This window comes from Panulirus ornatus, chromosome 4 (genome assembly GCF_036320965.1).
Source record: "Panulirus ornatus isolate Po-2019 chromosome 4, ASM3632096v1, whole genome shotgun sequence".
NCBI lineage: Eukaryota > Metazoa > Arthropoda > Malacostraca > Decapoda > Palinuridae > Panulirus > Panulirus ornatus.
In genome coordinates, this window is record NC_092227.1 from 62282393 (window position 1) to 62354481 (window position 72089).

At 39.2% G+C, this 72089-nt stretch overlaps 2 protein-coding genes and 1 long non-coding RNA gene across 6 annotated transcripts in view; 2 read left to right on the plus strand and 1 right to left on the minus strand.

Annotated features, from left to right (window-relative positions):
- The first annotated feature begins 20116 nt into the window (after positions 1-20116).
- LOC139766630 (uncharacterized) lies at positions 20117-23694 on the plus strand. The gene is made up of 2 exons (XR_011716931.1): positions 20117-20441; positions 23476-23694. It is a non-coding gene; the product is annotated as an uncharacterized lncRNA (long non-coding RNA).
- A 238-nt stretch (positions 23695-23932) lies between these two features.
- Positions 23933-45048, minus strand: LOC139764809 (cilia- and flagella-associated protein 300-like). Its single transcript, XM_071691752.1, has 6 exons — positions 44905-45048; positions 41724-41831; positions 35281-35350; positions 34347-34513; positions 30907-31079; positions 23933-26943 (listed from the first exon to the last, which is right to left on the minus strand). Exons 1-6 carry the CDS (start codon positions 45046-45048, stop codon positions 26754-26756), a joined length of 852 nt encoding a protein of 283 aa, XP_071547853.1. The 3' UTR covers positions 23933-26753.
- Positions 45049-45913: 865 nt separating this feature from the next.
- The window catches only part of LOC139766635 (uncharacterized), a 144008-nt gene continuing 117832 nt past the window's right edge, over positions 45914-72089 (plus strand). The window contains exons 1-2 of one of the 4 annotated variants that reach the window (XM_071695523.1): positions 45914-46186; positions 48201-48303. In XM_071695523.1, coding sequence (XP_071551624.1) covers positions 46036-46186; positions 48201-48303 — 254 coding nt within the window. In that variant the 5' untranslated portion in view covers positions 45914-46035. The remainder of the gene's footprint in view (positions 46187-48200; positions 48304-72089) is intronic. The other 3 variants (XM_071695531.1, XM_071695542.1, XM_071695516.1) reach the window with 3 other exon arrangements.

Sequence of the window (72089 nt, forward strand, 5' to 3'; positions counted from 1 at the left end):
GTCCATTCTTTAGCTCCAGGGAATATAGTTCAGAGTCGAACGAAAGCGTTTTACGTAGAGGAGGAATATGTCACCCAGTTCAAGTGTTCTTTTTTTTTTTTTCTAAAGCCGTCGTCGGTTCAAGGATATGACTCAAATTTTCCATGCAAATCTTTCAGTTTTATCAATGAAACATGAAAGCTTCACATGAAAAAGGTCTGTCCTAATCTGGGTAAATTAGCCTAGCTCAGCAAGTATGTAGGCACAGGAAGAAAGCCTAAACATGTCAACCTTAAATAAGAATAACTAGCGTTTCGTGTGTTTACTTAATTACTTGTACTAAGCGGGGAGGGACTTTTACCCCATCTCTTGAATATTATGACGTCATACATATTGAGCATATTCATGCGCAATGCATTTACTATTTCCTCATTCACATTGACTGTTTTTATCTTTACACCTTTCCAAGACCCCCATCAATGTCTGCTTTATGAATGGGCCTTGATAACTTAGAAGTTTGTGATCAAGTCACCCCTCACTCTTCTACCGTACGTGAGGAGCAAATTCAAGACCTCTAGCCCGTTTCTGAAACTCGTCTTTTTTAATTCTGACATCATCTGTTGTTGCCCCGTCCTGGACTTCTCCATGAACTCTACGTGCTTCCTTTAGCTGCGGTGACTAAACTTGAGTTGTATAATCTAGTTCTGGCCTTATTTAACACTTTTTTTTTTCTTTTCATGTTGAAGGCTCCAGTCCACATTAAGGCTGGGCCTTAGCTTATTAAATATATCCTTATTCATGAACTTGAATATAGTTACGAAAGATGTCGATTCCCAAGTCTGTGTCACGTTCATGTAACTCATATTTTGTCAGATGATAGACGTAGGGAGACCATTTTTCACTGTGTCCCATCCTTATTACTTCACAATTTACTTGGGTTAAGGTTCATCAAACATCTTCGGACTCAGTTTAGGTCCCCTTGTAATGCTGAATATATATATATATATATATATATATATATATATATATATATATATATATAATGGTATTTTTTCCGACTTACGGTGTTAAATGTTAAGCCATTTCCCATTCAGAGTCAGCCGTTTATTCTTAGATTATCATTTTCTAATAAAGTTTCTGCCTAATTTTAGTTCAAACGAAATGTGTAAAGTCAGTAATTTATAGTGAGAAGTACCCGCGAGATGAGATTAGCTGAGCTTAGAATGTGTGACAGGATGGTGTAGGATGTTATTTGGTTATGTGAAATTATTTGCCGCGTCAGGAGCTGAATAATGTCGTCAGAGGCGGGAGGGTGTGGGAGCAGCCTAGCTACATCTGTTACAGAGGCAAGTGTATTAAGATGTTGTTGTTACTGGTCAAGTTGTATGGCATATTTTGAAACGAAAAAGAATCTCAATTCAAACTGATTTTCAAACTGTCACACACATTCAAACCCGAAATGTACACATGTGTGTGTGTGTGCATACATACGTAGGAGTGAAAGATAAGATAAATGTCAACAGACGAGGTAACACAAGTATAAATAAAACTCAACACAAAAAGTGATCGAAAGTAGTAATCTCAAATGGGTATTCACAAACACACACACACACACACATGTAAAAGATCTTTAATTCTGTATAAGGGAAAGAGATAGTAGGAAGTGACGTCGATGTTCGTTGATGACGTATTGGTACGTCTAATCATTTTCAGGTATAGCATTACGACATCCTCTTATAATTGTGGCGACGAACAAAGCTAAGTGACACTGGTGTGTAAAATATCAGAGAATGCATGGGTTTGCCAGACTTGTGTAATTACGTCGGTGTAAACTACTGATATTAACCCGCGGTAATGCATTACTCTTACGTAACGGAAGATTGGACTAGTTGGCATCTATGACCATAAAATGGGCTCCTTGGCAACATCATGGCATAACGGACTTATTCTTCCTGCGTGGCTGGGATAAAGAAATTGAAGGTGTGAGAGATATTATGATGAGGGAAAAGTAGCGAGACAAGTAAATGTTAAGAGGCGGAATTCCAGAGGGTCATTGCATAATATAGGCACCATATAAAGTCAAGGGGTTAAACGCGAATGTTCATACTACAGAGGTTATAAGTTTGTTGAGTGCACCTTGTAAGTTGTATGGGAGATTATTGACAGAGAGCGAAAACAGGTACAGAGCATCAGATTGGAGAGGAGCAGCGTGGTTTCATAAGTGGTAGAGGATATGTGAATCAAGGGTTTACTTAATTTAAAGAATGTTTGTGAGATATACCTAGAGAAACATGGATCTCTATGTGGTATTTATGGATCTGGAGAAGGCTTATGACCAGGTTAATAGACATTTCTTGAGAATAAGCGATGTGGAAGGTAAACTGCTAGAAGCAGTGAAAAGTTTTCACCAAGGGTGTAAGGCGTATGTGCGAGCAGTGAGAGAGAAGAGTGAATGGTTCTCAGTGAAGTTTGGTCTGTGGCAGGGGTGTGTGATGTCACCGTGGTTGTGTATTTTGTTTATGAGTGGGGTGGTGAGGGAGGTAAATGTGAGAGTCTCGGAGAAAGGGGCGAGTGTGCAGTCTGCAGGGATGAGAGGGCCTGGGAAGTGTGTCAGTTGCTGTTTGCTGATGATACATCTATGTTGGCTGATTCAAGTGTGAAACTGTAGAAGTTGATGACTGAGCGTGGGAGGCGCATAGGGTTGGATGAAGTATCAAATACAGACGTTCCTTTGCCCATACATCTCGAGATACTCGAAGACCTCTACATTAAGTAGAGATCCCCGAATATGAACCTACAGATTGACGATCTTTATGTATTCCCGAGTGCTCAACGCCTGTTCTGTTCCAGCGAGAGCTAGACGAGAACTGATAGCGTCACGAATCAGCACGTCCGGCAGACTCATCGTGGCCAGTTTTCATTGGTCAGACAAGGGATTAGCGGCCTACGTATTCATCACTCATAAGTCACGTATTTTTAAAATGATATATGAATTTTGTACATATACCCAGACCATACCGTAGTGCCCTTGTATTTGAGAATACAACACGAGTCACGAACCATTTTGTTGTATTGTCTTACTGTGTGTTTAAGATTACACCAATAGTTTCTGCTTGAGTTAGGCTCTAACCCTGCAATGAACTTTGGCCAGCTTGTTGGTTATATTATTGAGCAGTATAAGAGAATTGTTAGACATGTTAAGAACATCATCGAGAAACTGGTAAATGCTGAATTAGCCGTCATATTCAATGAGACTTGTTTGAAAGATCTCCTGCTTAGGTTCTAGGAGCAATGAAGACTGTGTGGGAAGAGAACATCATCTCGGAGAACAAAAATGGTTGTGTTTGAAAGAATAGCAGTTCCAACAATGTTATATAGTTGCGAGGCATGGGCTGTAGATAGGGTTGTGCGGAGGAGGGTGGATGTGTTGCAAATGAAATGTTTGAGGACAATATGTTGTTTGATCGAGTAAGTAATGAAATGGTAAGAGAGGTGTGTGGAAATTAAAAGAGTGTGGTTAAGAGAGCAGAAGAGGGTGTGTTGAAATGGTTTGGCCAGATGTAGAGAATCAGTGAGGAGAGGTTGACACAGAATTGAAGGGAACAAGGAGAAGCAGGAAACCAAATTGGAGGAGGAAGAATGGAGTGAAAAGATTTTGAGCGATCGGGGCTTGAACATGCAGGAGTGTAAAAGGCTTCCACGGAATAGGATGAATTGGAACAAAGTGGTATGGTGGAGTCGACTTGCCGTCAGTGGACTGAACCAGGGCTTGTGAAATGTCTGCGGTAAACCATGGAAAGGTCTGTAGGGTCTGGATATGGATAGAGAGCTGTGGTTTCGATGCATTATGCATGGCAGCTAAAGAATGGATGTGACCGGATGTGGCCTTTTCATCTTCTCTTTCCAGGCGCTACCTCGCTGTCGTAGGATCCACAACAGTCCTGGCAGATGGCTGCCCTCAGAATCCAGAATAGTCCTAGCTGATGGCTCCCTCCAGGATCCACAACAGTCCTGGTTGATGGCTCCCTCCAGGATCCACAACAGTCCTGGTGGATGGCTCCCTCCAGGATCCACAACAGTCCTGGTTGATGGCTCCCTCCAGGATCCACAACAGTCCTGGCTGATGGCTCTCCCTCCAGGATCCACAACAGTCCTGGCTGATGGCTCTCCCTCCAGGATCCACAACAGTCCTGGCTGATGGCTCCCTCCAGGATCCACAACAGTCCTGGCTGATGGCTCCCTCCAGGATCCACAACAGTCCTGGTTGATGGCTCCCTCCAGGATCCACAACAGTCCTGGCTGATGGCTCCCTCCAGGATCCACAACAGTCCTGGTTGATGGCTCCCTCCAGGATCCACAACAGTCCTGGCTGATGGCTCTCCCTCCAGGATCCACAACAGTCCTGGCTGATGGCTCTCCCTCCAGGATCCACAACAGTCCTGGCTGATGGCTCCCTCCATGATCCACAACAGTCCTGGCTGATGGCTCCCTCCAGGATCCACAACAGTCCTGGCTGATGGCTCCCTCCAGGATCCACAACAGTCCTGGCTGATGGCTCCCTCCAGGATCCACAACAGTCCTGGCTGATGGCTCCCTCCAGGATCCACAACAGTCCTGGCTGATGGCTCTCCCTCCAGGATCCAAAACGTTTGAAGGTGACAAAGTCATTACTGGGCAGGTGACGTCCTTCACCTGCGTGTGAGCGACAACAGTCCCATATCACTACGGCCCAGGATGGGTCGTATGTTGATCATTTTCTCGGGTCTGTCATGGGCAGGAAGTATACACGTAAGTGACCTCACAAGTGACCTCAGAATGACTTTGTCCCTCTATCACACGCCGCTGTTGTGTTTTGTTATTCCATAGTTACTTCCATTGACGTCAGCCATAAATACCCATTATGACCACTGGAAATCTCTGACTTCACCTCTCGGTAATGTATAGCATCTCTGACTTCACCTCTCGGTAATGTATAACACCTTTGACTTCACCTCTCGGTAATGTATAGCACCTCTGACTTCACCTCTCGGTAATGTATAGCACCTCTGACTTCACCTCTCGGTAATGTATAACACCTTTGACTTCACCTCTCGGTAATGTATAGCACCTCTGACTTCACCTCTCGGTAATGTATAGCACCTCTGACTTCACCTCTCGGTAATGTATAGCACCTCTGACTTCACCTCTCGGTAATGTATAACACCTTTGACTTCACCTCTCGGTAATGTATAGCACCTCTGACTTCACCTCTCGGTAATGTATAGCACCTCTGACTTCACCTCTCGGTAATGTATAGCACCTCTGACTTCACCTCTCGGTAATGTGTAGCACCTCTGACTTCACCTCTCGGTAATGTATAGCACTTCTGATTTCACCTCTCGGTAATGTATAGCACCTCTGACTTCACCTCTTAGAAATGTATAGCGCCTCTGACTTCACCTCTCAGTAATGTATAGCACTTCTGATTTCACCTCTCGGTAATGTATAGCACCTCTGACTTCACCTCTTAGAAATGTATAGCGCCTCTAACTTCACCTCTCAGTAATGTTTAGCTTCTCTTGCTCCTCCCAATGATATACTGCATCTGGCAACAGAAGAAAAATTCGTCAATAACAGATTTGGTTTTGTTGGTGTCTCTCAACAGGATACAGACGGGCAGATAACAGGAGAGGGAAAGATGAGAATAGAAGGTCAGATAAGGAGAGAGGGGAAGATAGTGACATAAAAAGAGAGAGAGAGAGAGAGAGAGAGAGAGAGAGAGAGAGAGAGAGAGAGAGAGAGAGAGAGAGAGAGAGAGAGAAGAAAAGGGGAAAATAGTGACAAGGAAAGGGGAAGATAGAGTGACATAAGAAAAGAGGGGAAGATAAAGAGACAGATGAGTATAGAGCGGAAGATAAGAGTGGAAAATAGAGATAGAGTGACATATAGAGAGCGAGGCCAACTACACAAGTGTGAGCTGCTGGCAGTGTTGTAAGAATTGTCCGTAGCGCTGTCTGCCACGGAACCTTGTACTTATTATAGTCCTGCTCTAAATACTCACAAGCTAGTAAACAACATCAGTGAATGAGATTCACATATGTGTAGTTTACACATGTGGCTTGTCCTGTGCCACACCTGACACCAGCGAGGCCCATTAATGAACAGTGTACACATGTGACTAGTTTTGCGCCACACCTGCCACCAGCGAGGCCCATTAATGAACAGTGTATATATGTGGCTAGTTGTGCGACACACGTGCCACTAGCGAGACCCATTGATGAATAGTGTACATATGTGGCTAGTTGTGCGCCACACCTGCCACCAGCGAGACTCATTAATGACCAGTGTACACACGTGGCTGGTCTTGCGCCACACCTGTCACGATCGAGGTCATGCATTCATGAAAGGGTGCCATGTGACCCTGGTTGCCAAAACACACGTGGCTCATGTTGGCAACAAACTAACGCGAGTGTTGGCGGCCCAGCTGGGATGTTGACGTGCAGCTGGGATGTTGACGTGCAGCTGAAAGTAGCGCAGGTGGATATGAGACGAACAGAGAGACGTCTACTAGAGGAGAAAAAAATGTTATGAATAAGGAAATAGAAGGAATGAAACGGCATGTGGTTAAAAGTGCCTAAGGAGGTGTGCGGCCCACAGTCCAGCAGACAATGGAGTGTGAATGAAGCTGACGCCAAATGAGGAAGTCTATAGGAAGGGAAGAACCATGTTTACGGATTCCACAACAGCATCTTGTGACATGTCTCACCTGACGACCAGGTGATATTATCGGCAAACTCCGAGAACATACCTGACATGAGACTTCCCCAGACTATGGTAGTACCATGATGCACGCGAGGGTCAGGACTTGAGAGCGGATGTAGCGTGGAACATGAAGGCAGGGGGTTATATACGAGGCCTGCTTAACTAGATAACAGATGGAAATGTATTGTTGTTGGTGCGAGATGACGTGTGCGGCAAGGTTGTGTTTGGAGTGACTTGTATAGTGAAATTGTGTTTGAGTGACGTGTGTGGTGGTGAGTTAAGTTTCGTTGCTGTAGATTTAGTATGGTGATTTATAGTTTGTATTTGAAATAAATCGCGTGAACAGTTTTGACGATGGCCCACGGCCATTTTCATCTGGAAATGCAGAACGGATCCTGGGGACAGCACATGCAGGCAGTGGTACTCACCATTGTGCAAGCTGCCTGTATGCAATGTACTGCATTCGTCTGTTTAAAATATGAATATAGAATTTCACTGAATTGCAGATTACCTTGTCAATTTGCATCATTTTAATTGTTTTATTTTGTCTTCGTTCAGAATTTCTTCTTGTTTTTGATGTGAATTGTTTTGAGAATTCTTTGTTATATAACAAAGCATGTTCTGTATTTACTGTTTCGTGTCGTTATTTTGACAAGTATTTTTTATTATTGATTTTATTACTATGTTGTGTTCTTGAAACATTTGAACTTGAACTATTTATAGACATTATGTGTTATGCAGCAATATTTTTCTTCTTGTTTTTTATACAAATGTAAAAAAAAAAATTTTTAAGATTTTTGGACGCATTAATTTTTTTTTGATTGATGTTGCTGTATTACTTTTGTTAATTAACTGATTCATGCTGTGTCCCACTATCTCGGGGCGAATGTTGATTTGTTTGGTGTATGATCTGTTAATTATTGATGAATTGTTTATAGTTTAACTTCACAGTAACAGTCTTTCACTCATAGCAAGTTAACATCTTTTGTTGAAGTGCCAAATCTATGCTAATGTAACAGGAAAGAGAGTGTGATACCACACGTCTCCACCCGGGATCGAACCGAGGACACTCGCTTGAAATGTCAAAAGAACGTTACCACAAAACTAAAAGATGTAGACCAGCTAGGCTGGTTAGTAATGGTCCGTCACACCCACCCTACCATGCACTGTTATTATCATCATCAGTATTGTTACATTTTCATCTATTAGTTTTGTGACTTTTCTTGTAGTTCAAATAATGTTATGATACTTTTTTATGGTGTGTTACAAGTTTATACGACATGTTAACTCATTAATAACTTTACAGTCCTTTATTTCATATGCAAATTAGATGCTTGCTTTCTTTGTTTGTGCCTACAAATATAACAACATATGATTTGATACCCATTAGTTTCTGGGAGGTCATCGTATTGCTGTCTTTAAAGATGGATGTAGGCATACTGGCTGGAAACCATGATATTCAATGATATTGTATTTCTGGGTCCTCCTCAAGCACAGCCATAATCATGTGGGATTTCATGGCAGCAAAGTGACTAGGTAAATGCCCTCATTGGGAGAAAGTGACTTTGTCAAATTATGAAATCCTATTCCACAGTAGGAATGCAACTTGTTACGTAGTGGATATTGTCATGCTTAAGAATTATGTCTGTACACATGCATATAGTTTGGAGGGAATTCTCTGATTGGCAGTGAATTGGAGGTCATTTTGCATATAATTGCCTTTGTACATGTAAAAATATAGGCCATTTGGCTGTTGTGCCCAACCTGTATCAAATTCAACGTACGGAGCGATGTATAAAAATGTATTCTCCTATAAATATTGACGATATTCCTATATATATTTAAATATCAATAATTCGAGAATACAACTTAATATATTTCTTGTTACAAATATATTTCTGACCAATCGTTATTCCCAAGCGTCCTGCGTTTCCTTCGGGCACGGGGCTACCTTGCGTGTTTGAGTCTTCATTCATATCAGCTTCTGGCTCAAAAAGGTATGTTTGGGGTCCCTAGCTGGACATCTCCGTTGTCAGGGTCCTGAGAAATCGATAAGCCATCGGACATGTATATGTCTAAATCTTGGCTACAGCTCGAGTCGCTATGTCTTCTCGCTAGATCGACCGCCATTATTTGTGCATGTAGTGACGTCAGCCTCTTTTTCGGTCATTTTTGTTTTCGGTGGATTGGAATTTTCAGACAGGTAAAAAATCCTCTTTTCAAGCGGCATAATTCCGTTACGTACCGATTGCAAAGCTTTTTTTTTTCTGTTTAACGTTTAACAAAAACAAAAAAATGAATTGAAAATTAATCGCCATTGCTAGTAGCAGTAACCTCGTCTTAGCACGTCATCATCCCTCCAAACGCTGATCACTTACGAATGATTACCTTACTAGTAAGCATATAAAGACTTTAAACATCTGGCTATGACAATCATGACCACTTCATAGCTCCGTAAACAAAATACTAAAGCTTTATAGTCCTGATAATTACATAGTGGCACTTTAAGTTCACCTCCAATCGAACTTGGAAGTGATTCATAATATTTTTGTAAAATATTGAAGTACACAAAATATCCTTAAATAAGTGAGTTTGTCGTTTTAAACCCCGCACGTCATCATCTGTCATGTGCTAAGAATCTCGTTAAAAGGAAATGATTTCTAAATTCTGCTGCATCAGTTTTCCCATATTATACTATTACTATCATTACAAGGAATTGAAATTATATTTTAATTACTTTAAGTTATATACAATCTTCGCGCTCCAAGGAATGACAGAAGTATTTAAGATTGAATTTTAACTCATTTAAGCCCTGACAAATCTATATAACATCATTAACTACCGATAATCCATATGTAAATGTCAACGCAATTATGTATGACATGTATCGAGTATTATGACGCCAAATAACGATTAACAAGCGATTATATGGTTGGTTGAGCTTTAGGCCTTTAGACTACTAGGGTTATAAAGGCCATCATCGAAAACTACAGCCAACAACTGAGTGTTGTCAATTATTCTAGAGACATTCTGTAACGATGCATGTTGCCTCGGAGATTACGACGAACGCTCACATTCTCCGCCAGTGTTTATAATGGGTTGCTTCCCATTGGAAGATGCCACACACTGCCAAAGGCAGTAATATTTACTTGTCGCCAAGCAAAACACGCGTGGTAGACATTCATCTGATCGATCTTCAGATACATTTTCTCTCAACGATTCAAAATACTCACTGGTAAATATGTTCTATCGTATGGGTATTTATATATAAAATTGAGTGCACTGACAACGTTCGTTGGTACAATACGCGTCGAGGATCCGTCACTCGGACATGACCATACGTCATAGTGTTGGGTGCGCTCTTGGCCAACTTCCCTGCTGTCCGGTTTAGAAAAGAAGATAAATATTTTAGCTAGGATACGACATACATAGTCGTTAAGTTTCCCTCTATACCAAATTCGCCATTTCCCTCATGCATGCAGTGGCCTTGTAATTCGTATGAGAATCCTAACGTGTCGAAAAAGGCCACTAGAAGGGGAGGGAGCGGAGGGCTGGAAATCCTCCACACCAGTTTTTTTAATTTTCCAAAAGAAAGGACAGATAAGGGGCCCATGTGAGGATATTTCCTCTATGGCTCAGTCCTGTTTTTAAAGCTACCTCGCTAACGCGGGAAATGGCGAATATATATATATATATATATATATATATATATATATATATATATATATATATATATATATATATATATCTTTCAAACTATTCGCCATTTCCCGCGTTAGCGAGGTAGCGTTAAGAACAGAGAACTGGGCCTTTGAGGGAATATCCTCACCAGGCCCCCTTCTCTGTTCCTTCTTTTGGAAAATTAAAAAAAAAATAATGAGAGGGGAGGATTTCCAGCCCCCCGCTCCCTCCCCTATTAGTCGCCTTCTACGACACGCAGGGAATACGTGGGAAGTATTCTTTCTCCCCTAACCCCCCTATATATATATATATATATATATATATATATATATATATATATATATATATATATATATATATATAAATATATATATATATAATATATATAATATATATATATTATACATTTAAATCCCTAAATTTAAGTCATGTTACCGGTACTGGCCGCACCTAAAAAAGAAAAAAAATCCCTAAAACTTGCCATTCGCAAATTTTCCAAAATTTTTTTCCTGATGTTTTTCTTCAGGGCATGTGAAGCGTCTGGTGTAAACCATGGAAAGCTGTGTAGGTATGTATATTTGCGTGTGTGGACGTATGTATGTACATGTGTATGGGGGTGGGTTGGGCCATTTCTTTCGTGTGTTTCCTTGCGCTACCTCGCAAACGCGGGAGACAGCTACAAAGAAAAAAAAAAAAAAAAAAATTATATATATATATATATATATATAATTTTATATATATATATAAATATATATATATATATATATATATATATATATATATATATATATATATATATATATATTTCTGTCATACTATTCGCCATTCCCGCATTAGCGAGGTAGCGTTAAGAACAGAGGACTGGGCCTTTGAGGGAATATCCTCACCTGGCCCCCTTGTCTGTTCCTTCTTTTGGGGAAAAAAAAAAAAAATGAGAGGGGAGGATTTCCAGCCCCCCGCTCCCTTCATCTTTAGTCGCCTTCTACGACACGCGGGGAATACGTGGGAAGTATTCTTTCTCGCCTATCCCCAGGGATAATATATATATATATATATATATATATATATATATATATATATATTTTTTTTTTTTTTTGCTTTGTCGCTGTCTCCCGCGTTTGCGAGGTAGCGCAAGGAAACAGACGAAAGAAATGGCCCAACCCACCCCCATACGCATGTATATACATACGTCCACACACGCAAATATACATACCTACACAGCTTTCCATGGTTTACCCCAGACGCTTCACATGCCCTGATTCAATCCAATGACAGCACGTCAACCCCGGTATACCACATCGATCCAATTCACTTATTCCTTCCCCTCCTTTCACCCTCCTGCATGTTCAGGCCCCGATCACTCAAAATCTTTTTCACTCCATCTTTCCACCTCCAATTTGGTCTCCCACTTCTCGTTCCCTCCACCTCCGACACATATATCCTCTTGGTCAATCTTTCCTCACTCATTCTCTCCATGTGCCCAAACCTTTTCAAAACACCCTCTTCTGCTCTCTCAACCACGCTCTTTTTATTTCCACACATCTCTCTTACCCTTACGTTACTTACTCGATCAAACCACCTCACACCACACATTGTCCTCAAACATCTCATTTCCAGCACATCCATCCTCCTGCGCACAACTCTATCCATAGCCCACGCCTCACAACCATACAACATTGTTGGAACCACTATTCCTTCAAACATACCCATATTTGCTTTCCGAGATAATGTTCTCGACTTCCACACATTCTTCAAGGCTGCCAGAATTTTCGCCCCCTCCCCCACCCTATGATCCACTTCCGCTTCCATGGTTCCATCCGCTGCCAGATCCACTCCCAGATATCTAAAACACTTTACTTCCTCCAGTTTTTCTCCATTCAAACTTACCTCCCAGTTGACTTGACCCTCAACCCTACTGTACCTAATAACCTTGCTCTTATTCACATTTACTCTTAACTTTCTTCTTTCACACACTTTACCAAACTCAGTCACCAGCTTCTGCAGTTTCTCACGTGAATCAGCCACCAGCGCTGTATCATCAGCGAACAACAGCTGACTCACTTCCCAAGCTCTCTCATCCCCAACAGACTTCATATATATATATATATATATATATATATATATATATATATATATATATATATATATATATATATATATATATATAATTATCCCTGGGGATAGGGGATTAAGAATACTTCCCACGTATTCCCTGCGTGTCGTAGATGGCGACTAAAAGGGGAGGGAGCGGGGGCTGAAATATATATATATATATATATATATATATATATATATATATATTATTTATTATACTTTGTCACTGTCTCTCACGTTAGCGAGGTAGCGCAAGGAAACAGACGAAAGAATGGCCCAACCTACCCATATACACATGTATATACATACACGTCCACACAGCGCATATACATAACTATACATTTCAACGTATATATATATATATATATATATATATATATATATATATATATATATATATATATATATATATATATATTATCCCTGGGGATAGGGGATTAAGAATACTTCCCACGTATTCCCTGCGTGTCGTAGAAGGCGACTAAAAGGGGAGGGAGCGGGGGGCTGGAAATCCTCCCCTCTCATTTTTTTTTTTTTAATTTTTCAAAAGAAGGAACAGAGCGGGCCAGGTGAGGATATTCCAAAAAAGGCCCAGTCCTCTGTTCTTAACGCTACCTCGCTAACGCGGGAAATGGCAAATAGTTTAAAAGAAAAAAAGATATATATATATATATATATATATATATATATATATATATATATATATATATATATATATATATATTTATATTATATTCCTGTGAGTCCACGGGGAAAATGAAACGCGATAAGTTCCCAAGTAAACTTTCGTGTAATAATCACATCATCAAGGGAGACACTAGAGAGAAATATAAGTCAGTCGATATACGTCGAAGAGACGAAGCTTCGTCTCTTCGGTGTATATCAACTGACTTATACAAAGAACTTGCCATCAGCGTTAATGTTCTTACCGTCATGGAGGTTGTGTTAGCAAATAATGATGGTAATCATGCCGGTCATTTACTAAAACTACAGCCAGTAATTTTGGCAAATCATTGTTCATCTGGATAATCTGGCAAGTGTTGGGTGTTGCCGCCATGTGCATCAGTTCATGATCACGTGTCCTGCATGGACGGGTCTTCCGCCGACCAGGACACGTCCTGGACGGGTTCACGAACGCGTGGTGGACACGGTTGGCTCTGTCTTTCTGATTTAAAGCCTTGTTGTGTCTTGATTTCTTGTGATATTCCATATATATATATATATATATATATATATATATATATATATATATATATATCTTTCTTTCTTTCATACAATTCGCCATTTCCCGCATTAGCGAGGTAGCGTTAAGAATAGAGGACTGGGCCTTTGAGGGAATATCCTCACCTGGCCCCCTTCTCTGTTCCTTCTTTTGGAAAATTTAATAAAAAAAAAAGAGAGGGGAGGATTTCCAGCCCCCCGCTCCCTTCCCTTTTAGTCGCCTTCTACGACACGCAGGGAATACGTGGGAAGTATTCTTTCTCCCCTATCCCCAGGGATAATATATATATATATATATATATATATATGTGTGTGTGTGTGTGTAGGTACACATACGGTGGATGAAGGCACACATTCGGGGGATGGAGGTACACATACGGGGAATGGAGGCACACATACGGGGAATGGAGGTACACATACGGGGGATGGAGGCACACATACGAGGGATGGAGGCACATACGGGGGATGGAGCACACATACGGGGGATGGAAGCACACATACGGGGGATGGAGGTACACATACGGGGGATGGAGGCACATACGGGGGATGGAAGCACACATACGGGGGATGGAGGTACACATACGGGGGATGGAGGCACATACGGGGGATGGAGCACACATACGGGGGATGGAAGCACACATACGGGGGATGGAGGTACACATACGGGTGATGGAAGCACACATACGGGGGATGGAGGTACACATACGGGGGATGGAGGCACACATTCGGGGATGGAGGTACACATACGGGGGATGGAGGCACACATACGGGGAATGGAGGTACACATACGGGGGATGGAGGCACATACGGGGGATGGAGTACACATACGGGGGATGGAAGCACACATACGGGGGATGGAGGTACACATACGGGGGATGGAGGCTCACATTCGGGGATGGAGGTACACATACGGGGGATGGAGGCACACATACGGGGAATGGAGGTACACATACGGGGGATGGAGCCACACATACGGGGGATGGAGGTACACATACGGGGGATGGAAGCATACATACGGGGATGGAGGTACACATACGGGGGATGGAGCACACATACGGCGGATGGAGGCACACATACGGGGGATGGAGGTAAACATACGGGGGATGGAGGCACACATACGGGAAATGGAGGTACTCATACGGGGTATGGAGGCACGCATACGGGGATGGAGGTACACATACGGGGGATGTAGGTACACATACGGGGATGGAGGCACACATACAGGGGATGGAGCACACATACGGGGGATGGAGGCACACATAAGGGGGATGGAGGTACACATACGGGGAATGGAGGCACACATACGGGGGATGGAGGTACACATACGGGGATGGAGGCACACATACGGGGGATGGAGGCACACATACGGGGGATGGAGGTACACATACGGGGGATGGAGGTACACATACGGGGGATGGAGGCATACATACGGAGGATGGAGCACACGTACGGGGGATGGAGGCATACATACGGGGGATGGAGGCATACATACGGGGGATGGAGGCACACATACGGGGGATGGAGGTACACATACGGGGGTTCTGTACTACACTCAGTATATAAACTTCACTGTGCTTGTACATCTTGTTTAGCCTTAATGATACTAGGGTAATGTTTTCTCTACTTAATTTGTTTTTCGTCTCATCGATTGCTCATTTGTTTGCCTCTGAGTGTGAGTGTAGACCACTGAAGAACACGAAATGTTTGTGACTCAAGCTGGTTACTGCCCGTAGTCACGTGCTCAGGCTCATGGAAGATAATAGTCTGGAAAATCCTGACAGCTACAGGATGTTGAGTAATCTTCGTGCTAGTGACGTATTGTTCACGACCTGTACCAGTTCAGTACCAGTCATGCCTGAGGGCTCTCTCTCTCTCTCTCTCTCTCTCTCTCTCTCTCTCTCTCTCTCTCTCTCTCTCTCTCTCTCTCTCTCTCTCTCTCTCTCTCTCTACGTAATTCTTGCTGATGACTGTTTTATGACATGATCGTGTGTGTGTGTGTGCTTTTTCATGTGTGGCGGGGTGGCGACGAGAATGGATAAAGGCAGCAAGTATGAATGTGTACATGTGTGTGTGTGTATATATATATATATATATATATATATATATATATATATATATATATATATATATATATATATATATATTGTATTTATTTTGCTTTGTCGCTGTCTCCCGCGTTTGCGAGGTAGCGCAAGGAAACAGACGAAAGAAATGGCCCAACCCACCCCCATACACATGTATACACATACACGTCCACACACGCGAATATACATACCCATACATCTCAATGTACACATATATATACACACACAGACATATACATATATACACATGTACATAATTCATACTGTCTGCCTTTATTTATTCTCATCGCCACCCCGCCACACATGGAATAACATCCCCCTCCCCCCTCATGTATATATATATATATATATATATATATATATATATATATATATATATGTCTGTGCATGTATATGTATGTATACGTTGAAATGTTTAGGTATGTGTATGTGCGTGTGTGATCCTCTATGTATATACATGTGAATGTGGGTGTGTTGGGCCATTCTTTCGTCTGTTTCCTTGCGCTCACTCTCTAGAGCGGGAGACGGCGATTAAGTATGATGTATATATATATATATATATATATATATATATATATATATATATATATATATATATATGTACAGAGCATCAGATTGGGGAAGAGCAGTGTGGTTTCAGAAGTGGTAGAGGATGTGTGGATCAGGTGTTTGCTTTGAAGAATGTATGTGAGAAATACTTAGAAAAGCAAATGGATTTGTATGTAGCATTTATGGATCTGGAGAAGGCATATGATAGAGTTGATAGAGATGCTCTGTGGAAGGTATTAAGAATATATGGTGTGGGAGGCAAGTTGTTAGAAGCAGTGAAAAGTTTTTATCGAGGATGTAAGGCATGTGTACGTGTAGGAAGAGAGGAAAGTGATTGGTTCTCAGTGAATGTAGGTTTGCGGCAGGGGTGTGTGATGTCTCCATGGTTGTTTAATTTGTTTATGGATGGGGTTGTTAGGGAGGTAAATGCAAGAGTTTTGGAAAGAGGGGCAAGTATGAAGTCTGTTGGGGATGAGAGAGCTTGGGAAGTGAGTCAGTTGTTGTTCGCTGATGATACAGCGCTGGTGGCTGATTCATGTGAGAAACTGCAGAAGCTGGTGACTGAGTTTGGTAAAGTGTGTGGAAGAAGAAAGTTAAGAGTAAATGTGAATAAGAGCAAGGTTATTAGGTACAGTAGGGTTGAGGGTCAAGTCAATTGGGAGGTGAGTTTGAATGGAGAAAAACTGGAGGAAGTGAAGTGTTTTAGATATCTGGGAGTGGATCTGGCAGCGGATGGAACCATGGAAGCGGAAGTGGATCATAGGGTGGGGGAGGGGGCGAAAATTCTGGGAGCCTTGAAGAATGTGTGGAAGTCGAGAACATTATCTCGGAAAGCAAAAATGGGTATGTTTGAAGGAATAGTGGTTCCAACAATGTTGTATGGTTGCGAGGCGTGGGCTATGGATAGAGTTGTGCGCAGGAGGATGGATGTGCTGGAAATGAGATGTTTGAGGACAATGTGTGGTGTGAGGTGGTTTGATCGAGTAAGTAACGTAAGGGTAAGAGAGATGTGTGGAAATAAAAAGAGCGTGGTTGAGAGAGCAGAAGAGGGTGTTTTGAAATGGTTTGGGCACATGGAGAGAATGAGTGAGGAAAGATTGACCAAGAGGAGTCGGAGGTGGAGGGAACGAGGAGAAGAGGGAGACCAAATTTTAGGTGGAAAGATGGAGTGAAAAAGATTTTGTGTGATCGGGGCCTGAACATGCAGGAGGGTGAAAGGAGGGCAAGGAATAGAGTGAATTGGAGCGATGTGGTATACCGGGGTTGACGTGCTGTCAGTGGATTGAATCAAGACATGTGAAGCGTCTGGGGTAAACCATGGAAAGCTGTGTAGGTATGTATATTTGCGTGTGTGGACGTATGTATATACATGTGTATGGGGGGGGGGGCCATTTCTTTCGTCTGTTTCCTTGCGCTACCTCGCAAACGCGGGAGACAGCGACAAAGTATAAAAAAAAGAAAAAGAAAATATATATATATTATATACATATATAGTGTAAGTTTTGTTAACATGATGGACAAGCAATATAAACTTAGTGTTTACATTCAACTTTTAATGTGAAACGAAGGATTAGCCATTACTGCGGTCCTCCCCACGGAAACACAGGACACCGCCCACCTCATGTAGTCTCAAACAAGACTTAGTAAAAGGATCCACTGCCTACCCGCTCTTTCTATGTACTTAACGTTCACATTTTCATCGTAAGGAACTTTGGCTTTTTTTTTTCTTAATAATTTCATGTCAGTGGCAACCCACGTAGAGAGAGAGAGAGAGAGAGAGAGAGAGAGAGAGAGAGAGAGAGAGAGAGAGAGAGAGAGAGAGAGAGAGAGAGAGATCGGATGGTGAAGCAAGCGTGTCTCCCTCAGGCGGCTGGGTGGGGGGACCAGTGCAGGACATGTGAACTGATCATGTGATCGACTGACTCAGTTCCCGGCAACGCTGGACAGTCGAAGATTCTAGATGAACCAACTCTCTCAAAACGACAGTTGTATTTGAGAATCGTGATTACAGTTCTATTTAAGACGATCAGTATTTATTGTATGGCAGTGTATGATGACAATGAGAATAATTAGCGTGGGTATTTATTAAGGGTATATAATATCATTCATCAATGAATACAATCGAGGTCATTTTTATATCCTAGCTGAACGTGGAAGATGTCTTTTGTCATTGTCTTACTTGTGTCTAGGAAGCAGGTGGAGTGGTACCCTTGCTATGCCCGTGACTTAACAAGTATTTACTCCTTGTCGTTTACTCTGCGCCAAATAAATCATTCTCGAGCTGGTGGTGTGTTTGGTCTTATTATCTTTAACACCGTAAGAGGAGGTGATACATGTGTAGGTTAGTGGAGGTAGCTTACGTTGACGGCTGGAATGTCCCTGGCAGTTAATGGGACTAAAGCCCAAACAACCAACCACCCTTTTAAGAGCTGAATCTATCTCAAACATATATATATATATATATATATATATATATATACATATATATATATATATATATATATATATATATATATCTTTTTCTTTCAAACTTCGCCATTTCCCGCGTTAGCGAGGTAGCGTTAAGAACAGAGGACTGTGCCTTTGAGACAGCGGGAGACAGCGACAAAGTATAAAAAAAAAATATATATATATATATATATATATATATATATATATATATATATATATATGTGTGTGTGTGTGTGTGTGTATGTATATATATATATATTACAAGCGTGTGTGTATGTGTGCGAATGCTTGTCCATGCCTTGAACGTATAATTATTTCAGTCCGAGAGTCAGGATTTTAAGACTAAGTTGAAGGATAAGTGACCGTAAATCATGGAATATCTTTGGCGAATGGAACTAAGAGACGGCTTGCACGCTGAAAAAAAGGACTGGCGGCGATTAGGATACTTCGTTTATGTAGAGGGACAACGTTTTCTATACGTAGGTAAATGACTGTGACTGGATTGGAATTATAGGCGTGCTGAGATATCTCGGTCGCCATGTGAGATGTCGGATCACAGTTTGGTCGGTCGATTAAGTGGCAAGAGGTTGATGCATAACTGCTTATTCTTTAACGCAGTGCTAACGTGTAAATATTATTTCTTTATTATATCAGAATTTCAAAATTCATTGCCTCAGTCGATTGTATTTATTTGAATGAAATGATAAAAATGTTCGGTTTATATATCTTCAACAGTTCATCGTAGTTCTAGTCTCCTTTTCTCTTCAAACTTAAGAAAAATAAAAATATCTTGACACTGTTTTCCAACACCAGCCCTCCTACACTAATATTAACCTGTGTAACTCGGTGAAGTGTACCAATGTGAATTTAAGTGAATACTTTTGTAACTACAAGTTATAAGATCATTGTTAAGCTTAATATATATATATATTTCTTTTCTTTCATACTATTCGTCGTTTCCCGCGTTAGCGAGGTAGCGGTAAGAACAGAGGACTGGACCTTTGAGGGAATATCCTCACCTGGCCCCCTTCTCTGTTCCTTCTTTTGGAAGAAAAAAAAAAAAGACAGGGGAAGATTTCCAGCCCCGCTCCCTTCCCTTTTAGTCGCCTTCTACGACACGCAGGTAATACGTGGGATGTAATTCTTTCTCCCCTATCCCCAGGGTTAATATATATATATATATATATATATATATATATATATATATATATATATATATATATATATATATATATATATGTACTACGCTGCTTGACGACCAAGCTGCGTAGTATATGTGATGATTTTTGGTGGACCAAGTCTCCACACGTACCGTACCGACCTCGGTTATCAACGCATCCAACTATAAGATCTAAATATATATTTTTGTACAGTCGAACGTATCAATACTATATAACTCATTACTTAAGTTGATGAGAAAATTGTGTCACAAGACATATGAGACGAGTATTTATAATTTATGTGTTATTTTGTCTTAAGTAATAAATATCAAATCCGCTGGTGGTGTGTGGCATAACGCCACGGCGAGTCGCATTCTGTATAAATAGTGGAAGACCAGCATGCATCATCAATCTATCTCACAAATCAACACCATTTCCATCTGTGTCGCTGTGGTTGGGGAATCTCTCATTTTCACCATGTGTAAGTGTAATTTTACATACTGTTCGTTTCCTTTAAATGTTAACGAATGACGTAGTTTTATACATTATATAGTTTGTTTACAGTTGTCTTTTTGTCGCTGTTATTCACCATGTGTAAGTGTAATTTTACATACTATTCGTTTCCTTTAAGTGTTAAAGATTGACGTAGTTGTATACATTATATTGTTTGTTTTTAGTCGTCTTTTTGTCGCTGTTATTCACCATTAATTACTTTCCAACGATTCGTGTAGAAATCAGTTCTCTTTGATTGAGATTGTGAATACTCAGGATATACATTGATAATATATTTCAATTATAAAACGTAAAATTTAAGTGGATATTTTAATCGCTTAATGAATGTGTTTGATCACTTATAAAATTTGATTGTACAGTTATATTACTAACGATCCATTTAATGACTGTTGGATCATTTAGAATTTGATTGTACCAGTCATATTACTAACGATCCGTGATTGTACAGTCATATTACTAACGATCCATTTAATGACTGTCGGATCATTTAGAATTTGATTTTACGTCATTATTAACGATTCATTTTATGACTGTTAGATCATTTAGAATTTGATTTTACCAGTCATATCTCTAACGATCCATGATTGTACAGTTATATTACGAACGATCCATTTAATGACTGTCGGATCAATTAGAATTTGATTTTACCAATCATAGTATTAACGATTCATTTAATGACTGTCGGATCATTTAGAATTTGATTTTACCAATTATATTATAAACGATTCATTTACTTACTGTCGGATCATTTAGAATTTGATTGTACAGTCAGATTATTAACGATTCATATAAATAGGTGTTGATTGTGAGAATGTGAAATATAATCGGGAAATTACTTTAAATTTTTTTTGAAGTGTAATATTGATTACTTAATTTGTTTCAGATTCTTCAGAATTTAACGTATTGTTTGCATAGTATTTAAGCATAGCATTAGAATGTGAAATATATTCGGGAAATTATTTATAAAATTGTTTTAAGATTAATTTGATAACTTAATTTGTTTCAGAGTCTTCAGAATTTGATTGTGTTGTTTGGATAGTATTTAACATAGCATACATATGGTTCTAACTTCATCCAAAGTTAAGTAGACGCTGATCAATATTCATTTACGTTTTATTTTATATACTCATTTTCAATCATTTATTTTATGTTAGGAATGTCTGCTCATGTTCTCAATTGATTCATATTTTAATTAAACGGTGATTATTATACTTTACATCATTACTTTAAGGTGTACGTATGGTTTCTATGCTTATATTTGGTATGTTTTGGTCGATGACGAACGTATGTACTTCGTGTTTTAGCCGTAAGTCGTACTGAAGTGAATGTGTTTAGTTAACTATAATTATGGTAAAATCTTTAACTATGTACTAAGTAGTCGCTCTGCAGACGTACAACAGTTAAAGGTTCACGCAACTGAAAAATCATTAGCTTAATTTCAGGATAAAGATGGTTACACATATATTATTACTGTCTCTCAAGGGAGATACGTTATGTAAAGTTGATCCTATGTCATTACAGGTAGTCTACCCAAACTTAGTAAGCAAATTCATCAAAATATTCTTTTATTACCTCTAATTTATAAAGCTCATTCCTATATTTACAAATTGAAATCTTATCATACTTACACAGGATCTTAATTTTTTCGGGCATTTTATGATAAAAGCATAAGATGCTTGTAAGAAAATTTAAGAAAATGTTCAAACAAGAATTAAGTAGGTGTATATACAGGATGTTACATTTATTTGGGTAATAATTGATAAGTAAAGGCGTGAGCGTTATGTTAGGCACCTTGTGTTATAATTTAACTGTTTCTTAGGTTATGTTGAGGCTACATGTTAATATGAAATATGGTCACATTACATACCATATCTCCTACGTGAAGGGGTATTATGGTTTCGCATTGCGATATTAGGCCTCAGAAATTTCACCGTCTGCTGAGCGAAAGGTTTTTAAAATGTGGTACGTGTGCTGAGCGAACATGGTTAAAATGTGGTACGTCTGCTGAGTGAAGGATATGTAAATGATTTTTTAAGTCTGCTGAGCGGAAGAGCTTTAAATGTACGCCTGGTGAGTGGAAGACCTTTAAATGTTTTATATCTTCAGCAAACAAACTCTTAATATTGATTGCTAGGTGGTTGTTTTCAGGCTACCTGTTAATATCGAATAGGAGCATAACACCACATATACCTCGTACTACGAGAAAATTAATATAAATCGTATCTCCTACGAGAAAGAGTTCATTATATGTATTGGCATTTTTGGCCTCAGAAATTTCACAACTGACTTTTCAGTTGGTTGCGAAAAACCTTCAAGTGCCGTACTATGGTGAGCAAATATATTTTACATTGTGCTTTAGATTTCACTCGACTACATTGTTAGATTTAACTCGACTACATATTCATCTGAGTACAAATTTGTCGGATTCGACATGTATGATTGACATTGCTTTGAAAACCTCCACTTGCATATGATGTAATAATAATAAATAGTCGTGGCACAAATTGGACTAAAAACTGAACATTTCAGCTTACCATTAATAGTAAGGGAAAATTGGATTCTATGATTGTTCGTTGAAGTATTGTCCCAAAGGTCTCATGAGACAGCCACGTTCGATTTTACCTGTTATTTTTTTTGGAAAATATTTTTATATAGTTGAACTCGAATAAGTTTCTTACTGTTGGAAATGGGAAGGAAGTGAAGTATGAAGAAACATATGTCCTTCATGATTATCTATTGAGAAGCAGGGTTTTACTGTGTACATAATGGGATATGTTAAGTCCTCGTCTGCTCAACCTTATTTGTGGAGAGCTTAGAGTTCATCAGCAGCAGAGAGTATGAAGATAAATGTATTATGTACTGCAAAGCAGGCTATTACATAGTACATCAAGGGAAAATGTACTAATTAATAAGTTTTTTAATTGATAAGCAGTTTATTACAAAGTACATCAAGAGGATATATTAAGGCCTCGACTGCTCAATCTTATTATTACTGTCTACAGAGTGAACTGAGTGAACCTCACCCTGACGCTGGAGAGCTAAGAGTTCAACATTAGCAGTGAATGGTTGGCGGATGGATATATGCAGCCGAGGCTGCTTAGGATCTGCTGGACACCCAGGAATGATGTCTCGGCAATTGTTCCTGAATGTAATCTGCTCTTGTTGAACTTTCATCTTATGTCCGGTGTCATGCCACGAGTAAAATATTAAAAACAAAAAAATCTTTTGTATTCCTCTAATTTCTGATGAGAATTATTACAATCTTATTTTGTCACTGAAATGGTTCGTATCCAATTTTAGCTTTTAACATTTTACCATCCTACTATAACGTCCTGTATAGTGTTTCATTGCACCTTAGAATCCCCTGAGATTACACAGATTTGAAGATAATGACGATCCAATCTTGCTTAAGGTAAATATAAGATGATCGAGTTGTACAATCACCTCATGTTGATGACGAAATAAAGTAAGAGTAATCAACCAATGTTGATGGTGAAATAAAAGTAAATTATGGAACATAGTAAATTTAGAAGATAATGTTATAGAACTATTAGCAAGGGCAGATGATGAAATAAAATAATGGAATATATTGAATTATGTTATAGAACTATCAGCAAGTGCCGATGATGAAATAAAGTATATTATGCACCGGTAATTATCAGATGTATTAGAACTATCAAAGTGCCAATGATGAAATAAATTAAATTATGGAACATGGTAAATTTTAGGATGTTATAGATCAAGTGCCGATGATGAAATATGAATGGTAAATTCAATTGAGTCAAGACTACTTTGCATATCATACAAGTTAATGGTAGAGAACAATTAACCAATGGTGAAATACAATCAACCAACGATGAAATAAGTTGAAATTAAAATTATCAATATACTATATAGGAAAAGAACAGTCACCCAATGTTGATGAAATAAATTTTAAATATGGTAGTCACTACGATGCAGTGTTAGCACTCGGATTATTTCAGAACTTTCATCTAGGTGTAGAACTATTGCGTCGAACCAGGCCAACATGGACTTTTAAAGTGCTGAAACGCATAAATCTTGCCCCAAATACATAGGAAATTCTTAAGTGTAACTCCCACTTCCCCTTTGGACCAGCATTACCAACTTGGCTGAAGTAAACTGAACATAGTTTCTCTTAACATAATGTTTCTTAGTCTTACGTGTGTTTAAGCAGGCAGCGACTAGGTGAAAAGTAAGGTAAGAGATTTGCGTGACAGTTATTTAACTTATCTGTATACAGTTAAGTTCTAACATGAACTGGTTCTGTTCAGTGTAACTGCTACCAAATGTGCAAAGGAACGTGGACGAAGGAATTGCTCAAGAAAACTCTCCCCAAACATGTCATGACGCGATTGTTGGAACACGGCTGATAGTGTCTGTACTCCACATGAGCTGGCATTGCTCTTGTCGTGACACGACTACAATAACGTTGTTCATATCTCAAGGAGAGAAGTAGCACTTTACGCAAATATATCCATCAATATGCGAAGGAGAAAATAGAACTGGGAACAGAGCACAACGCATTCCAGTCTCAGAGCCATAGGCCAGCACTGACGCCTGGGGAAGCAAGTTGGAACATAGGCCAGCACTGACGCCTGTGGAAACAAGTTGCATAAGGTAAATACACAGTACTGGCTGTTCGGACTACGGAAATGGTCAAATTATCACCATGGATTTGCACCCCGAGGAAAATTATTAATTATTAGATTCTTAACGATGGAAAGTTTTAGTTTTCTGGGAACGATGAATGTATCTGCATTTTACGAGTCTCGTTGAACACACTATGTTAATGATGATGCATAAAATATGTAAAATCAAATTCTGTCCACGGTAAATAATAATTCCTCTAATAGAGTATTTCTCCTTTTGAGCAGATCACGGGACGTAGCTCAAACATCAAATGAGTCATCATGTTTACTTTGTATACTTTGCTGAGTAAACACTGCTTGTTCACTGTAGCATATTTATTATCCCTTTACAATGATAAATGTTACCATATTAAGCAGGGATCGTCATATTTATTATCCCTTTACAATGATAAATCTGTTACCATATTAAGTAGGGATCGTCACATTTATTATCCCTTTACAATTATAAATCTGTTACCATATTAAGCAAGGATCGTCATTGCAAGCAAAGTAATCGATTACCAAATACGTTGGCATATTGCATCCCAAACTAATGAAATTAAATGGAAAACAAAATTTACACTGGAGAATGCGATGGCATAAGTCTATACCTAATATACACCACTGTATATAGATCCACACACAAACATATTATGCATTAATAGATGTTGAGGGGAAGGGGGAGTTTTAGAATGAATAGAAGATTATTTCATTGAAAAGCAACACCATAGGATTCTGTTCTTGGTTCATTACTCTTCTTGATCTATATGAATGACTTACCAGAAGGCACAGACTCTTGACCTGAACATGTTTGCAGACGATGGATTGGTAATGAGAGAAGTGAAAAGTGAGGAGATTTCATAGTTAGAATGATACATGGATGAAGTTCATCATGAAAAAGGGAACATTAAAGAAAGATATTGCAAGTGGTATTAGAGGTAATAGGCTTTTGATTCCATCCTGTGCTAATAGAGAATTGGAGGAAGTCATTCCAGATACACTGTACAAGCAGTACCCCCAATACTTGGCGATTAAAAGCGTCTGTAGATGGGAAACGGCTGATAAGGAAAATAATTTCGAAGTAACCTTGGTGTTGTTGACTGTTGGATCTGCCAGTTAGAAGTGTGATCGCCTAGTTTAATGGCATTAGAGGTTTGACTTAGGCGTTTTGAAAACTGAACAAAGGCAAACTGACTTCTTCTTTTATCAATTTATTAGGCTCAAGGAGCGACAGACCTATGGCGTTTAGAAAGAAAATTAGATAGAAATTGCGTCTGAAAACTATTGAATCTAATCAGGTTACTACGTTCCCACTACTATACGTTGTACAAGTACCCGTCAAGGAAGGATGTGTGATCAGTACGAGATGGAGAACTTTGCTTCCCATGGATGCCCCATGTGTTCGTCTAGGCTTCGTGCAAGCCCTTCTGGCCCTGACAATTATTTTCAACCTGGCGTGACTTGCAAGACGTAGGCAAGGTCAGAATATTGTAGGTATGGTCACATTGGGGGGGTATTGTTGGTTAATGTTGTGTGAACTCAAACAAAGGTGTTGCAGATCTGGCTTGGAGGGAGTTACGTATGGCCGGCCGTGGGTGCAGGCGTGTAAACAGGTCCGATGAAGATGGTGCCTAGTCCATGTCTCCTACGCCATGCTGGTGCAGGAGGACGTTGAGAGTATGGGCGTGCGGGTTGATCACCAGGAGGAGTAAGTTCTGGGAGTGGCTGGGATCGTCGGGTACGGAACCCCCGCCCGCCGTCGCTACCCTCACCTGCCCTGCCACAGACCTCACTACCACCTGCCCACCCTCCGCTATGGGCCTGTCGAGAGACATGATACTGTGGGATGTGCAGAATTACCTTACCATATGAAAGACTACTACTACTAATACTAATGATGATAATGATAATGATAATTATGATAAATAATGATAAGAAACATTGACGGCAATCTATACATTAATAATTGTGTTTTGTGTGTGCGTGTTAAGTGTATATGATATATATATATATATATATATATATATATATATATATATATATATATATATATATATATATATATATATTTTTTTTTTTTTTTTTTCTTTTTTTCCCATACTATTCGCTATTTCCCGCGATAGCGAGGTAGCGTTAAGAACAGAGGACTGGGCCTTTGAGGGAATATCCTCACCTGGCCCTCTTGTCTGTTCCTTCTTTTGGAAAATTAAAAAAAAAAAAAAAACGAGAGGGGAGGATTTCCAGCCCCCCGCTCCCTTCCCTTTTAGTCGCCTTCTACGACACGCAGGGAATACGTGGGAAGTATTCTTTCTCCCCTATCCCCAGGGAAATATATATATATATATATATATATATATATATATATATATATATATATATATATATATATATATATATATATATATATATTTGGCTGAAAATACACAGTTAAGGTATTAGAGTTATTATAGAACTGGGAGGTCATGATAGTTACTAGTTAACTAATCATACAAGAGCATAAGATTAGGGTGGGCTGGAAATTTTTACACTGAATAATCATATGTGCGGTACATTTAGATAGTCAGAGTGGAAGATATACAGGGATGTTTAGACTTATGTTTGATACTGTATGAGCTTGGATATTTGCCGTAAATCTATACTAAACTGCATCTTCGCAATACCCCATCTTCACATAACCATTATTTGTTTTTAATCACAATCTCATTTTCATTACACCCTATTCACTGTACTTTGATGCTAACTACAAACTCTTTTCTCATCACACCGTATATTCGTAATACTCGTATCTTCATATAAAATAGGTTTACTTTAGTCTTCACCACACCCTCACCTTCACAATACCCATATCTTCACTAAGGTAGGTTCAAGGGCGGCCTTGAAATTAGTATGACCATTTTATGTTCTCTATACTCTTCATTATACTCACATCACAGTAACACCACCGTCACTATGCCCATCATATCTCTGAACTTTACCACTTACAGGTGAGGTGAGAGGGTCATTTTCCCACAAACAGACAGACGAGCACCACCATTACTACTACAACTTCGACTACTACATTGCTCATGCATCAAAATAAAATTTCATAGAGAAATAGAACAGGAATATACACATATATATATATATATATATATATATATATATATATATATATATATATATATATATATATATATATATATATATATCCCTTGGGATAGGGGATAAAGAATACTTCCCACGTATTCCCTGCGTGTCGTAGAAGGCGACTAAAAGGGAAGGGAGCGGGGGGTTGGAAATCCTCCCCTCTCGTTTTTTTTTTTTTTTTTAATTTTCCAAAAGAAGGAACGCAGAAGGGAGCCAGGTGAGGACATTCCCTCAAAGATCCAGTCGAAGCTAGGACGCCATATATATATATATATATATATATATATATATATATATATATATATATATATATATATATATATATATATTATGCTTAATCGCCGTCTCCCGCGTTAGCGAGGTAGCGCAACGACACGGGCGAAAGAATGGTCCGACCTACGCACATACACATGTACATGCATAAACGCCCACACACGCACATATACATACCAATGCATTTCAACGTATGATACATATACATACACAGACATATGCATATATACACATGTACATATTCAAACTTGCTGCCTTTATCTATTCCCATCGCCACCCCGCCACACATGCAATAGAGAGGTAGCGCTAGGAAAAGACAAAAAAGGCACATTCGTTCACACTCAAGTCTCTAGCTGTCATGAGTAATGCACCGAAACCACAGCTCCATTTCCACATTCAGGCCCCACGAAACTTTCCATGGTTTACCCCAGACGCTTCACATGCCCTGGTTCAAATCCATTCACAGTACGTCGACCCCGGTATACCACATCGTTCCAATTCACTCATTCCTTGCACGCCTTTCACCCTCTTGTATCATCAAGCCCCGATCGCTCAAAATCTTTTTCACTCTATCCTACCACTTCCAATTTGGTCTCCCACTTGTCCTTGTTCCTTCTACCTCTGTCACATATCCTCTTTGTTAATCTTTCCTCACTTATTCTCCCCATGACCTCACCATTTCAACACCCTCTTCTGCTCTCTCAACCACACTCTTTTTATTACCGCACATCTCTCATACCCTTTCATTACTTACTCGATCAAACCACCTCACACCACATATTGTCCTCAAACATCTAATTTCCAACACATCCACCCTCTTCCGCACAACCTTATCTATATCCCATGCCTCGTAGCCATATAGCACTATTGGAACCACTATTCCTTCAAATATATCCATTTTTGCTCTCCGAGATAATGTTCTTACCTTCCATACATTCTTCAACGTTCCCAGAACCTTCGCCCCCCTCCCCCACTTAGTGACTCACTTCCGCTTCTATTGTTCCATCCGCTGCTAAATCCACCCCCAGATATCTAGAACAATTTACTTCCTCCAGTTTTTCTCCATTCAAACTTACATCCCAATTTACTTGTCCCTCAACCCTACTGAACCTAATAACCTCGCTCTTATTCACATTTACTCTCAGCTTTCTTCTTTCACGCACTTTACCAAACTCAGTCACCAACTTCTGCAGTTTCTCATCCGAATCAGCCACCAGCGCTGTATCATTAGCGAACAACTGACTCAGTTTCCCAAGCCCTCTCATCCAAAACAGACTGTATACTTGCCCCTCTCTCCAAAACTCTTGCATTCTTCTCCCTAACCACCCCATCTATACACAAATTAAGCAACATTTACTCTCAGCTTTCTTCTTTCACACATTTTACCAAACTCAGTCACCAACTTCTGCAGTTTCTCATCCGAATCAGCCACCAGCGCTGTATCATTAGCGAACAACTGACTCAGTTTCCCAAGCCCTCTCATCCAAAACAGACTGTATACTTGCCCCTCTCTCCAAAACTCTTGCATTCTTCTCCCTAACCACCCCATCTATACACAAATTAAGCAACATTTACTCTCAGCTTTCTTCTTTCACACATTTTACCAAACTCAGTCACCAACTTCTGCAGTTTCTCATCCGAATCAGCCACCAGCGCTGTATCATTAACGAACAACAACTGACTCAGTTTCCTAAGCCCTCTCAGAACAGACTGCATGCTTGCCCATCTCTCTAAAACCCTTGCATTCTTCTCCGTAACCACCCCATTCATAGACAAATTAAGCAACCATGGAGACATCATGTACCCCTGCCGCAAACCGACGTTCGCTGGGAACCAATCACTTTCCTCTCTTCTTACTCATACACATGCTTTACATCCTTGATAAAAAAGAATTTCACTGTTTTTAGCAACTTACCTCCCACACAATATACTCTTAATATCTTCCACAAAGCATGTCTATCAACCCTATCATATGTCTTCAGATCCATGCACTTTGTTCGTATTCATATACCTTCGCGTTGTACAGTTAGGTTCGGTAAAATGCACCCTGGACACTATTGGCGTTTGACGTGACTCTTATGGGTCACATCGAAAGGCAGGATTAAGATGCTTTTTGCTGGAAAGATGAAGTTAATCTGAATGGGGGAAATAAGAAGGAACTGACCAGAAACATTACGTCAACCCTTCTACGGAGAAATACGTATACAGATGCAACATAATGTTTAGTCTCCGTCCATGATTTCCCTACATTGCCAGGCACTTCACAGTTTTCTTACATCAGTGAAAAATAAGAATATATTCATCGAACGTAATTGATTTGTTAAGAGTTAATTTTACCCCCTTCCCGACAGGTGACTATTCCTGCCCTGGATGACTGAGGCTCACGTTACGAGGTCCCTGTAGAGGGTCCTGGTGACAGCGAGGTAATGGTGGATGTTGTCCTCAAACTGGCAGCACTCGCCGCCCAGCGCCACCAAACGGAAGAGCCTCACCAGCAGCTGGCGTCGGTCCTCCTGGCCTAGGACCCCCCACAAGTCTCCATCCTCCTTCACCAGCACCTGACAACATAAACATCGGAATAGTGAGCGTTGTAGATTTCTTAGTTTTCATGATATTATGAATAATCTATCCATCTATCTGTATCCATGACACCCGCAGTGTTTCCAGTGGCTTCTATATGATGTTCTTAGCGGTATGTTCCTCCATAATGTTCCAACGTATTACATCTACCGAATGTTCTCGCCCAGTGTTCCTGCCTACTTCTTGTACCTAATGTTTCCCTTAATGATCCTGCCTCATTTTTTTTGTTTGTACCATTTCTATTTCTTGCTCCTATTATTTTGCTAGAAGGCTGGGCTAGCGCATAGCGCGCACCGCAGGAAAATCTAGTTACGAAGAATGAGTTGTCCGAGTTAAGTGTTACGTGTGACGAGGGAGTTTGTGTCAGTAGCCAATACCCACAATCGTGTGAGTGTGAGAGCCAGAAAGAAAATATAGTTACCTGGGTCAGAGGAGTGCAACTAGACAACCACTGAAGTGCTGGCTCACCAAATAGACGTCACTAACCCTCCCCATACCCAGGTGGGTTGTACCATTAACATACCTCCCTGGCCGATGGCTCCCTACCACCTACCACTTGTTATTGATCAGTTTTTTTTTTTTTTTCGGTCTATACATCTATTTCTTGTTTGTCAAAAACAATGGTCATATGCAAGCGACCGACTGTTGTGTGTAATAAATCCTTCTTCCTACCATGCACCACCTACTTTCCAAGACAAAAATTCCCCTGAAATGTACCTATCATAGAACCTCAGCAATTCTGACTTTGGCTTTCCAACCTCTGAACTCAGCACAGACTGAGGTACTGGTAGAGATCACATCATATTCTCTCATCAAGGTACTAATGTACAAATGAAACTGTGTATTACATTTAAGCCGAAGATGGTTTTGTATAATGCAGTAAGTCTAGCTCAAATTTTAGTCGTTCAAATTGACTTTTCCCGTTCCTGACCGTAACGCATTCATGGGCCGCCCAGAGTCGAGCGCATAGGTTCGAATCCTGGTTGCAGCAGTCGGTCCACAGTCAACCCAGTTGTTCTTCCACCCCTAGGGGTTGGTCGATAAAATAGGTACCTTGATCAGGCCAGTGAATGTCGGTCTGCGTCAGGGGTGTGTGATGTCCCCATGATTGTTTAATTTGTTTATGGATGGGCTGGTTAGGGTGGTAAATATAAGAGTCTTGGAGCGAGGGCCGAGTATGCAGTCTGTTGGGGATGAGAGGGCCTGTTAAGTGAGTCAGTTGTTGTTTGCCGATGATACAGCTCTGATGGTTGATTCGAGTGAGAAACTGCAGAAGTTGGTGACTGAGTTTGGTTAATTGTGCGAAAGGAGAAAGTTGAGAGTAAATGTAAATAAAAGCAAGGTTAATAGGTTCAGTAGGGTTGAGGGACAAGTTAATTGGGATGTAAGTTTGAATGGAGAAAAATTGGAGGAAGTGAAGTGTTTTAGATATCTGGGAGTGGACTGAGCAGCGAATGGAACCATGAAAGCGGAAGTGAGTCACAGGGTGGGGGAGGGGGCGAAGGTTCTGGGAGCGATGAAGAATATGTGGAAGGAAAGAACGTTACCTTGGAGAGCAAAAATGGGTATGTTTGAAGGAATAGTAGTTCCAACATTATTATATGGCTGCAAGGCATGGGCTGTTGATAGGGTTGTACGGGGGAGGGTGGATATGTTAGAAATGAAATTTTTGAAGAAAGTATGTGGTGTGAGGTGGTTTGATCGAATGAGTGATGAAAGCGTAAGAGAAATGTGTGAAAAAAGAGAGCACAAGAGGGTGTGTTAAAATGGTTTGGACATATGGAAAGAATGAGAGGAAAGATTGACAAAAAGAATATATGTGTCAGAGGTGGAGGGAACAAGGAGAAGTGGGAGACCAAATTGGAGGTGGAAGGATGGAATGAAAAGATTTTAAGCGATCGGGGCCTGAACATATAGGAGGGTGACAGGCGTGCAAGGAATAGAGTGAGTTGGAACGCTGTGGTATACTGGGGTCGACGTGTTCTCAATGTACTGAATCAGGGCCTGTGAAACGTCTGAGGTGACTCATGGAAAGGTCTGTGGGGCCTGGATGCGGATGGGTTGCTGATTAAGATATCCTTTATAGTATTATTGTTGCTGAAGGCAACATGTTTTTTTGCTCTCTGAGATAACGTTCTCTCCTTCCACACATTCTTCATCGCTCCCAAAAATTTCGCCCCTCCCCGACACTGTGACTCGGTGAAATGTGGCGAGATGGTTGGAGTGGGTGGTATTGGAGTTGAGTTTTTGGAGAAAAAGGGTGACTGTTGTTGACTGGTGAGTTAGGATTTTCAATGTATGTATGGATCATGTTGAGGTGCCTGAGAATGGTCGGAATGCATGTATAATGCCACTGTATGAAGGCAAGGCTTCAAGATAAAGGTGAGTGTTCAAACTACACAAGTCTGAGCGCAACTGATAAGCAGTATGGGTCAGCAGCGACTGAGAGGATGAAGGCATGTGGTTTCAGGCGTGGTAGAGGATGTGTGGATCAGGTGTTTGCTTTAAAGAATGTGTGCGAGAAATACTTTGGAAACAGAATGATTTATATATGATGTTTACGGAGCTGGAGAAGGCACACGATAGGGTTGATAAAGGAGCTTTGTGGAAGGTCTCAAGAATATATGGTGTAGGTCGTAAGCTGCTAAAAGCAATTCATAGCCCATTCCTCGCAACCATATAACATTGTTGGAACAACTATTCCTTCAGACATACCCATTTTTGTTCTCTGAATAACGTTCTCGCCTTCCATACATTTTCAACGCTTCCAGAACCTTCCCCCCCTCCCCCACCCTGTGACTCACTTCCACTTCCAAGGTTCCAACGGGGTCTAGACCGGTCTTTTCCCATCAGGCTCACACAGCCAGCAGATATCATTTCACCGAACCTAACTGTACATCGCGGAGGTATATGAATACGAACAAAGTGTATATGAACGCGCACCTTCTTAGAACATACAAACCTGTGTGAACCTGGTAGGAAAAGACCGATGTAGACCCCGTTGCTCACCAACGTGAGACGAAGGATATTCGAGTACCTAGTATTCGAATAGTTACTTCCCTATTATATATATATATATATATATATATATATATATATATATATATATATATATATATATATATATATATATTGTAAGGACAGATATTTCCTTCGACGTAACAGTTTGTATAGAAAGATGCCCCAGAGGGTTGAATAGTCCACAGATTTCATTGGGTCTTGAAAGCGTCAGGGTGAGGCCACACCTTCTTGAGGTTATCATCAAGTATCAGGTGGTCGTGGTATTCGTCCGGGCAGCGGACAATATTCCCGTCCTCCCTCACCACACCAGTCTCGTAGAGTCGCCTGAACACCGCCATTGACGTTAAAGAGCAAGGCACTTCCTCCACACGCTCAACACACGCTCCATGTCCTGTAAACACAACACACTGAAATCTCCGATTGCAGTGTAAGAGGAATGGAAGGGGTGATGATAATCAAATAAACAATAACCAAGTGAAGCAAAACACAGAACAATCTTAAGGATAAGAAAGAGTTGCACGTACCCAAAAGTTGTTTCATAAACCAAATAATCTTTCATAGTTTGGATTAAGTTCCATTTGCTGGAACAGAAAATGTCAAAGTTTTGTCTTTTTCAGGTATAATACTTTCATTCTTTTTTTTTTTATGTTTAGAACTGTTTTGAATGTTAAATTTCTAACGACTTTCGGTTTTGTCAAAAGTATGCGAAAAATTCAGATAACATAGCAATAACTTCATGTGACTTTAGCGTCCTATTGTGTGCGATAAAAACGATTTTTCCCCCCCATCTTTCGATTATCCCATTTCTATAAATAAACTTTCTGAGAAGTATCATAGCAAGAAGAAATAGTATGATGGGCTATTCAGCGGTCGACATCCATTAGATCTAAACCCATACATATTGCATCACTTTAGAAGGAGACTTTTATAGACTCAAAAAAGTTGATCTGATAAATGGTTTATAGAATTCAGTCCGATTAAATGTAAGATGAGAAGGATGGGACAGTGACAGCGTCCCTAAGCTGTCGTCAGTGTCCCAAAGGGCGTCATCCTATATAACCTTTGTTAGCCACTTGTGTGTCCTATCATAATATTTTTTCCCCCAGCGTCAGGAGGACCTGCCTACAACACGACAACAGTGGACTGAGGACTACTGACCCAGGGGCGCCTTGTGGTGTCCGCGCCAAACCTCCAGCGTCGTCGCCACAGCTGGACTCTTCACAAACGCCTGCACAGTGAAACGAAAATATACCTTTGTTAGGATGTGTGCTATTAGATAATTATTAACTCATATTGTTAATATCATCAAACATATTAATGTATTTAATTATTCTTTATTACCGAAAGTAGAACTTGTTTGATGCAGTATGTCTATCGTCTGTGTTTATGTCTGGTAATATTGACGGAGACCTGTACGTTCTAAATTTCGATCCTGACTGTTGGAGGTTTGTATGATATATATATATATATATATATATATATATATATATATATATATATATATATATATATATATATATATATATTCTTTTCTTTCTTTCAAACTATTCGCCATTTCCCGCGTTAGCGAGGTAGCATTAAGAACAGAGAACTGGGCCTTTGAGGGAATATCCTCACCTGGCCCCCTTCTCTGTTCCTTCTTTTGGAAAATTAAGAAAAATAATGAGAGGGGAGGATTTCCAGCCCCCCGCTCCCTCCCCTTTTAGTCGCCTTCTACGACACGCAGGGAATACGTGGGAAGTATTCTTTCTCCCTTATCCCCATACATGTATATACTATCCCTGGGGATAGGGGAGAAAGAATACTTCCCACGTATTCCCTGCGTGTCGTAGAAGGCGACTAAAAGGGAGGGGAGCGGGGGGCTGGAAATCCTCCCCTCTCGGTTTTTTTTAATTTTCCAAAAGAAGGGACAGAGATAGGGGCCAGGTGAGGATATTCCCTCAAAGGTCCAGTCCTCTGTTCTTAACGCAACCTCGCTAATGCGGGAGATGGCGAATAGTATGAAAAAAAAAGAAAAAAAAAAAAAAAAATATATATATATATATATATATATATATATATATATATATATATATATATATATATATATTATTTTTATTATACTTTGTCGCTGTCTCCCGCGTTTGCGAGGTAGCGCAAGGAAACAGACGAAAGAAATGGCCCCCCCCCCATACACATGTATATACATACGTCCACACACGCAAATATACATACCTACACAGCTTTCCATGGTTTACCCCAGACGCTTCACATGCCCTGCTTCAATCCACTGACAGCACGTCAACCCCGGTATACCACATCGCTCCAATTCACTCTATTCCTTGCCCTCCTTTCACCCTCCTGCATGCTCAGGCCCCGATCACACAAAATCTTTTTCACTCCATCTTTCCACCTCCAATTTGGTCTCCCTCTTCTCCTTGTTCCCTCCACCTCCGACACATATATCCTCTTGGTCAATCTTTCCTCACTCATCCTCTCCATGTGCCCAAACCACTTCAAAACACCCTCTTCTGCTCTCTCAACCACGCTCTTTTTATTTCCACACATCTCTCTTACCCTTACGTTACTCACTCGATCAAACCACCTCACACCACACATTGTCCTCAAACATCTCATTTCCAGCACATCCATCCTTCTGCGAACAACTCTATCCATAGCCCACGCCTCGCAACCATACAACATTGTTGGAACCACTATTCCTTCAAACATACCCATTTTTGCTTTCCGAGATAATGTTCTCGACTTCCACACATTCTTCAAGGCCCCCAGGATTTTCGCCCCCTCCCCCACCCTATGATCCACTTCCGCTTCCATGGTTCCATCCGCTGCCAGATCCACTCCCAGATATCTAAAACACTTCACTTCCTCCAGTTTTTCTCCATTCAAACTCACCTCCCAATTGACTTGACCCTCAACCCTACTGTACCTAATAACCTTGCTCTTATTCACATTTACTCTTAACTTTCTTCTTCCACACACTTTTCCAAACTCAGTCACCAGCTTCTGCAGTTTCTCACATGAATCAGCCACCAGCGCTGTATCATCAGCGAACAACAACTGACTCATTTCCCAAGCTCTCTCATCCCCAACAGACTTCATACTTGCCCCTCTTTCCAAAACTCTTGCATTTACCTCCCTAACAACCCCATCCATAAACAAATTAAACAACCATGGAGACATCACACACCCCTGCCGCAAACCTACATTCACTGAGAACCAATCACTTTCCTCTCTTCCTACACGTACACATGCCTTACATCCTCGATAAAAACTTTTCACTGCTTCTAACAACTTTCCTCCCACACCATATATTCTTAATACCTTCCACAGAGCATCTCTATCAACTCTATCATATGCCTTCTCCAGATCCATAAATGCTACATACAAATCCATTTGCTTTTCTAAGTATTTCTCACATACATTCTTCAAAGCAAACACCTGATCCACACATCCTCTACCACTTCTGAAACCACACTGCTCTTCCCCAATCTGATGCTCTGTACATGCCTTCACCCTCTCAATCAATACCCTCCCATATAATTTACCAGGAATACTCAACAAACTTATACCTCTGTAATTTGAGCACTCACTCTTATCCCCTTTGCCTTTGTACAATGGCACTATGCACGCATTCCGCCAATCCTCAGGCACCTCACCATGAGTCATACATACATTAAATAACCTTACCAACCAGTCAACAATACAGTCACCCCCTTTTTTAATAAATTCCACTGCAATACCATCCAAACCTGCTGCCTTGCCGGCTTTCATCTTCCGCAAAGCTTTTACTACCTCTTCTCTGTTTACCAAATCATTTTCCCTAACCCTCGCACTTTGCACACCACCTCGACCAAAACACCCTATATCTGCCACTCTATCATCAAACACATTCAACAAACCTTCAAAATACTCACTCCATCTCCTTCTCACATCACCACAACTTGTTATCACCTCCCCACTTGCGCCCTTCACCGAAGTTCCATTTGCTCCCTTGTCTTACGCACTTTATTTACCTCCTTCCAGAACATCTTTTTATTCTCCCTAAAATTTAATGATACTCTCTCACCCCAACTCTCATTTGCCCTTTTTTTCACCTCTTGCACCTTTCTCTTGACCTCCTGTCTCTTTCTGTTATACATCTCCCACTCAATTGCATTTTTTCCCTGCAAAAATCGTCCAAATGCCTCTCTCTTCTCTTTCACTAATACTCTTACTTCTTCATCCCACCACTCACTACCCTTTCTAATCAACCCACCTCCCACTCTTCTCATGCCACAAGCATCTTTTGCGCAATCCATCACTGATTCCCTAAATACATCCCATTCCTCCCCCACTCCCCTTACTTCCATTGTTCTCACCTTTTTCCATTCTGTACTCAGTCTCTCCTGGTACTTCCTCACACAGGTCTCCTTCTCAAGCTCACTTACTCTCACCACCCTCTTCACCCCAACATTCACTCTTCTTTTCTGAAAACCCATACAAATCTTCACCTTAGCCTCCACAAGATAATGATCAGACATCCCTCCAGTTGCACCTCTCAGCACATTAACATCCAAAAGTCTCTCTTTCGCACGCCTGTCAATTAACACGTAATCCAATAGCGCTCTCTGGCCATCTCTCCTACTTACATAAGTATACTTATGTATATCTCGCTTTTTAAACCAGGTATTCCCAATCATCAGTCCTTTTTCAGCACATAAATCTACAAGCTCTTCACCATTTCCATTTACAACACTGAACACCCCATGTATACCAATTATTCCCTCAACTGCCACATTACTCACCTTTGCATTCAAATCACCCATCACTATGACCCGGTCTCGTGCATCAAAACCACTAACACACTCATTCAGCTGCTCCCAAAACACTTGCCTCTCTTGATCTTTCTTCTCATGCCCAGGTGCATATGCACCAATAATCACCCACCTCTCTCCATCAACTTTCAGTTTTACCCATATTAATCGAGAATTTACTTTCTTACACTCTATCACATACTCCCACAACTCCTGTTTCAGGAGTATTGCTACTCCTTCCCTTGCTCTTGTCCTCTCACTAACCCCTGACTTTACTCCCCAGACATTCCCAAACCACTCTTCCCCTTTGCCCTTGAGCTTCGTTTCACTCAGAGCCAAAACATCCAGGTTCCTTTCCTCAAACATATATATATATATATATATATATATATATATATATATATATATATATATATATATATATATATATATATATATATATATATATATACTTGCCCCTCATTCCAAAACTCTTGCATTCACCTCCCTAACAACCCCATCCATAAACAAATTAAGCAACCATGGAGACATCACACACCCCTGCCGCAAACCTACATTCACTGAGAACCAATCACTTTCCTCTCTTCCTACACGTACACATGCCTTACATCCTCGATAAAAACTTTTCACTGCTTCTAACAACTTTCCTCCCACACCATATATTCTTAATACCTTCCACAGAGCATCTCTATCAACTCTATCGTATGCCTTCTCCAGATCCATAAATGCTACATACAAATCCATTTGCTTTTCTAAGTATTTCTCACATACATTCTTCAAAGCAAACACCTGATCCACACATCCTCTACCACTTCTGAAACCACACTGCTCTTCCCCAATCTGATGCTCTGTACATGCCTTCACCCTCTCAATCAATACTCTCCCATATAATTTACCAGGAATACTCAACAAACTTATACCTCTGTAATTTGAGCACTCACTCTTATCCCCTTTGCCTTTGTACAATGGCACTATGCACGCATTCCGCCAATCCTCAGGCACCTCACCATGAGTCATACATACATTAAATAACCTTACCAACCAGTCAACAATACAGTCACCCCCTTTTTTAATAAATTCCACTGCAATACCATCCAAACCTGCTGCCTTGCCGGCTTTCATCTTCCGCAAAGCTTTCACTACCTCTTCTCTGTTTACCAAATCATTTTCCCTAACCCTCTCACTTTGCACACCACCTCGACCAAAACACCCTATATCTGCCACTGTTGGGGATGAGAGAGCTTGGGAAGTGAGTCAGTTGTTGTTCGCTGATGATACAGCGCTGGTGGCTGATTCATGTGAGAAACTGCAGAAGCTGGTGACTGAGTTTGGAAAAGTGTGTGGAAGAAGAAAGTTAAGAGTAAATGTGAATAAGAGCAAGGTTATTAGGTACAGTAGGGTTGAGGGTCAAGTCAATTGGGAGGTGAGTTTGAATGGAGAAAAACTGGAGGAAGTGAAGTGTTTTAGATATCTGGGAGTGGATCTGGCAGCGGATGGAACCATGGAAGCGGAAGTGGATCATAGGGAGGGGGAGGGGGCGAAAATCCTGGGAGCCTTGAAGAATGTGTGGAAGTCGAGAACATTATCTCGGAAAGCAAAAATGGGTATGTTTGAAGGAATAGTGGTTCCAACAATGTTGTATGGTTGCGAGGCGTGGGCTATGGATAGAGTGGTGCGCAGGAGGATGGATGTGCTGGAAATGAGATGTTTGAGGACAATGTGTGGTGTGAGGTGGTTTGATCGAGTGAGTAACGTAAGGGTAAGAGAGATGTGTAGAAATAAAAAGAGCGTGGTTGAGAGAGCAGAAGAGGGTGTTTTGAAGTGGTTTGGGCACATGGAGAGGATGAGTGAGGAAAGATTGACCAAGAGGATATATGTGTCGGAGGTGGAGGGAACAAGGAGAAGAGGGAGACCAAATTGGAGGTGGAAAGATGGAGTGAAAAAGATTTTGTGTGATCGGGGCCTGAACATGCAGGAGGGTGAAAGGAGGGCAAGGAATAGAGTGAATTGGAGCGATGTGGTATACCGGGGTTGACGTGCTGTCAGTGGATTGAAGCAGGGCATGTGAAGCGTCTGGGGTAAACCATGGAAAGCTGTGTAGGTATGTATATTTGCGTGTGTGGACGTATGTATATACATGTGTATGGGGGGGGGGGGGCCATTTCTTTCGTCTGTTTCCTTGCGCTACCTCGCAAACGCGGGAGACAGCGACAAAGTATAAAAAGAAAAGAAAAAAAAAAAAAAATATATATATATATATATATATATATATATATATATATATATATATATATATATATATATATATATATATATATATATATAAAGTGCTTTGAACCTAATACAAGATGGTCCAGGCCTCCGCCTGACATTGGTATTGCTCTAACTAACGATCCGTTTTCCTGCTGAGCAAATTCCAGCGGCTTCAGATTCGCTTAAAATTTAAGTAAATACATATTTCAAGAAACCAACATTAAAAAAAAAAAAAATCTATAAATGAAACCACATAAGATATGAAACGTTTCTCGCCACTGAAGCTTCATTTCGAACGAAAAATGTCAGTCGAGTTTGATTTTATCTAATCAAGTTGGGTTAGGTTGAGATGGAATTGGCTTGTCGTGGTTCATATTATTAACCAAGACTGACCTCTTGAATTACAGTAATCCCATAGCCCTGAAATCCTGCAGGATACATAATGATTCGAAAAGAGGTTTTAAGTTTACCCTCAACCATTTTCTCTTTATGTCGTGCCCAGACACTATTCCTTGACTGTTATGAAGCGTCTGAATTTACCCTCAAGTTACTTACCTCAACGAACTGCTCCAGCTGATGTTCGTAGAAGTCTTGATGGAAGACATATGCCTGGCACGTCAGCCTACCCAGAATGGACCTGGAATACGTACGTAGCTCATCATTCTATTGGCTATCAAGGCAATTGGACCCAGGCAGAGGAACATGGGGGATGGGGAGAATCAGTTGCCTTTTCTTTTAATGAATTCTTTTAGGTGAACTCAAGATTTTATTTCTTTTCGGTAGAAAACATTTTTGCTGAATAGGTACAGTAATTTTTCTTTTCGAGGTCGAACGTTTTGTGGGGCCTGGATGTGGAAAGGGAGCTGTGGTTTAGGTGCATTACATATAACAGCTAGAGACTGAGTGTGAACGAATGTGGCCTTTTTTACTGTTTTCTTGGCGCTACCTCGCTGAAGCAGGGGGTAGCGATGCTGTTTGCTATGGGGTGTGGTAGCGCTAGAAATGGATTAAGGCAAGCAAGCATGAATATGTATGTGTTATGTATGTATATGTTGATATGTATGTGTGCGTGTATGGGCGATTATACATATATTTTTTTTCCAAAAGAAGGAACAAAGAAGGGGGCCAGGTGAGGATGTTCCCTCAAAGGCCCAGTCCTCTGTTCTTAACGCTACCTCGCTAACGCGGGAAATGGCGAATAGTTTGAAAGAAATATATATATATATATATATATATATATATATATATATATATATATATATATATTATATTTTGTCGCTGTCTCCCGCGTTAGCGAGGTAGCGCAAGGAAACACGAAAGAATGGCCCAACCCACCCACATACGCATACACGTCCACACACGCACATATACATATCTATAAATCTCAACATGTACATATATATACACATGTACATAATTCATACTGTCTACCCTTATTCATTTCCGTCGCCACCCCGCCACACATGAAATGACAACCCCCTCCCCCCGCATGTGCGCGAGGTAGCGCTAGGAAAAGACAACAAAGGCCACATTCGTTCACACTCAATCTCTTGCTGTCATGTATGATGCACCGAAACCACAGCTCCCTTTCCACATCCAGGCCCCACAAAACTTTCCATGGTTTACCCCAGGCGCTTCACATGCCCTGGTTCAATCCATTGACAGCACGTCACCTGTATATGTATATACATTTGTATGTGAGTGGGTTGGGCCATTCTTTCGTCTGTTTCCTTACGCTACCTCGCTAACGCGGGAGACAGCGACTAAGTATAATAAATAAATGAATAAATGATATATATATATATATATATATATATATATATATATATATATATATATATATATATATATATATATTTATTTATTTATTTATTTATCTATTTATTCATTTATTTATCATACCTGGGGATAGAGGAGAAAGAATACTTCCCACGTATTCCCTGAGTCGTAGAAGGCGACTAAAAGGGGAGGGAGCAGGGGGGGGGGGGTTGCTGGAAATCCTCCCCTCCCATTTTCTTTTTTTTTTTTTTTAATTTTCCAAAAGAAGGAACAGAGAAGGGGCCCAGGTGAGGATATTCCCTCAGATGCCCAGTTCTCTGTTCTTAACGCTACCTCGCTAACGCGGGAAATAGCGAATAGTGTGATATATATATATATATATATATATATATATATATATATATATATATATATATATATATATATATATATATATCACCATTATCATTATTATATACTTGTAAGGGGATACTGTGTAGCTCATGCATCTGGTGTTTATAATATAAAATATGAAGGCTTTGGTCGTGTTTCTTTCCTTCTGTATTTCAGTTCCTTTTGTGATTCGTCGGTTATCCCTCCCTGAGCGGTGTGTGTGTGTATTTGTGGGGGGCTAGTAATTCATCAACTGATATTTCCAGTACAGTGGATAGATATCAATAAATTCAGTAGGATCCCTTGGTTGTCTCATGTATTACTTGTATATACTTGTCCTCTAGGTATATACTATTAATGGTATAGTATCTAGCAGGTGAGTACTCACATTTTGGTCATGGGGGGTTGCTAGGCACTGAACTTTCAGGAGAAAGGCATGCATTGGATATGTTGAACAAATTAGAGCGATGTGGCATAGGGGGAGTAACGTGCTGTCAGTGGGCTTGGCCAGAACACATGAAGTAGGTTAAAACCACGGAACTGGTCTGAGGGACTTGGCTGTGGATAAGGTGGCACTGGTTTCTGTGCATCAAACTTTCTTCCTGGCACTACTTCCCTAAAGCGAGAAACGGGGAACAAGTACGAAACAAATACGGGTGAAATGGCTTCAGTCTATTTATCTTTTTACAGATGATTAAAATCACAGAAGATACTGCATTGTTACTTTGATAATAGTAAATAAAGATATCACAAGATTAAAACTGAATTAGGTTTTTTCTTTTTTTTTTCCTAGGTGTGAGGTGAGGTGAGCCTTTGATGCGATGGATCATAGGACAGTGATCTTTATCCCACTGGATAAAACGTCTCCAGTGTTACCACGCCTTGGATGAGCAAAACCTATTCAACATGAAGGTCGTTGTTAGGTACGGTCCAGCCCTTTAGTCCACCCTACTATAGAAAGCGAGTCTCGCCATTTCCATAAATCAAGAAAATGAAAGTATGATTAGGATAGATTGCGATTCATGTCCGGGACACTACTTGCCTTTGACCTTATCCCACGAGTCGGTTCAGAGGCCGTCTCCAGAACATCTTCATTATATGCTTGTCATAACTAGCCGTTGACCTGAACCTTACACTTGGGTCAAAGGCCACCGTTCCCAAGCGCTTATGTTAACCACCCTGGCTGAATGCAAGCAGCTATTGACCTGAATCTTATGGTTTAGATCAAAACTCTTCATCACTGCTCAGCTGTCTTCAATACACCTTCATAAAATGGCTATTAACCTGAACCATAGAGCTCAGGAGACAAACACACAAATTCCCAACTCATCAAATATATTATAGAAACTTGTATAACTGTCCCGTGCGCGTGACGTCACAAAATATGTACGTTTTCTCTCTCTCGAGAGACACATTGACACAAAATATATTTCTTCAACTCTTTAAAGGGCATACTATAGTATTAGACCCAGAGTATTGGTTGACCAATTTGAATACCATTATTCACTTTTTTGTTTGTTTCACATCATAATGCATAATTTAGGTAGATGCATATACTACTCTCGTGTTTTATGTGGCAATACACAAAGGTGGGGAGTAGAGGCGTCTGCAGCAGAGGGAGACCACGGGAGAGCCAGAGGCCATTACCCGGGATGCTTTGGCCTAAGGCCGGCACAGATAGACTCTGTCTTGACTCTGATAACTGCAGCTTTCCAAGCACTGTTGGCATGTTCTCACACAGATGTAGGCTTATCAGATTCGCCCATCTTAACAACAGGAGACGCTTTGCCCCATCTACCAAAAATACAACATGGTCTTTGAGTTTACACAATTACGGGAAGAACATGGACTGCAGGTGTTCACATTTCCCATAGTATTTGTAGAAAGAGGGGGGGGGGGGGGATGACCAAGAACATTTTTTCTCTAAATCTCTGAAGATTACTAGGGAATGACATATTTCTACTGAATATTATTCAGACATCTTGAGATGACTTACGAAAAGTAAACCACTTTCGGATCGGAACGCATTGTTGTTAGATTTGAATATAAATCATATACATAAATCTTGAATGAAAATCACGTAAGATAATTGATAATGTATAAATGGGACACTTAGAAAGAATATGCAAAAAATCATATATATATATATATATATATATATATATATATATATATATATATATATATAAGTAAAGGATGTGCTCATATACTTACCATTTTTTGAAAAGATTTCGAATTGAAGAATCCTCTAATGCAACAAATTTTTTGTCAGGTAAGTAAGTAAACGTATAATCCATTATGTTTTTCGCACTAATTTCTCTTTGGGAAACAGTATGGAATATGAGCGTCTACTGTTTCCATGGTAACCAATATAGGTTACGAGTCTTTCAAAAATTGACATTGTATTTTTCATGAAAATATATTCTAATAATCGTACTTGTAGAAAAAGATTCAAATAAGATAAACTGAATCAAATCTAATTAAAGGGAAATTTTAAGACAAAATAAAGATTTTAAATATGTACGGTATCGAAGACGAAATAACACAGGGGGGAGGGGGGAAAAGTCAATTGGCTCGCTGGGAACCGACCAATGATAATTCGTTTTCATGTACGAGTGACCAATCACAAGCCGAGGAATCCTCACAGACGCTGTTTTGGTCGTAAACCAAGAGAATCACAACAATCCAACAAGCCCACCAGGATTTAATCTGGAAAATGAGGATAAAAGTAGACCTCAGCGAATTTTTGGAAGATGAGAGAAAATTTGCCGTTGTGAATGTGAACCTGAAGGAGTCGAAGACAGTGCGTGACGTCCTGAGCAAGATCAAGAAACTGTTTAATGTCTCAACTGGAGGTGAAGCTGCAGGTGAAAATGAAATCTTCAGCTTTATGTAGTTCTGTGGGGTGTGGTGTCTGAAGATGTCTGTGGATCGGTGAAGGATGTCGGTTGAATGTTCATTAAATGTCGTCAAAATGCATATCAGTTCCTCACTAATGAATGACAGTATCCCAATCGAACGGGTTATTTTGCCGATGGAAACATCTGTATATGTGGATCATATGGTGTCGTGCCGGTATGGTTTACTCACGGTACTTTACTGGTATAAATCGAGGCAAATGTGCGTATATTGGTAATTTTGTTCCCCACTGCAGAACTTTTCTTTGTGTATTATGTATGAAAAATATTATTTTGAGTTGACTAGTTTATCTTAAGAGTTAAAGATATCTTTGAGAAATAGCAACATATGTGTTAGGTGCTTAATATAGTTCGTTGTGATGACAGGAATACTTGAGGAGCTTGGTATAGAGAATCATATTTACTGAATGACAATAAACGAGATGACCAGTATATCCCGGAAAATATGGGGTTGATTAAAAGTAGATATGACTCTTCGAAATGAACTGAATCCAAAAACTTCAGCTGGAATCATGAAGATCTCGCTTAATTATTCTAGCCGTCAAGATTTATCCAAATTTTCAGTGCTCTCTCCAAAACATGCTAGTTGTGGAAATGATGCCAGCATGATGCCAGATGTTTTCTGCGGTATCCAAGGCTCACCCTGCCTTCTGGTGGTGACCTCATTAGTACACCCTTTGGAATGGAACTGAAGGGGGAGGCACTGCCAAACTCCATCAAGACAGTTGTTTATATAATAGACAGTCTCTTGAGATGTGCTGAGGTTTTAGTTTTTTTGAACGTCTAAGAGCCCTACTGCCCCCGGGAAACACTGTGCTGGAGTTACCCTCTGCCAGTGGCCTTTCAAGAATGAGACACTAGATGCTTAGAGGCAGCACTGGAGACCACCAGTTAAGCCAGGGAATAGATGGTCAAGTGATTGAGCATGATGGCTCTGATTGTAAATGGGATGAGTGGTAAGAGTAAAGGGGGGGGGGGTGTAGAGAAATGTAAGTTATGGTTAGAATTTGTAGGGGTTTGGGGAAACCCTTATACATGGACAGGTTGTATGGAGTGAAAATAGAAATGATGAATGCGAGTTGTGGTAGGGTGTGTAAGGTTTGCTATGTATGGGAATAAATGAAAATGATCAGGGAAGAGGGATATGCAGTTGTGCTGTCACTAAGATTGTGGGAGAGTGCATCTGCAGAACGTGGATGGAATGGATCAAGAATAGCGTAGATAAAAGGATAGATTTGAATTGTGAAGTATGCATGGGTATGTGTATATGAACCAGTGAATATAATTCATATATCCTTTTTGTCAACCTTTCCTCACTCATTCTTTCCATAGTGTATATATAAAGAATATATATACAGTATCTGTAATACCTTAGCTGTGTATTCTCAGCCCAATGGCTGCTTAAATTCAATGAACTCCCACCGCCCAGCCAGCCAGCCAGCCCGCCCGACCCCACCCCACCCCACCCCACCCCACCCAACCCCAACCCCAACCCCATCCCCACCCCACCCCACCCCACCCCAACCCCAACCCCCACCCCATCCCCATCCCCACCCCACCCCACCCCACCCCACCCCACCCCACCCCACCCAACCCCACCCCACCCCACCCAACCCCAACCCCACAGTTCATGGCAGGTACCCATATGCTGATAAGTAGTGATGGAAGCATAAGCAGCTTGGTGCTTGGTTGAATGTGAGTGAACCACCCTGTCCAAGATGTGAACCTTTGTCGGCTCATATGTGATTTATAGTCTGTGACTTATTTATAGTCAGTGACAAACCACTGTACCATGGTATTATTTCTTGATGCAAAAGTTTATTACCAATAAACCCCATTACTTTAATGTTGCATGCATTACTAGGTATGTAATTCCTTCATTTTTAATTAAAGAAGCTTGTATCTTTGCCTTAGGTACATAGTTATTTCAATCATGGTTTTAGAAGAATTATATCTTTTGCAGGTGGAGGGCTTGAGAAAAAACCTACTTTAGGTCTGTTTGAAGATGAATTCTACATTCACCCAGATGAAACCTCTTCTGTTCTGCAGGATACAGGTGTTCTTAAGTAAGTTAGTTTTAAAAAGTTGAAAAGTGTCAGGGTTTTATAAGGATTTTAAGGAAATTTTTACATTTGCCTTGTTAGCAACTTTTTTGTGTTGTGGCAGAGGTCTTCTTATTTTTTTTATTTTTTTATCATTTTCTGCATATTACTGGCATTTCATTTCACAGTTTTTGACATGGGTGAGAGTAGGATTACTGGTTAGAAAAGACTAGCAAGAATAATGAGAATGAGAGAGCCCACTCCTTTTGAAATGATTGTAAGTCATTGTCCCAGTCATATGCTGTATTCAGGCTAGGATCCGAAGATCATTTATACGAAGTCTCAAACTGCACCACAGGTAGAAAAAAAGATTGAAGAAGGGATGAAGAAATAGAAATAAAGGAAAACTTTCTCACAGGCCTCCCCTTTAGAAAGAAATAGCATTTCATGAGTTCAGACACCATTTTCTTCCTAGCAGTCAAATGGAGGAGGGTTAGATACCTAACAAATTATGTCACTAAATGCAAACGGAAGTTGGAGCTCAATAGCTGCTAGTTTGAAATAGGTTAACCTGTTTGATTGGCTGTTCAGTTTGTTCCGTGGATGCATCAGTCAGTGGGTAGACATCACTCACTTTACCAGTTACACCTTGGTGATCCACCTATAAAGTTGTCCTATAGATACTCATATGATGGATGAGTTTTGCTAACTTTGAAGCTTGAAGGTCCACCACATAGTAATATTAAAAAGTGAAAAAAAGGTGTCTCTGTAAATGATAGATGTGATATCCAGGCTTTTAACTTAGAACTGATGCTGGTGGAGAAGCCCCTAGAGTACCAGGAGAATCCGTGTGACCATTTAGAGAATTAGAAAGAAATTTTGAGTCCTTCTTTACTTCACTGTACTAAGCTATGTACCACTCAGCCCCAAATACCCTGTTGGATCTGTCACTCAACAGAGCAGCAGCAGAGCATATCCTAGCTCTTTTCTGCATGAGTGAGGTTGTTTAGAGACATAATCTCAGGAGTGGAAATCCTCCACTCCTGAATTACTTTTCAAAAAAGGCATAGGGGAAAGATTCAAATGAGGATTTGTTCCTCTGAGACTCATTCATCTGGTTTTGATGCTACCTCTATCGCATGGGAGACAGTGAATAAGTATGAGAGAAGAAAAAGATATATGCATGATGAGAGAGTATGGAGAGTGATTTTGTGACAAGAGAAGAGGTGGTGAAAGCCTTATATAAGATGAAATGTGGCAAGTGGGATGCAGTAGATGGCATTTTAGTTGAATTTATTAAGAAAAGGGGTGACTGTGTTGATTAGTTGGGAAGGATTTTTGATGTATGTATGGATCATGATGAGATGCCTGAGGGTTGGAGCAGTGCATGTATAGAGCCATTGTATAAAAGTAAGGATGATATAGGTTAGTGTTTAAAGTACAGAGGTGTAAGTTTGTTGAGTGGACTTGGTAAGTTGTATGGGAGGGTATCGATTGAGTGGGTGAAGGCATATGCAGAGCATCACATTGGGGAGGAGCAATGTGGTTTCAGAATTAAAACAGGATGTTTGGATCTGATGTTGCTTTAAAGAATGTATGTATTTTTATTTGGCATTTATGGATCTGGAGAAAGCATGTGATAGGATTGATGGAGGTGCCTTGTGGAGAGACTCCAAAATATATGGTGTGGGAAGAAAGCTGCCAAGAGCATTGAGAAGTTTTTATTAAGGGTGTAAGGTATGTGTATGAGTGGGTAGAGAGGAGAGTGAATGGTTCCAAGTGAAAGTTGGTCTATGGCAAGGACATGTCACTATGGTTGTTCAATCTATTTATGGATGGGATGGAGAAGGAGATAAATATGAGAGTGTTAGAGAGAGGGGCATGTATGCAGTCTGTGATGGATGAGAGGGCCTGGTGAGTCTGTTGTTCTTTGCTGATGATATAGCACTGGTGGCAGATTCAGGTAAGAAACTGCAAAAATTAATGACTGAGTTTGGAAGAAATGTGAATAAAAGCAAAGTTATTTGGTTTAGCAGGGGTGAGGGACAAGTTAGGTGGGATGTAAGTTTGAAGAGAGAGAAAAGTGGAGGAAGTTGTGTATTTGATACCTAGGAATGGACTTGGCATTGAATGTAACCATGGAAGAGGAAGTGACTCATAGGTTGGGTGAGGGAGCAAAGGCTGTGGGAGCACTGAAGGATGAATGGAAAGAAAGAATGTTATCTGGCAGGGTAAAAATGGGTATGTTTGAAGGTATAGTAGCCCCAACAATATTGTATGGATTTGAGTCTTGGGCTAGATATATATATCTGTGGGGAGGAGGTTGGATGTGTTAGAAATGAAATGTTTGAGGACAGTATGTGGTGTTAGGAGGTGGTTTGAGTGAGTAAGTAATGAAAGGGTAAGAGAGATGTGTGGTAATAAGTAGAGTGTGGCTGAGAGAGCTGAAGAGGGTGTGCTGAAATAGTTTGAACATATAGAGAAAATGAGTGAGGAAAGGTTGACAAAGAGATTTTTTTTTTTTTTTTTTTTTGTCGCTGTCTCCCGCGTTTGCGAGGTAGCGCAAGGAAACAGACGAAAGAAATGGCCCAATCCCCCCCATACACATGTATATACATACGTCCACACACGCAAATATACATACCTACACAGCTTTCCATGGTTTACCCCAGACGCTTCACATGCCTTGATTCAATCCACTGACAGCACGTTAGCCCCGGTATACCACATCGCTCCAATTCACTCTGTTCCTTGCCCTCCTTTCACCCTCCTGCATGTTCAGGCCCCGATCACACAAAATCTTTTTCACTCCATCTTTCCACCTCCAATTTGGTCTCCCTCTTCTCCTTGTTCCCTCCACCTCCGACACATATATCCTCTTGGTCAATCTTTCCTCACTCATCCTCTCCATGTGCCCAAACCACTTCAAAACACCCTCTTCTGCTTTCTCAACCACGCTCTTTTTATTTCCACACATCTCTCTTACCCTTACGTTACTCACTCGATCAAACCACCTCACACCACACATTGTCCTCAAACATCTCATTTCCAGCACATCCATCCTCCTGCGCACAACTCTATCCATAGCCCACGCCTCACAACCATACAACATTGTTGGAACCACTATTCCTTCAAACATACCCACTTTTGCTTTCCGAGATAATGTTCTCGACTTCCACACATTCTTCAAGGGCCCCCAGAATTTTCGCCCCCTCCCCCACCCTATGATCCACTTCCACTTCCATGGTTCCATCCGCTGCCAGATCCACTCCCAGATATCTAAAACACTTCACTTCCTCCAGTTTTTCTCCATTCAAACTCACCTCCCAATTGACTTGACCCTCAACCCTACTGTACCTAATAACCTTGCTCTTATTCACATTTACTCTTAACTTTCTTCTTCCACACACTTTACCAAACTCAGTCACCAGTTTCTGCAGTTTCTCACATGAATCAGCCACCAGCGCTGTATCATCAGCGAACAACAACTGACTCACTTCCCAAGCTCTCTCATCCCCAACAGACTTCATACTTGCCCCTCTTTCCAAAACTCTTGCATTCACCTCCCTAACAACCCCATCCATAAACAAATTAAACAACCATGGAGACATCACACACCCCTGCCGCAAACCTACATTCACTGAGAACCAATCACTTTCCTCTCTTCCTACACGTACACATGCCTTACATCCTCGATAAAAACTTTTCACTGCTTCCAACAACTTTCCTCCCACACCATATATTCTTAATACCTTCCACAGAGCATCTCTATCAACTCTATCATATGCCTTCTCCAGATCCATAAATGCTACATACAAATCCATTTGCTTTTCTAAGTATTTCTCACATACATTTTTCAAAGCAAACACCTGATCCACACATCCTCTACCACTTCTGAAACCACACTGCTCTTCCCCAATCTGATGCTCTGTACATGCCTTCACCCTCTCAATCAATACCCTCCCATGTAATTTACCAGGAATACTCAACAAACTTATACCTCTGTAATTTGAGCACTCACTCTTATCCCCTTTGCCTTTGTACAATGGCACTATGCACGCATTCCGCCAATCCTCAGGCACCTCACCATGAGTCATACATACATTAAATAACCTTACCAACCAGTCAACAATACAGTCACCCCCTTTTTTAATAAATTCCACTGCAATACCATCCAAACCTGCTGCCTTGCCGGCTTTCATCTTCCGCAAAGCTTTCACTACCTCTTCTCTGTTTACCAAATCATTATCCCTAACCCTCTCACTTTGCACACCACCTCGACCAAAACACCCTATATCTGCCACTCTATCATCACACACATTCAACAAACCTTCAAAATACTCACTCCATCTCCTTCTCACATCACCACTACTTGTTATCACCTCCCCATTTGCGCCCTTCACTGAAGTTCCCATTTGCTCCCTTGTCTTACGCACTTTATTTACCTCCTTCCAGAACATCTTTTTATTCTCCCTAAAATTTAATGATACTCTCTCACCCCAACTCTCATTTGCCCTTTTTTTCACCTCTTGCACCTTTCTCTTGACCTCCTGTCTCTCTTTTATACATCTCCCACTCAATTGCATTTTTTCCCTGCAAAAATCGTCCAAATGCCTCTCTCTTCTCTTTCACTAATACTCTTACTTCTTCATCCCACCACTCACTACCCTTTCTAATCAACCCACCTCCCACTCTTCTCATGCCACAAGCATCTTTTGCGCAATCCATCACTGATTCCCTAAATACATCCCATTCCTCCCCCGCTCCCCTTCCATTGTTCTCACCTTTTTCCATTCTGTACTCAGTCTCTCCTGGTACTTCCTCACACAGGTCTCCTTCTCAAGCTCACTTACTCTCACCACCCTCTTCACCCCAACATTCACTCTTCTTTTCTGAAAACCCAGAAATGGAGGGAACAAGGCAAGCAGCTTGACCAAATTGGAGATGGAAGGATAGAGTTAAAAAGACTGAGCAATCAGGACCTGAACATGCAGAAGGGTGAAAGGTGTACACAGGATAGAGTGAACTGGAACAATGTGGTATGCTGGGGTCGATGTGTTGTCAGCGGATGATCCAGGGTATGTGAAGCATGGATAGGGAGCTGTGTTTTCAGTGCATTACACATAACAACTTGAAAATGGATGTGAGTGAACGCAGCCTATCTTCATCTATTCCTGGTGCTAGTGCGGGAAATGGTAATCAAGTATGGAAAATATATATTTGTGTGTGTGGATTCACATTAGTGGTGTGTGATACCACCATGGCTGGTTATTTTGGTCATGGATAGGGTTTTGAGAGAAGTGAACATATAGTCTTTTAGAGAGGAGCACTTATGTAGTTGATAGTGGGCTAGATAAGTCAGTTGTTGTTTGCTTATGAGGCAGCACTAAGGGTTTATATGAGTGTGAGACTTCGGAAGTTGGTGTTTGAGTTTGAGATAGGGTGTGAAAGGAAAACATTGAGTGTGAATGTGAATTAATGCAAGTTTATTAGGATTAGTGGTGAAGGGAGACAGGTTATTTCGAGTGTGAGTTAGTATGGAGAGAACTTGGAGGAATTTTTTTTCCATGTTGAAGGCTCCAGTCTTAGACAGAAGTCCACATCAAGGCTAGTCCTTAATTGAAATGTAGAGAGAATTATGAAATGGAAAAAGAAAAGACACGGGGAAAGTATTTTTGAATTTTGCAGAAAGTTAAAAGCCTGTCTTTTGAAATGTGCCAGGTCATAGTTAGTGGGAAATGCATAAGAAGGTAGAGACTTTCAAAGTTTTAAGAAGTAGGGAAAGAAGCAGTTGTCAAAACAGCCCACCCTTGAGTTGCCGATGCTAAAACAGTAATCATATAACACAGGAGCTTGCCGAGTATTGCATGGTCTAGCTAGTGGTGTGGGCTTACAAGTAGCCAGCTCTTGGGAGCAAAAACCAAAGTGATGCCTATAGAAGAGGGAAAGTGAACTAGCATTGCAGCTTAGGGCAAGTGGGTCAAGGTCAAGTTTGGAAGTTAACCTGGGAGAGTGTATGAGTTGGACGGCTTTCAACTCGATTCTGTCAAGTAAGGATGCAGAGCTAGAACCACCCCAAATGTGAGAGCAGTACTCCATAAAAGGACGAATCAGTCCCTTGTATAAATGGAGCAACTGTTCAGAAGAGAAGTTTCGACATCTAAACAGGACACCCAGTTTCTTATGGGCAGTCTTAGCTATTCCTGTAATGTAGGGTTTCCAAGAAAGAGTGGATGTTATGGTAATGCTAATTATGTTCACTAAGTTAGGAGGTGGAATTACAGAACTGTCAAAGGAGAGACAAGAGTTGAGAGGATTTTCCGATTGAGAGATGGGTAGAAATTGGGTTTTGGAGGCATTTAACTTAACAAGATTTAGTGTACCGCCCTGAGATATCTTGTCCAAGTCTGAGGTAATTGAGGAAGACGAGATGCTAATCAAATGAGAGAAGAGGGAGCAGAATTGAAGGATGTGGATGATTGCAGTGTTGTCGTTAGCATATGAGTGCATTGGATTATTTGTAGAGGAGAGGAAATCATTGATAAAAAAGGAGAAAAAGTGTAAGGGATAGGACAGAACCTTGAGGGACACTGCTTTTGGTGGAGAAAAGAGGGGAGGCTGATCCATCACCTACCACAGAGATAGATTGACCAGAGAGGAAGCTAAATGTGAAGGATCAGAGTGAGGGAGGGATACCAAAAGAGGGGAGCTTAGAGATGAGACCTGGATGCTACACCCTGTCAAAAACCTTAGAAATGTCAAGGGCAACTACACCTAGTGGTAGATATGTCAGTGAATCAAGCAATAGGAGCTGGAGTGAACCATAGGATGGGTGAGGGGACAAAAGTCTTGGGCACTTAGAGGAATGTGTGGAAAGTAAAATCTTTGAGGGCAATGATGGGTATGCTTGATGGTATAGTAGTCCTGTTGATATTGTATGGGTATGAGGTCTGGGCCTGAGACAAAAATGTAAAGAAATGGGTGGATGTGTTAGATGTGAAATGTTTGAGGACAGTATGTGGTGTGAGGAGGGTTGATTAAATAAGAGATAAGGTAGAAGAGGGTTATAGTAGAGGTAGTGTGTATGAAAAAACTGAAGAGAGTTTGCTGCAGTGGTTTCGACATATGGAGATTATTGCAGTTGTTTGAACACGTGGAGAGGATGACTTAGAAGGTATACAAGTCAGGAGTGGAAGGAACAAGGAAAAGGGGGAAATGAAGAAGATGGAAGGATAGAGTTAAAGGTATTTAAGGGTTTGGGGCCTGAATATGCAGGAGGGTATGAGGCTTGCAAGGGATAGAGAGAATTGGAGTGATTTGGTATACAGGGGACAACGGACTGTCAGTGGGCTGAATAGAGCATATGGAGTGGTCATGGTAGGTCACAGAAAGTTCTGTGGGGCATGTTTGTGGATATGGATACTGATTTTGGTGCATTAAACATGACAGCTAGAGAGTGGGTGTGGTCAAATGAGACCACTTCTTTGCCTGTTCTTGGCACTGCCTAGCTAAAGTTAACATCTTTAAAAGAAAAAAAAAATTGAATTATTCATTGACATTACTAGACTCTTCCTGCAGTAGGAGTGAAAAGTTACTTTTAGGAAGGTTGTATCATTGTCAGTAGAGAAAATGGAATTCAGTCTTGCTGAGGAACTCACATTCCAATGAAGGTCATCATTTCAGTACTAGTGGATGTTCCGCAGCTTTGAAGCTGCAGGAGCTAAAAGAAAGTGGTTCTAAGGGTTATATAAAATGAAATATAGTTACAGAGGAGTTGCCATAATTTGTGAGTTAAGTAACACTTAACTCACACAGCTCATTCTTTGTTACTCTAGATTTCCAGTAGTGAGTATTATGTGCTAGCCCTGCCTTTTGGCAAAATGGTAGGAGCAATATATAGTAGAAGGTAGGAACATAAAGGTAGAACTATTAGGTAGAAATATTTGGTAGAAGTAGTCTGTAGAGACATTACATAGGAGCTTCTGCAAACACTGCACTAGATTGGCCCTCTGCCACTGGCTTGTTAAGGGTGAGGCATTAAAGGCTAAAAAGCGGCACTGGAGTTCACTAGTTATGAAGAGACTGTTGCCATGGCCATCCCCTTGAGGGAGTTCCTGAAGGGAACAGGCATCAGAGATACAGATAGATCGGTACCTAGGCCTATATGAAGCATCAAATCACATGATATGACTGGCATGTAATGAGGTGTTTAAAATCTTTAGAGAAATACTCGTAAAGGTTTTATAATCAGTAGTTAGATACAAGGTAGTGAGATACAGGAATAAAAAGGGCAATGTACGGTGAACGGAAGAGACTAGAAATTCCATGAAAGAGAAGAAAAAGGTATTTGGTAGATTGCTCACTAGGAATGTACCACTGGAAATTCAGCAAAGGAGGAGGGAAGAATACAAAATATGTAAGCAGAATGTCAAGAAGCTGATAAAGGAAAGCAAAGAAAAAGTAGATGAAGATTTTGAAAGAATGGTAAGTGAAAAGTTTTGGGATAATAAGAAACTATAATGGAAGGAGGTGGATGTAAGAGTGAAAATATTGATGTGAGAAGTAAAGAAGGGGAATTGCTGAACCAAATGAAGATTGAAAGAGTATTCTGAAGAACTGAATGTGGGAGAAGGGGAGGCAGCATTTGTTACATGCATGGGTATGGAGGAGGGAAGGAAGAGAATACAACTGCAGGGGCCTATAGCAAAAAGAGAGGTAAGAAGGGCAATAATGAGGCTGAAGATAGGAAAGTTAACTGGAGTGGATGGGATTACAGCTGAAATGCTGAAGTATGGAGAAAATGTGATAGAGTAGATTCATAAGACTTATATATAATTTTGTATGGAAACAGAAGGTTGTGGTTGAGGACTGGGTGAAAGCTTATTATTGTTTCTTATTCAAAGGAAAAAGCTCTAAGGATGTACGTAGCAATTATAGGGGAATAAGTCTTAAGTATGCCAGGAAAAGTGTATGTAAGAATATTAATTGACAGAGTGATGGAAGTGACTGAATGCAGAATAAGTTAAGAGCAAGGGGCTGTTAGGAAAGCTAGGGGGTATGTGGATCAGATTTTTGTGGTAAAGATGACAGTGGAAAATTATTTAACAAAAGGTTAGAAGTTGTATGAAGCTTTTATGGCTCGGGAGGAAGAATATGACAGAGTCAAGTGGAATATCGGTAACTAAGAGCATTATATATTTTCAATGATTATTTCAAGTATAGAAGTGTTTTTTAAATATCTTATCTTTCAGTTTTAAAACAAGATAGATTTCCTTTAAAAACTCACTATAAGAAGTAATTTTCATTCTGAATACAAATCTGATGTCAAAATTTCATTTAGTCTTCCGATTGACATTCATTTAAGCTGTTAAATGAAGTCAATTTAAAGATATTTTTTGCTCCTTTGCATCGTATTTACTGGTATGTATTATTAACTGAGAGCATTACAATATATTTTCCATGATTATTTCAAGTTTTGAAGTGTTTGAATATCTTATCTTTCAATTTTGAAACAAAGTTTTTTTGAGCTAAAAAATACCCTGAACTGTTACCTTCAATTTTTGGTATTTTCTCATAAAAATGAATTTCCTTTAAAAACTCATTATAAGAAGTATTTTTCATTCTGACGACAAAAATGATGTTAAGATAATGTCAAATAAAGTCAGTTTTAAAATATTTCTGTTACTTTGCATCGTATATACTGGGTATATATACCATTATGATATATTTTTCATGATTGTTTCAAATATAGAAGTGTTTTAATATCTTATCTTTCAATTTTAAAGCAAAAAGTTTTTTGAGCTAAAATGTACCCCAAACTTTGTTACCTTCAATTTTTGGCATATTTCTCAGAAAAATAGATTTCCTTTAAAAACTCATTATAAGAAATATTTTTCATACTGAATACAAATCTGTAGTTAAGATATCGTTTAGTCACCTTTATGACATTCAATTAAGCTGTTAAATGAATTCATTTTTATAATGTTTTCTGATCCTTTGTATTGTATTTACTGAGTATGTATCAGGTACTGAGAGCATCATGTTATATTTTCCATGATTATTTCAAGCATAGAAGTGTTTGATTATCTTATCTTTCAATTAAAAAAAAAAAATGAGCTAAAGAATGCCCTGAACATTCAATTTTGGCATATTTCTCAGAAAACTAGGTTTCCTTTAAAAAACTCTATTATAAGAAGTATTTTTCATGCTGAATACAAATCAGGTGTTAGAATATCGTTTAGTCGTCTTTATGGCATTCAGTTAAGCTTTTAAATGAATTCAATTTAATTATTTTTTGCCTATTGCCATCGTATTAATTGGATGTTTATAAGTGACAGAGCATTATGATATATTTTCCATTATTATTTCAAGTATAGTAGTGGTTGAATATCTTATCTTTCAGTTTTAAAACGAAAAAGTTTAGACAATTTTTGGCATTTTTCTCAGGGAAATAGATTTCCTTGAAAAACTCAGAATAGGAAGTATTTTTCATGCTGAATACAAATCTGGTGTCAAAATTTCGTTTAGTCTTCTTTATGACATTCATTTAAGCTGTTAAATGAAGTTCAGAGTATTTCTTAGGTCAAAAAACTTTTTATTTTAGAATCGAAAGATAAGATATTCAAACATTCCTACACTTGAAATAATCAGTGAAAATGTATCATAATGCTCTTAGTCCCCGAGACATACCCAGTAAATACGATGCAAAGGAGCAAAAAATATTCAAAATTAGATTCATTTAACAGCTTAATTGAATGTCATAAAGATGACTAAACGATATTCTAATATAGTATTTGTATTCAGCTTGAAAAATATTTCTTATAATGAGTTTTTAAAGGAAATCTATTTTTCTGACAAAAATGCAAAAAACTGAAAGTGAGGGTTCAGGGTGTTTTTTTTTGCTAATTTTTTTTTTTTTTTCTCAAAATTCAAAGATGAAATATTCAAACACTTGAAATAATCATGGGAAATATGTCATAATGCTCTCAGTACCTGATACATACTCAGTAAATAAGATACAATCGAACAGAAAATGTTTTGAAATAGACTTCATTTAACAGGTTCACTGAATGTCATTAAGAGGACTAAACATTATTTTGACATCAGATTTCTATTCAGCATGAAAACTACTTATAATGAGTTTTTAAAGGAAATCCATTTTACTGAGGAAAGTACCAAAAATTGAAGGATATTTTTAGCTCCAAAAACTTTTTGTTTCATTATTGATGGGTAAGTTAAATAAAAACTTCTATACTTGAAATAATCAAGGAAAATATATCATAATGCTCTCAGTACCCGATACATACTCAGTAAATACGATACAAAGTTTCAGAAAATATTTTAAGATTGACTTGATTTAACAGCTTGATTGAATGTCATAAAGACGACAACAATATTTTAACACCAGATTTGTGTTTACCATGAAAAACACTTCTTTTAATGAGTTTATAAAGGAAATACTTAGAAAAGCAAATGGATTTGTATGTAGCATTTATGGATCTGGAGAAGGCATATGATACAGTTGATAGAGATGCTCTGTGGAAGGTATTAAGAATATATGGTGTGGGAGGCAAGTTGTTAGAAGCAGTGAAAAGTTTTTATCGAGGATGTAAGGCATGAGTACGTTAAGGAAGAGAGGAAAGTGATTGGTTCTCAGTGAATGTAGGTTTGCGACAGGGGTGTATGATGTCTCCATGGTTGTTTAATTTGTTTATGGATGGGGTTGTTAGGGAGGTAAATGCAAGAGTTTTGGAAAGAGGGGCAAGTATGCAGTCTGTTGTGGATGAGAGAGCTTGGGAAGTGAGTCAGTTGTTGTTCGCTGATGATACAGCACTGGTGGCTGATTCATGTGAGAAACTGCTGAAGCTGGTGACTGAGTTTGGTAAAGTGTGTGAGAGAAGAAAGTTGAGGGTAAATGTGAATAAGAGCAAGGTTATTAGGTACAATAGGGTTGAGGGTCAAGTCAATTGGGAGGTAAGTTTAAATGGAGAAAAACTGGAGGAAGTGAAGTGTTTTAGATATCTGGGAGTGGATATGGCAGCAGATGGAACCATGGAAGTGGAAGTGAATCATAGGGTGGGAGAGGGGGCGAAAATTCTGGGATCGTTGAAGAATGTGTGGAAGTTGAGAACATTATCTCGGAAAGCAAAAATGGGTATGTTTGAAGGAATAGTGGTTCCAACAATGTTATATGGTTGCGAGGTGTGGGCTATGGATAGAGTTGTGTGGAGGAGGGTGGATGTGCTGGAAATGAGATGTTTGAGGACAATATGTGGTGTAAGGTGGTTTGATCAAGTAAGTAATAATAGGGTAAGAGAGATGTGTAGTAATAAAAAGAGTGTGGTTGAGAGAGCAGAAGAGGGTGTTTTGAAATGGTTTGGTCACATGGAGAGAATGAGTGAGGAAAGAATGACCAAGATGATATATGTGTCAGAGGTGGAGGGAACGAGGAGAAGTGGGAGACCAAATTGGAGGTGGAAAGATGGAGTGAAAAAGATTTTGTGTGATCGTGGCCTGAACATGCAGAAGGGTGAAAGGCGTGCCAGGAATAGAGTGATTTGGATCGATGTGGTATACCGGGATCGACGTGCTGTCAGTGGATTGAACCAGGGCATGTGAAGCATCTTAGGTAGACCATGGAATGTGGATGTGGAAAGGGAGCTGTGGTTTTGGTGCATTCGTGTGAACGAATGGGGCCTTTGTTGTCTTTTCCTAGCGCTACCTCGCACACATGAGGGGGTGAGGGGGTTGTTATTTCATGTGTGGTGAGGTGGCGATGGAAATGAATAAAGGCAAACAGTATGAATTATGTACGTGTATATATGTCTGTGTGTGTATAGATATGTATATGTTGAGATGTATAGGTATATATATTTGTGTGTGTGAACGTGTATGTATATACATGTGTATGTGGGTGGGTTGGGCCATTCTTTTGTCTGTTTCCTTGCGCTACCTCGCTAACACGGGAGACAGTGACCAAGCAAAATAAAATAATGAAAATGATAAAGGAAATCTATTTTTCTGAGAAATATGCCAAAAATTGAAGTTCAGGGTATCTTTTAGCTCAAAAAACATTTTGTTTTAAGATTGAAAGATAAGATATTCAAACATTTCTATACTTGAAATAGTCATAGAAAAAATGATGCAAAGGAGCAAAAGATACTTAAAATTGAATTCATTTAACAGCTTAATCGAATGTCATAAAGACGACTAAGCAGTATTCTAACACCTGATTAGTATTCAGCATGAAAATACTTCTTATGATGAGTTTTTAAAGGAAATCTATTTTTCTGACAAAAAGGCCAAAAAATGAAGGTAACAAAACAGTTCAGAGTATTTTTAGCTCAAAAATTTTTTGTATGAAAATTGAAAGATAAGATAATCAAACACTCCTCTACTTGAAATAGTTATGGAAAATGTATCATGATGCACTCAGTACCTGATACATACTCAGTAGATACAATACAAATGATCAGAAAATGTTTTAAAAACAAATTCATATAACAGTTTGATTGAATGTCATAAAGACGACTAAACGATATTTTAACAACATTTGTATTCAGTATGAAAAGTACTTTTTGTGATGATTTTTAAAGATCTATTCTTCTGAGAAATATGCCAAAAATTGAAGGTACTTTTTATCTAATAAAACTTTTTGTTTTGAAATTGAAAGTGAGATATTCTAACACTTCTATACAGGAAATAATCGTGAAAAATGTGTCATAATGCTATCAGTTAATGATGCATACTCAGTAAATACGATGCAAAGTAACAGAAATATTTTGAAATTTACTTCATTTAACAGTTTATTGTAGTGTCATTAAGAGGACTAAACATTATTGTAACACCATATTTGTATTCAGCATGAAAAAACTTCTTATAATGAGTTTTTAAAGGAAATTTATTTTTCTGAGAAAAATACCAAAAATTGCAGGTATTTTTAGCTCAAAAAACTTTTTGTTTCAAAATTGAAAGATAAGATATTGAAACACTTCTATACTTGAAATAATCATGGAAAATATATCATAATCTTGGTACCTGATGCATACCTAGTAAACACGATGCAGAAGAGCAAAAAACTTCTTTAAATTGACTTCATTTAACAGCTTAAATGAATGTCATGAAGACGACTGAACAAAATTTTGATGCCAGATTTGTATTTAGCATGAAAAGTACTTCTTATAATGAGTTTTTAAAATAAATCAATATTTTTGAGAAAAATGCCAAAAATTGAAGGGTACTTTTTACCTCCAAAACTTTTTGTTTCATAATTGAAAGATAAGATAATCAAAGACTTCTCTACTTGAAATAATTATGGAAAATATATCATAATACTCTTAATACTCGATACCTACTCAATAAACACAGTACAAAGGATTGGAAAATATTTTGAAATTGGCTTCATGTAAGAGCTTAATTGAATGTCATAAAAATGATTAAATGAAATTTTAATACTAGATTTGTATTTTGCATGAAAATTGCTTCTTATAATGAGATTTTAAAGGAAATCTAATCTTCTAAGAAATATGTGAAAAATTGAAGGTTCAGGGTATTTTTTTAGCTCAAAAAACTTTGTTTTAAAATTGAAAGATGAGATATTGAAACAATTCTTTACTTGAAAGAATCATGGAAAATATATCAAAATGCTCTCAGTACCCGAGACATACTCAGTAAATACGATACAAAGGATCAGAAAATATTTTAAAAATTACTTCATTTAACAGCTGAATTGAATGTCATAAAGATGACTAAATGACATTTTAACACCAGATTTTATTCAGCATGAAACATACTTATAAATAGTTTTTAAAGGAAATCTATTTTCAGAGAAAATGCCAAAAATTGAAGGTAATATTATTTTCAGGTTATTTTTTTTTTTAGCTCAAAAAACATTTTGCTTCAAAATTGCAAATAAGATATTCAAACACTTCTGTACTTGAAATAATCATGGAAAATATATCATAATGCTCTTAGTCACTGATACATACCCAATAAATACGATGCAAAGGAGCAAAGAATATTTAAGATTGAAATCATTTTACAGCTTAATTGAATGTCATAAAGACAACTAAACTATATTCTAACACCTGATTTGTATTCTTCTTATGATGAGATTTTAAAGGAAATTTATTTTTCTGACAAAAATGCCAAAAACTAAAGGTAACAGTTCAGGGTATTTTTTTAGCTCAAAATTTTTTTTTGTTTCAGAATTGAAAGATGAAAAAATCAAACACTTCTACACTTGAAATAATCATGGAAAATATATCATAATGCTCTCAGTACCTGATACACACTCAGTAAATACAATACAAAGGATCAGAAAATATTTAAATAATGAATTTGTTTAACAGCTTATTTGAATGTCATAAAGATGACTAAGTGATATTTTGACACCAGATTTGTATTCAGTATGAAAAATACTTATTATAATGAGTTTTTAAAGAAAATCTATTTTTATTCAGAAATATGCTAAAAATTGAAGGTAACAGTTCACGGTATTTTTTAGTTCATAAAGCTTTTTGTTTTAAAATTGAAAGATAAGATATTCAAACACTTCTGTACTTAAAACCATCATGAAAAATATATCATAATGCTATCAATTACTGATACATACTCAGTAAATACGATGCAAAGTGACAGAAATATTTTAAAACTGACTTCATTTAACAATTTAATTGAGTGTCATTAAGAGGACTAAACGTTATTTTATCACTGTATTTACATTCAGAATGAAAATTATTTCTTATAATGAGTTTTTAAAGGAAATTTTTTCTGAGAATACCAAAAATTGAAGGGTATTTTATAGCTCAAAAAACCTTTTGTTTTAAAAATGAAACATAAGATATTCAAACATTTCTATACTTGAAATGATCATTGAAAATATATCATAATGCTCATAGTCACCTATACGTACCCATTAGTATGATGCAAAGGAGCAAAAAATATCTTTAAATTGACTTAATTTACAGACTTCAATTTACATCTTAAATGAATGTTGTAAAGACAACTAAATGATATTTTGACATCGGATTTGTATTTAGCGTGGAAAATACTTTTTATAATGAGTTTTAAAGGAAATCTATTTTCTTAGAAAAATGCCGTCAACTAAAGTTCACAGTTCAGGGTATTTTTTTTTTTTAGCTCAAAAAACTTTTTCTTTCAAAATTGAATAGAATATTTAATCACTTCTATATGTGAAATAATCATGGAAAATATATCATAATGCTCTCAGTACCCAATACATAGTAAATATGATACAGAGAAACAGAAAATATTTTAGAATTGATTTCATTTAACAGCTTAATTGAATGTCATTAAGAGGAGTAGACGTTGTTTTAATACCTGATTTGCATTCAGCATAAAAAGTTATTATAATGACTTTTTAAAGGAAATCTTATTTTACTGAGAAAATTACCAAATATTGAAGGGTATTTTTTGCTCCAAAAACTTTGTTTCAAAATTGAAAGATAAGATAATCAAACACTTCTATACTTGAAATAATTGTGGGTAATATATCATAATGCTCTCAGTACCCAATACATACTCAGTAAATACAATACAAAGGAGCAGAAAATGTTTTGAAAATGAATTCATTCAACAGCTTAATTGAATGTCATAAAGACAACTAAACGATATTTTAGAATTGAATTAATTTAGCGGCTTAATTGAATGTTATAAAGATGACTAAATGATATTCTAACACCTGATTTGTATTCAGCATGAAAAATACTTCTTATAATGAGATTTAAATGAAATATATTTTTCTGAGAAATACCAAAAATTGAAGGTTCAGGGTATTTTTTAGCTCAAAAACTTTTTGTTTTAAAATTGAAAGATATTCAAACTCTTCTATACTTGAAATAGTCTTGGAAAATATATCATAATGCTCTCAGTACCTGACACATACTTAGTAAATACAATACAAAGGATCAGAAAATATTTTGAAAATGAGTTCATTTAGCTGCTTAATTGAATGTCATAAAAATTACTAAATGATATTTTATCAAGATTTGTATCCAGCATGAAAAATACCTCTCATTATGAGTTTTTAAAGGAAATCTATTTTTCTGAGAATAATGCCAAAACACTCAAAGAACTTTTTGTTTCAAAATCAAAAGATCAGTTATTCAAACACTTTTCTTTTTTCTTCTTTCAAACTATTCGCCATTTCCCGCATTAGCGAGGTAGCGTTAAGAACAGAGGACTGGGCCTTTGAGGGAATACCCTCACCTGGCCCAATTCTCTGTTCCTTCTTTTGGAAAATTAAAAAAAAAACGAGAGGGGAGGATTTCCAGCCCCCCGCTCCCTCCCCTTTTAGTCGCCTTCTACGACACGCAGGGAATACGTGGGAAGTATTCTTTCTCCCCTATATATATACTTGAAATAATCATGGAAAATATATCATGATGCTCTTAGTCGGTTATACATACCAAATAAAAACGAGCAAAATATATGTAGAATTGAATTCATTTAACTGCTTAATTGAATGTCATAAAGACTACAATGATATTCTAACACCTGATTTGTATTCAGCTTGAAAAATACTTCTTATAATGAATTTTTAAAGGAAATCTATTTTTCTGAGCAATATGTCAAAAATTGAAGGTTGAGGGTATTCTTTAGCTCAATTTCTTTTTTTTTTTCAAAATTGAAAGATAAGATAATCAAACGCTTCTATACTTGAAATAATAATGAAAAATATATCATAATGCTCTCAGGACATGATACATACTTAGTAAATACAATTCAAAGGATCAGAAAATATTTTAGAAATGAATTGATGTAACAGCTTAATTGAATGTCATAAAGACAACTAAATGATATTTTAACTCCAAATTTGTATTCAGCATGAAAGATACTTCTTGTAATGAGTTTTTAAAAGAAATGGATTTTTCTGAGAAATATGACAAAAATTAAAGGTAATTTAGTTCGTGGGTACTTTTTAGCTCAAAAAACATTTTGTTTTAGAATTGAAAGATAAGATATTCAAACACTTCTATACTTGAAATTATCACGAAAAATATATCATAATGCTGTCAGTTACCGATACATACTCAGTAAATATGATGGAAAGTAACAGAAATGTTTAAGAGTTGACTTCATTTAGCAGTTTGATTTAGTGTCATTAAGAGGACTAAACGTTATTTTAACACCATATTTTTATTCAGAATGAAAAATACTTCTTAAAAAATGAGTTTTAAAGGAAAATTATTTTTCTGAGAAAAATTCTAAAAATTGAAGGGTAATAGTTGAGGGTATTTTTAGCTCAAAAACCTTTTGTTTCAAAATTGAAACATAAGATATTTAAACACATCCATATTTGAAATAATCATGGAAAATATATTGTAATGCTCTCAGTTACTGATACATACCCAGTAGATACGACGCAAAGGAGCAAAAAATATCTTTGAATTGACTTCATTTAACAGCTTAAATGAATGTCATAAAGAAGACTAAATGAAATTTCGACACCAGATTTGTATTCAGTATGAAAAATACTTCTTATAATGAGTTTTTGAATGAAATCTAATTTTTTAAGAAAAATGCCACAAATTGAAGGTAATAGTTCAGGGTATTTTAAAGCTGAATTTTTTTTTATTTTGAAATTGAAAGATATTCAAACACTTTTATACTTGAAATAATCATTTAAAATATATCATAATGCTCTTAGTCACTGATACGTACCCAGTAAAAACGATGCAAAGGAGCAAAGAATATCTTTAAATTGACTTCATTTAACATCTTAAATGAATATTGTAAAGATGACAAAATGATATTTTAACCCAGATTTTTATTTTTTTATTTATTTTTTTTTTGCTTTGTCGCTGTCTCCCGCGTTTGCGAGGTAGCGCAAGGAAACAGACGAAAGAAATGGCCCAACCCACCCCCATACACATGTATATACATACGTCCACACACGCAAATATACATACCTACACAGCTTTCCATGGTTTACCCCAGACGCTTCACATGCCTTGATTCAATCCACTGACAGCACGTCAACCCCGGTATACCACATTGCTCCAATTCACTCAATTCTTGCCCTCCTTTCACCCTCCTGCATGTTCAGGCCCCGATCACACAAAATCTTTTTCACTCCATCTTTCCACCTCCAGTTTGGTCTCCCTCTTCTCCTCGTTCCCTCCACCTCCGACACATATATCCTCTTGGTCAATCTTTCCTCACTCATTCTCTCCATGTGCCCAAACCATTTCAAAACACCCTCTTCTGCTCTCTCAAGCACGCTCTTTTTATTTCCACACATCTCTCTTACCCTTACGTTACTTACTCGATCAAACCACCTCACACCACACATTGTCCTCAAACATCTCATTACCAGCACATCCATCCTCCTGCGCACAACTCTATCCATAGCCCACGCCTCGCAACCATACAACATTGTTAGAACCACTATTCCTTCAAACATACCCATTTTTGCTTTCCGAGATAATGTTCTCGACTTCCACACATTCTTCAAGGCTCCCAGAATTTTCGCCCCCTCCCCCACCCTATGATCCACTTCCGCTTCCATGGTTCCATCCGCTGCCAGATCCACTCCCAGATATCTAAAACACTTCACTTCCTCCAGTTTTTCTCAATTCAAACTCACCTCCCAATTGACTTGACCCTCAACCCTACTGTACCTAATAACCTTGCTCTTATTCACATTTACACTTAACTTTCTTCTTTCACACACTTTACCAAACTCAGTCACCAGCTTCTGCAGTTTCTCACATGAATCAGCCACCAGCGCTGTATCATCAGCGAACAACAACTGACTCACTTCCCAAGCTCTCTCATCCCCAACAGACTTCATACTTGCCCCTCTTTCCAAAACTCTTGCATTCACCTCCCTAACAACCCCATCCATAAACAAATTAAACAACCATGGAGACATCACACACCCCTGCCGCAAACCTACATTCGCTGAGAACCAATCACTTTCCTCTCTTCCTACACGTACACATGCCTTACATCCTCGATAAAAACTTTTCACTGCTTCTAACAACTTGCCTCCCACACCATATATTCTTAATACCTTCCACAGAGCATCTCTATCAACTCTATCATATGCCTTCTCCAGATCCATAAATGCTACATACAAATCCATTTGCTTTTCTAAGTATTTCTCACATACATTCTTCAAAGCAAACACCTGATCCACACATCCTCTACCACTTCTGAAACCACATGGAAAAATCCTTTTTGAAATGATGTTTTAAAGGAACTGTATTTTCTGAGAAAAACACCAAAAACTGAAGGTTCAGGGTATTTTTTAGCTCAAAAAACTTTTTGTTTAAAAATTAGAAAAATTGTTTAAACACTTCTGTACTTGAAATAATCATGGAAAATGTATCGTAATGCTCTCAGTACTCGATACATACTCAGTAAATAGGATACAAAGGAATAGAAAATATTTTAGAATTGACTTCATTTAACAGCTTAATTGAATGTCGTTAAAAGGCCTTAACGTTTTTTTCACACCAGATTTGTATTTGGCATGAAAAATTATTATTATTATTATTATTATTATTTTGCTTTCTTGCTGTCTCCCGCGTTAGCGAGGTAGTGCAAGGAAACAGACGAAAGAATGGCCCAACCCACCCACATACAGATGTATGTACATACATGTCCACACACGCAAATATACATACCTATACATCTCAATGTATACATATATATACACACACAGACATATACATATATACACATGTACATGATTCATACTGTCTGCCTTTATTCATTCCCATCGCCACCCTGCCATACATGAAATAACAACCCTCTCCCCCCGCATGTGCGCGAGGTAGTGCTAGGAAAAGACAACAAAGTCCACATTCGCTCACACTCAGTCTCTAGCTGTCGTGTATAATGCACTGAAACCACAGCTCCCTTTCCACATCCAGGCCCCACAGAACTTTCCATGGTTTACCCCAGATGCTTCACACGCCCTGGTTCAATCCATTGACAACACGTCGACCCTGGTATACCACATCGTTCCAGTCACTCTATTCCTTGCACACCTTTCACCCTCCTGCATGTTCAGGCCCCGATCACTCAAAATCTTTTTCACTCCATCTTTCCACCTCCAATTTGGTCTCCCACTTCTCCTCGTTCCCTCCACCTCTGACACATATATCCTCTTTGTCAATCTTTCCTCACTCATTTGGTGTCCCACTTATCCTTGTTCCCTCCACCTCTGACACGTATATCCTCTTTGTCAATCTTTCCTTACTCATTCTCTCCATGTGACCAAACCATTTCAAAACACCCTCTTCTGCTCTCTCAACCTCACTCTTTTTATTACCACACATATCTCTTACCCTTTCATTACTTAATCAAACCACCTCACACCACATATTATCCTCAAACATATCATTTCCAGCACATCCACCCTCCTCTGCACAACTCTTATCTATAGCCCACGCTTCGCAGCCATATAACATTGTTGGAACCGCTATTCCTTCAAACATACCCATTTTTGCTTTCCGAGATAATGTTCTCGACTTCCGCACATTCTTTAATGCTCCCAGAACTTTCGCCCCCTCCCCCACCCTATGATTCACTTCCGCTTCCATGGTTCCATCCGCTGCCAAATCCACTCCTAGATATCTAAAACAATTTACTTTCTCCAGTTTTTCTCCATTCAAACTTACCTCCCAATTGACTTGTCCCTCAACCCTACTGTACCTAATATCCTTGCTCTTATTCACATTTACTCTCAGCTTTCTTCTTTCACACACTTTACCAAACTCAGTCACCAGCTTCTGCAGTTTCTCACAAGAATCAGCAACCAGTGCTGCATCATCAGCGAACAACAACTGACTCACTTCTCAAGCTCTCTCATCCACAACAGACTGCATACTTGCCCCTTTCCAAAACTCTTGCATTCACCTCCTTAACAACCCCATCCATAAACAAATTAAACAACCATGGAGACATCACACACCCCTGCCACAAACCAACATTCACTGAGAACCAATCACTTTCCTCTCTTCCAACACGTACCTTCCACAGAGCATCTATATCTTCTATCATATGCCTTCTCCAGATCCATAAATGCTACATGCAAATCCATTTGCTTTTCTAAGTATTTCTCACATACATTCTTCAAAGCAAACACCTGATCCACACATCCTCTACCACTTCTGAAACCACACTGCTCTTCCCCAATCTGATGCTCCGTACATGCCTTCACCCTCTCAATCAATACCCTCCCATATAATTTCCCAGGAATACTCAACAAACTTATACCTCTGTAATTTGAGCACTCACTTTTATCCCCTTTGCCTTTGTACAATGGCACTATGCAAACATTCCTCCAATCCTCAGGCACCTCACCATGAATCATACATACATTAAATAACCTTACCAACCAGTCAACAATACAGACACTCCCTTTTTTATTAAATTTCACTGCAATACCATCCAAACCCGCTGCCTTGCCGGCTTTCATCTTTCACAAAGCTTTTACTATCTCTTCTCTGTTTACCAAATCATTCTCCCTAACCCTCTCACTTTGCACACCACCTCGACCAAAACACCCTATATCTGCCACTCTATCATCAAACACATTCAACAAACCTTCAAAATACTCACTCCATCCCCTTCTCACATCACCACTACTTGATATCACCTCCCCATTAGCCCCCTTCACCGAAGTTCCCATTTGTTCCCTTGCCTTACGCACTTTATTTACCTCCTTCCAAAACATCTTTTTATTCTCACTAAAATTTAATGATACTCTCTCACCCCAACTCTCATTTGCCCTCTTTTTCACCTCTTGCCCCTTTCTCTTGACCTCGTGCCTCTTTCTTTTATACATCTCCCAGTCATTTGCATTATTTCCCTGCAAAAATCATCCAAATGCCTCTCTCTTCTCTTTCACAAATAGTCTTATTTCTTCATCCCAGCACTCACGACCCTTTCTAATCAACCCACCTCCCACGCTTCTCATGCCACAAGCATCTTTTGTGCAAGCCATCACTGCTTCCCTAAATACATCCCATTCCTCCCCTACTCCCCTTACATCCTTTGTTCTCACCTTTTTCCATTCTGTACTCAGACCCTCCTGGTACTTTCTCACACAAGTCTCCTTCCCAAGCTCACTTATTCTCACCACTCTCTTCACCCCAACATTCTCACTTCTTTTCTGAAAACCTCTACAAATCTTCACCTTCACTTCCACAAGATAATGATCAGACATCCTCCAGTTGCACCTCTCAGCACATTAACATCCAAAAGTCTCTCTCACGCGCCTATCAGTTAACACATAATCCAATAACGCTCTCTGGCCATCTCTCCTACTTACATACGTATACTTATGTATATCTCTCTTTTTAAACCAGGTATTCCAGGATAATCACCAGTCCTTTTTCAGCACATAAATCTACAATCTCTTCACCATTTCCATTTACAACAGTGAACACCCCATGTACCCGAATTATTCCCTCAACTGCCACATTACTCACCTTTGCATTCAAATCACCTATCACTATAACCCGGTTTCGTGCATCAAAACTACTAACACACTCACTCAGCTGCTCCCAAAACACTTGCCTCTCCTAATCTTTCTTCTCATGCCCAGGTGCCTATGCACCAATAATCACTCATCTCTCTCCATCCACTTCCAGTTTTACCCATATCAATCTAGAGTTTACTTTCTTATACTCTATTACATACTCCCACCACTCCTGTTTCAGGAGTAGTGCTACTCCTTCCCTTGCTCTTGTCCTCTCACTAACCCCTGACTTTACTCTCAAGATATTCCCAAACCACTCTTCCCCTTGACCCTTGAGCTTCGTTTCACTCAG

Coding starts and splice junctions, on each gene's coding strand:
- LOC139764809 (XM_071691752.1), bottom strand. CDS start 45,048: ATGCCAACAGTGCTTGGAAAGCTGCAGTTATCAGAGTCAAGACAGAGT. Junction 41,832..44,904: donor CGCCTCTACTCCCCACCTTT/GTGTATTGCCAC, acceptor GATAGCCAATAG/AATGATGAGCTACGTACGTA. Junction 26,944..30,906: donor CTCTACAGGGACCTCGTAAC/GTGAGCCTCAGT, acceptor GTCTCTCGACAG/GCCCATAGCGGAGGGTGGGC.